Source organism: Mustelus asterias, chromosome 8, assembly GCF_964213995.1.
Source record: "Mustelus asterias chromosome 8, sMusAst1.hap1.1, whole genome shotgun sequence".
Taxonomy (NCBI): Eukaryota; Metazoa; Chordata; class Chondrichthyes; order Carcharhiniformes; family Triakidae; genus Mustelus; species Mustelus asterias.
The window spans coordinates 12,582,075-12,643,022 of record NC_135808.1 but is presented as its reverse complement, the minus strand read 5'-3'; the positions used below and the strand labels follow the sequence as shown (position 1 = coordinate 12,643,022).

The following is a 60,948-nucleotide window of genomic DNA, read 5'->3' as shown; positions in this document are numbered from 1 at the left end:
GATTCAATTTGATTTTTGAAGCGAGCAAGCAAGAGGGTGGATTTGAGTGCCCCCTGTCTGCTCAGCACATTGTTTGTACCTTTTAAGGAAGGAGGACAAGTTCGTGCCGAGCAGAGTCCCGCCTCTTGCCTTTGCTGTATTGTAGCCGCCGAGCTCTGTATGGCAATGTCTGTCGCAATCAAACTCAGGGTGGGAGAGGGTAGGGGGAGTTGGAGGAGAGCTCTCGGTCACTGCTCCACATCCCTGAATGAACCGGGAGAGGAGAGGGGGAGACTCGGAGACGGCAGCAACCGTCATATTGGAACAAGTTCAAACCCTCTCTCCGCTTTCACCTCCGCGGCCGAGCAACCGCCGGGAAGGGCGATCCTGCCGAGATGTCTTACCTCAGCCTCCTCCTGGGAATCGGTTTAACCTGCACTGAAGGTAAGGAGCTGAATTTGGAGAAAGTGTGTTATTTTTAGTGATGGAGAGCGGAGAATTCCGGGCGGTGGCCGTTGTTGTTGTTTAAAAAAAGGGTTTGAAAATGTGAACAAAATGGCGGTTGGCCGTGGAGCTCGAGCTTCCTGTCCGCCCCGCGCGCTGTTTGCAGCGTCACCTCCAAATACTGGCGCTCTCCTGGGCAAAGTGCCTTTTTTGTTTTATTTCAAAATGTACTTTATTCATGCATCTGCGAAATCATTACAAACATTTTTTGTGTGATGGCCCTTTTGCAATGATATTCGGGTCCTTTATATTCATCAAGCAACCATAAGATATAGGAGTCTGCTCTGCCGTTCGATCATAGCTGATAAGTTCCTCAACCCCCATTCTCCCCGTAACCTTTTATCCCATTACCAATCAAGAACCCTCTGTCTTAAATACACTGTAGGTGGCACAGTGGTTCGCACTGCTGTCTTACTGCGTCAGGGACCCAGTTCAACTCCAGTCTTGGTAGTGTCTGTGTGGAGTTTGCACGTTCTCCCCGTGTCTGCGTGGGTTTCCTCCGGGTGCTCCGTTTTCCCCCTACATTCCAAAGATGTGCAGGATATGTTGATTGGCCATGCTAAATTGCACCTTTGTCAGGGGTATTAGGTGGGAATAAGGGTAATTGACCCTGGGTGGGATTGCTGTCGGTGCAGGATCAATGGGCCGAATGGCCTCCTCCTGCACTGCAGGGATTTTAAAAGAATTCTCGCTGTTTACCCGAATAGGCCCCGGAGTGTGGCGACTGGGGGATTTTCACAGTAATTTCATTGCAGTGTTCATGTAAGCCGACATGTGACAATAATAAAAATAAACTTCAAATAAAATAATATAAATTTCTTTCAGTGGATTACTTGTTTAACACATGGGTGGAATATCATTGTAACTTCATGGTGAACTGCTTTGGGGAACATTCTAAACCTGCTCAGTTGTCTTCATTGTCATGTGGGCCTCTCCAGAAACTTAAGCGTGGACACAACACTGGTTGTTCTAGCACAGTCATTGGAGTTGAAATGTTATTTGTGAGAAAAACTTGTTGTTTCCAAGCTTGGCAGGGTTTCAAACTGCTGCTGCATGCTTCAGTTTGAGACCATACCAAGGTTTTGTGTGCAGCAATCTTGTGTTGCATTTTGTATTTCTGCTTGTAAGTTCTGGGATTTTCCAGCATGGTTTTAAGTGGCAGTAGCTTCTCATCTTTCAACTTGAGTCGTCTCAATTGAACATTTGAGTTCAAGAACCTCTATCTTGCTCTCTTTTTGTCTCATTTCACACTTGCATTCAGATGGTTGCTATGTGACCGTTCAAATGTCACATCTGAATAGTTTTGCTTCTCCTAACTATACCCATACCATTCTTTTTGTCAATATTCTTGGATTTAATCTTTCCTTCCCCATCCCATTGTGGATGTTACATTTTGTTCTTCCTGCCCTCTCCCAGTTTCACTGGTTTATAAACTCTCACACTTCTCTCTTCATCAAAAACTCTGACTCATCTCGACCGGAATAATTCTTTCTCTCCGGAAATAGCCTGGAATACCAGCATTTCATTTCCGTCACATCATGGTTTATGTGGTGTCGCCCTGTCCTTAAAGGAACAAGGTCTACCTGTCAGCTGCAACATCTTTTCGCCAACATTGATCGAGCATCAGACCAAGCCCAAGATCAGGGTGCAGATGTCTTACCTTGTCAGCTTGGATCTTATAAATAAACTTAATGATTCTATTCTATGATTCTTAGTGTCACAAGTAGGCTGACATTAACGCTGCAATGAAGTTACCATGAAAATCCCCTAGTCGCCACACTCCGGTGTCTGTTCTTGCACACTGAGGGAGAATTTAGCATGGCCAGCACATCTTTCAGACTGTGGGAGGAAACTCCAGCACCCGAAGGAAACCCATGCAGACAGGGGGAGAACGTGCAGACTCCACACACACACTGAACCAACCTGGGTCTCTGGCATTGTGAGGCAGCAGTACCACTGTGCCGCCCACAGAATCCCTGCAAGAGGCGACCATTCGGTCCATTGGGCTTGCGCCAACAACAATCCTACCCAGGCCATATCCCCCAGTATTTACCTCTGACACTAAAGGTCAATTTACCATGGCCAATCCACCTAACCCACACATCTTTGGATCTGCCTCACACTGCCAGGAATCTGGGTTCAAGCCCCGGTTGGGTCACTGTCTGTGCAGAGTTTGCATGCCCTCCCCACGTCTGCGTGGGTTTCCTCCCACAGTCTGAAAGATGGGAAGGTTAGGTGTATTGGCTATGCTAAATAAAGCGGGCGTCACAGTGGTTAGCACTGCTGCCTCACTGCACCAGGCACCCGGGTTCAATTCCAGTCTCGGGTGTGTGTCTGTGGAATTTGTATGTTCTCTCCCACATCTGCGTGGGTTTCCTCCAGGTGCTCTGGTTTCCTCCTACGCTCCAAAGATGTGTTGGTTAGGTGGATTGGCTATGCTGAATTGACCCTTAGTGTCAGGGGGTTTAGCAGTGTAAATACATAGGGATATGAGGAATGGATCTGGGTGGGATTGTTGTTGGTGCAGGCTCGATGGGCCAAATGGCCTCCTGCATTGTCAGGCTTTAAAAAAAACTCCCTCAGTGAACAGGCGCCGGAGTGTGGCAACTAGGGAATTTTCACAGTAACTTCACTGCAGTGTTAATGTAAGCCTACTTGTGACACTATTAAATAAACTTGAACTAAGGGATTTTCACAATAACTTCATTGCAGTGCTAATGTAAGCGTACTTGTTGATACTATTAAATAAATTTTAAGGGATTTTCACAGTAACTTCATTGTAGTATTAAAGTAAGCCTACTTGTGACACTAATAAACCTTAAAACTTTTGTGGAGGGACTGTCAATTGGATTCAATTTGATTTTTGAAGCGAGCAAGCAAGAGGGTGGATTTGAGTGCCCCCTGTCTGCTCAGCACATTGTTTGTACCTTTTAAGGAAGGAGGACAAGTTCGTGCCGAGCAGAGTCCCGCCTCTTGCCTTTGCTGTATTGTAGCCGCCGAGCTCTGTATGGCAATGTCTGTCGCAATCAAACTCAGGGTGGGAGAGGGTAGGGGGAGTTGGAGGAGAGCTCTCGGTCACTGCTCCACATCCCTGAATGAACCGGGAGAGGAGAGGGGGAGACTCGGAGACGGCAGCAACCGTCATATTGGAACAAGTTCAAACCCTCTCTCCGCTTTCACCTCCGCGGCCGAGCAACCGCCGGGAAGGGCGATCCTGCCGAGATGTCTTACCTCAGCCTCCTCCTGGGAATCGGTTTAACCTGCACTGAAGGTAAGGAGCTGAATTTGGAGAAAGTGTGTTATTTTTAGTGATGGAGAGCGGAGAATTCCGGGCGGTGGCCGTTGTTGTTGTTTAAAAAAAGGGTTTGAAAATGTGAACAAAATGGCGGTTGGCCGTGGAGCTCGAGCTTCCTGTCCGCCCCGCGCGCTGTTTGCAGCGTCACCTCCAAATACTGGCGCTCTCCTGGGCAAAGTGCCTTTTTTTGTTTTATTTCAAAAATGTACTTTATTCATACATCTGCGAAATCATTACAAACATTTTTTGTGTGATGGCCCTTTTGCAATGATATTCGGGTCCTTTATATTCATCAAGCAACCATAAGATATAGGAACAGTTTTAGGCCATTCTCCCCATCGAGTCTGCTCTGCCGTTCGATCATAGCTGATAAGTTCCTCAACCCCCATTCTCCCCGTAACCTTTTATCCCATTACCAATCAAGAACCCTCTGTCTTAAATACACTATAGGTGGCACAGTGGTTAGCACTGCTGCCTAACAGTTCCAAGGACTTGGGTTCATTTCTGGCCTTGGGTCATTGTTTGTGTGGAGTCTGCACATTCTCCCCTTGTATGCATGGGTTTCCTCCCACCGTCCAAAAGACGTGCTGGTTAGATGCATTGGCCATGCTAAATTCTCCCTCAGTGTACCCTAACAGGTGCCAGAGTGTGGTGACTAGGGGATTTTCACACTAACCTCATTGCAGTGTTAATATAAGCCTACTTGTGACGCTAATAAATATACTTTTAAATCGAGGAACCATAAGATATAGGAGCAGAATTAAGCCATTCGCTCCATTGAGTCTGCTTTGCCATTCGATCATGGCTGATAGGTTTCTCAACCCCATTCTCCCGCCTTTTCCCCATAATCTTTGATCCTCTTACCATAAGACAGACGAGCAGAATTAGGCCACTCAGCCCATCGAGTCTGCTCCGCCATTCAATCATGGCTGATATTTTTCTCATCCCCATTTTCCTGCCTTTTCCCCATAACCCCTGATTCCTCCTATTAATCAAGAACCTATCTATCTCTGTCTTAAAGACACCCAATGACCTGGCCTCCAGAGCCTTCTGTGGCAATGAATTCAATAGATTCACCACCGTCTGGCTGAAGAAACTCCTCCTCATCTGAAGCACATACTCTGAGGCTGTGCCCTTGGTACCTTATCTCTCCTACGAATGGAAACATCTCCACTCTATCCAGGGCTTTTAGTATTCTGTCAGTCTCAACCAGATTTCGCCCCCATCCTCATCCCCCTCCTAAACTCCATTGAATACAGACCCAGAGTCCTCAAAAGCTCCTCATGTGCCAAGCTTTTAATTCCCAGGAACATTCTCGTGAACCTATTCTTAACCCTCTCCATAGGCCAGCACATCCTTCCTAAGATAAGGGGCTTAATACAGTATAGTAAAAGAAACGTTTCAGACATTTTACAATGGTCTTTCAAATGTTGCAGTTACTTTAAAGGTTGTCTACATAGAACAAATTGTACTCCAAGGTGCTTCAGTACATGTAATCTTCACTGTATGCATTCAGTGAGTCATTCAGCCCGAGGAGGTTCTGCTCCTGTTGGTTCGTTGTGGTTGAAAGGTCTAAGACAGCGACCTTCCCCATTGTGCCTCTGCAGCAGCTGCCCCAAGCTTTAATGCATTGGTGTTTTATTATAATCCCAAAGGAGCAACTGAACAAATCCTGTTTAAAAATGAAACATAGTTATTGGAGGTTTCAAATCTGATCATGTGCCATGTTGTGGGAAAATTGCCACTTTGGAGTCAGACTGGAGGTTTCAACAATACAGTTTTATTTAACGAAGCTTCGTGGAGAAAAGACACTGGCACTCCGCAGTACTTTAGGCAGCTACCTTCTCTCAGTGATACAATAGGAGTGGTTCATTTTTATACTTTTCAGACAATGGATAGTCAGGACATTAGCCATTTAACACATCATTACAGTTGAGTAGGATCGATAGTTAACATATCGTTACAGCCAGACATTGGCTTTTAACATCGCATTGTTTCATAGAATGGGTACATTTTCCCTATCAATGACTTAGTTTCGGTCTATTCATACAGTAATTGGTTTTCCTGCATTTATGTGTTCCCGTTCCCATTTGTGGCTAACCTCTTTATCAGTCCTTATTGTCCTAGATCTTGTCCTTATCTTAAAAGTACCTCAAGCCCTGGCTGTTTCCTGTAGTATTTGTTCTGCGTGTTTTAATTTCAAGTAGCTGTCTGCACTAAAAGTCAGTGCCTGCTTAATGTCTCTCTAAGAAGTTTAACAACACCAGGTTAAAGTCCAACAGGTTTATTTGGTAGCAAAAGCCACACAAGCTTTCGGAGCTCTTATTCTTGTGTGGCTTTTGCTACCAAATAAACCTGTTGGACTTTAACCTGGTGTTGTAAAACTTCTTACTGTGTTTACCCCAGTCCAACGCCGGCATCTCCACATAATGTCTCTCTCCCAGGTAACTTTTTATGGGCCAGGCAGCCATTTTGTGTGTCATGTACCCATCTTTATGTTTTTCCCCACTTCGGCCATTTAAAAAATGTTGCTGTATTTCCCTTGGTAGCACAGTGGTTAGCACTGCTGCTTCACAGCTCCAGGGTCCCGGGTTCGATTCCCGGTTCGGGTCACTGTCTGTGTGGAGTTTGCACATTCTCCTCGTGTCTGCGTGGGTTTCCTCCGGGTGCTCCGGTTTCCTCCCACAGTCCAAAGATGTGCGGGTTAGGTTGATTGGCCAGGTTAAAAATTGCCCCTTAGAGTCCTGAGATGCGTACATTAGCGGGTAAAATATGTGGGGGTAGGGCCTGGGTGGGATTGTGGTCGGTGCGGACTCGATGGGCCGAATGGCCTCCTTCTGCACTGTAGGGTTTCTATGAAATGTGTAGGGATATGGGGGTAGGGCCTGGGTGGGATTGTGGTCGGTGCAGACTCGATGGGCCAAATGGCCTCTTTCTGTACTGTAGGGATTCTAAGATCCCACATTGAGCTGGATTTGAAGGACCCGATAACCTTTCTTTGCAAACATGTATTTTATTCGTAAAATTATCTGAAAGAACATTACACCATTTCAAAATGGCCCATGGTGCAATAACATTCAGGTATTCAATAATATTCAACATTCATTGAATTTAATTGAATTGATTTATTATTGTCACATGTTTTGGGATGCAGCGAAAAGTATTGTTTCTTGCAAGCTGTTACATACAACATACAGTTCGTAGAGTACATAGGGGAGAAGGAAAGGAGAGGGTGCAGAATATAATGTTGCAGTTACCGATAAAGTGAAGAGAAAGATCAGCTTGGTGTGTGATAGGATCATTCAAGTCTGATGACAGCAGGGAAGAAACTGTTCTCGAGTCGGTTGTTATGTGTCTTCGGACTTCTGTATCTTTTCCTGACGGAAGGTGGAAGAGAGTATGTCGGGGTGCATGGGGTCCTTGATTATACCGGCTGCTTTCCTGAGGCAGTGGGAAGTGTATATATCAGCAGAAGTGCCTATCAGCACATAGTCCTGGCCTTTGGAATGTGCCAGTCTGCAACACTTGGTTAAGGGCAACTCCTGATGACTGTTTGCCTTGACTTTCACGTTTAGCTGATTAGATTCTGTTTTTTTTTCTCCCGATTTTACTGTCATCCTCGTAGGTCCCTCTGCTCCTGCACCCCTTTAAGAATTGTAGCCTTTATATTGACAGTTCATGTTCTTCCTTCCAAAATTAATCACCTCGAACTTTTCTGCATTGAATTTTATTTGCCACTAATCTGCCCACTTGCCTATGCCCCTTTGAAGTTCCACACTGCCCTCTTCACAGTTTACAATGCATCCAAATTTTGTGTCATCTTTGAAATTGTTCCCTGCACACCAAGATCTAGATCATGAATAATTTGAATTTAAATCTGTGGTGATTGCGTAGGAGACAAGTGTTTAGTTTTTTTTTGAAAAACGAAGTCAAAGTGCAAAACCGCAAAATGTTTCGGGTATTGGAAGAATAAGTTACTTCGGGGGTCGGTTTAGCTCAGTTGGCTGCCCAGCTGGTTAGTGATGCAGAGCGATGCCAACAGCATGGGTTCAATTTGCTTACTGGCTGAGGTTCATGAAGGCTTGCCTTTTCAACCGTGCCCCTCATCTGAGGTATGGTGACCCTCATGTGAGATCACCACCAGTCAGCTCTCCCCCCTCAAAGGGGAGAGCAACATATCGTCATCTGGGACATTGGCGACTTTACATTTTTTTTAAATCTTGCCCCGAGTTTGCACGTGCATTTGATCTCCTGCCAACGCAAACGTGGACTTCGAGTGGGAGTGCACACATGCAGAAATCCACCCTTGTAAATGGTGATAGTTTATTCAATTGCCCAGGCAGTCACAGAATGGCAATAAATTAGGGTTGTAGGGATAGGATGCGGGAGAGGGCCTGGGTAAGATACCCTTGTCAGAGAGTTTGTGCAGACTCGATGGGCCAAATGGCCTCTTTTGCATTGTCGGGATTCTATTAAGTTAGGCGTGGCAGCCCCTCCTTCTCACCTCGGTGGCCCCTCTCCCTCCAAAAGAAATGTCCCAGCGTAGGCTTACACTAACACTGCAATGGAGTTACTGTGAAAATTCCCTAGTCGTCACACTCCGGTGCCTTATCGGATACGAGAGAATTTAGCATGGCTAACGTATGTAACTCGAACATCTTACGGACAGTGACGCAAGCCGGGAATTGAACCTGGGTCCTCGGCGCTGTGCGAACCACTGTGCCACCCACTGAAGGCACAATACTGCAGATGCTGGAATCTGAAACTAAAGGAGAAAATGCTGGAGAAATTCAGCAGGACTGACAGACCGACTGGGTTTCTCCAACTACTTCTGTTTCTGTCGTGACCCCTTCATTTGCTCTGTGTTTTGTTCTCTCTCTCTCTCTATCTCGGCAGACCCGCCCCCCTCGCTCTCTCTCTCTCGGCGCCCCCCCCCCCCCCCCTCCGCGCGCTCTCTCTCGGCGGCCCTGTCCCCCTCACGCTCTCTCTCTCACTCGGCGGCCCCCCCCCCCCCCCCCTCGCGCTCTCTCTCGGCAGCCCCGCTTGCGCTCGCTCTCTCGGCAGCCCTGCCCCCTCTCTCTCTCTCTCTTAGCAGCCCTGCTGCGAGTCAGCAGGCCCCGTTGCTCGCTCTCACTCTCTCTCTCTCTCGGCGGCCCCGCCCCCCTCTCTCGGCCCCGCCCCCCCTCTCTCTCAGTGCGCCCCCCCCCCTCGCTCTCTCTCCTTGGCAGCCAGCAGCCCCGCCTCTCGCTTTCTAAAAGATATGTCCCAACGTCGGCTCAAATTAACACTGCAATGGAGTTACTGTGAAAATCCTCTAGTCGCCACACTCCGGCGTCTGTTCGGGTACACTGAGGGAGAAATTAGCATCAAACCAACACGCCTTTTGGACTGTGGGATGAAACTGGAGCACCCGGAAGAAACTCACGCAGGCTCACACAGGGAGAATGTGCAAACTCCTTAGGCAGTGACCCAAGCTGGGAAGCCCGGGCTCCTGATGCTCTGAGGCAGTCGTGTTCATCACTGTGCCATTGCTCTCAGTATCAGTGGGGAAATCAATGAACTTGTATGAATTGGGGGGGAGAATCGCTCTGAAGCAACATTGAGGGCAAACTGTCTTGCAAAACAATAATACTCCTGGTGGTAATTCTTTTGGAGCTTGGGGCTTATCCTTTTGGCTTTTGTTGAGGTTAATTTGGGTGAGTAGACTGATCTCGTTGTCAAATCCTATGGATTGTAGGAAGTTAAGAATGATGGGTGAAATCTTCAGATCCCTGCTCATCCCATTAATTTAGTGAGTCCTTGCTGTCCTCTCTTCGATGCAGTTTGCCTGCTTGGTTTCATTGGTCAGAACATTGAATACAGGTGTTGGATGTTTTGTTGAAGTTGTACAAGATATTGGTACGGCGACACTTGGAATACTATGTACAGTTTTGGTCACCCTATTAGAGAAAGGATATTATTAAACTAGGGGAGAGTGCAGAATAGATTTACTAGGATGCTACTGGGACTTGATGGTTTGAGTGATATGGAGAGGCTGGATAGACTGGGACGTTTTTCCCTGGTGTGTAGGAGGGTGAGGGGTGATCTTATAGAGGTCTATAAAATAATGAGGAGCATAGATCAGCTCGGTAGTCAACATCCTTTCCCAAAGGTAGCAGAGTACAAAACTGGAAGGCACAGATTTAAGGGGAGAGGGGATAGATACAAAAGGATTCAGTGGGGCAATGCTTTCACACAGAAGGTGGTGAGTGTCTGGAACAAGCTGCCAGAGGCGGATACAATTTTCTCTTTTAAAAAGTATTTAGACAGTAAGAGGTATAGAGGGATATGTGCCAAATGCAGGCAATTGGGACTAGCCTAGTGGTTTAAAAAAAAGGGCCTTTTTCCATGTTATAAACCTCTATGACTCTGTGGAGACCAAAATTGCAAGTCAAATTATTGGACTAAAGTTAATCAGTCATTTCTGATTTTTAAAATGAGATTTATTGAATATGAATAGGATCTGATATGGGCTTTGATTGTGGTCAAATAACATTTTTGATTCAATTTATTATTGTCACATGTACCAAAATACAGTGAAAGAAAGAAAAAGAGAAAATTACAGCATAGGAACAGGCCCTTCGGCCCTCCAAGCCTGCACCAACCATGCTGCCCGACTTAACTACACCCCCTACCCTTCCGGGGACCATATTCCTCTATTCCCATCCTATTCATGTACTTGTCAAGACGCCCCTTAAAAGTCACTACCGTATCCGCTTCCACTACCTCCCCCGGCAACGAGTTCCAGGCACCCACTACCCTCTGTTTAAAAAAAAAAATCTGCCTCGTACATCTCCTTTAAACCTTGCCCCTCGCACCTTAAACCTGTGCCCCCTCGTAATTGACTCTTCCACCCTGGGAAAAAGCTGCCGACTGTCCAGTCCGTCCATGCCTCTCATAATCTTGTAGACTTCTATCGGGTCTCCCCTCAACCTCGGCTGCACTCCCCAGTACTTCGTCTGCACTCTCAGGAAATTACACAAGATCCCGTGACCCTATTTCAGAGAGTGGAGGGATAGTTGGTTGCCTAAATTAACTGAGGAATTGTATGTAAAAGCAGGGAGGTTATGATGGTGCTAAAAGTATTGTTTTGCATGCCAGCCATGCAAATCGTACGATACATAGCTTGCGAAGAGTTGTCACGCTCTGGTGCTATCTTGAAACATGGATATGGTTAATCCACAGTGAGGTAGACAGATATGGGGAGAAAGCAAGAGAGAGAGAAATGCTGAGATAGACAGATATGGGGATGTGTGACACCAGCCTGGAGTGTATTGGAATTGTTGAGTTTAGATGTAACATAGGCACGAATGAGGGTCTGAGCCTTCTATTTATTCATATGCAACAGAAGGGGTGAGCCATGATCTGGAACTCAGTTTCACACTCATCATTTGATTTGATTTATAATTGTCACATGTATTAGTATACAGCAGGGGCCTCCAAACTTTTCAGTACGAGGGCCACATCGTATATTTTACACATTTCCAGGGGCCAAAGAAAAAAAATTTGTTTTATAAATGAACTGTCGATGATTAAGCCCGTGAGATCGAATGAAATTCACTGTTGAAACAACAGATTTCAGAATGCAAGACATATCCACATATTTTCCGCACAATGCTTGTTGATGGATAATGCAATGCAGAAACATGGGCTTTGAGAATCCTCCAACCTCACAAGCTTTTGTGATTTGTCCAACCAAACCTTTCTTCACCCCAGACATGTTCTTTCCTCCATCAATTGTCACGCATTGCAGTTTATTCCACTCCATGTTATATTCTAACAGTTTTTTGCAATTCTTTGAAGATGTCTTCTCCAGTTACTGTGCTGTGCATGCTATGCACTGATGCTAATTCTTGTGTGACATTAAATTCACTGTCGACGCCACGGATGAATACTAGGAGTTGTGATGTGTCACACACATCAGTCGATTCATCAAGTGCGAGAGAATACAACTGAAAATTTCTTGCTTTGTCTGCAATTTGATGAAATATATTGCTTCCTATATCCTCAATTCTACGATTGTATTTGGCACAAGACTGATGATTTTGAACAGATTTGCTTTTTCTGGGCACAACTCTTCCACTGCTTCCATTATACATTCTTTGATGAGATCTCCATCGGTGAATGGCTTTCCTCCTTTAGCCAACACATAAGCTAGTTTTTAACTGGCCCTGGTTAAAGCTTCATTTTCAGTTTTCTTCTGAGTAAAAAAAGCTTGTTGGGAAAGCAACCTGCATTGCATTGATTCAAATTTTTCCGAAAGCTGTGTTCCTGTGAATTGGGAATAACTTGGTTCATGTTTGGTCTCATAGTGCCGACGTACATTGTACTCCTTCAAAACTGCAACAGTTTTGTTGCATATGACACACGAGGCTTTATCACCTGCTTGTACAAAGAAGTACTTTCATTAAACAGGCGGCACTGACTGTCCACTTTTCTTTTTTTCCTTCCATAACTGAATTGGTCTGAATTGCCGCCATCATTGTCATTATTCGCGCTCATTTCAGACAGATGGAGCTTACAGATTGGATAAAGCAGCTGTCACTCGGTCAATGCAGAGCGGCAATTTGATAACAGATGTCTCAAATGCTGATTCGTTTAATGAACTGTCAGTCACAGGACGGCAGCTCTGATTGGACAATAGGCCGGTAAAGAGGGCGGGGATTCTCATGGGTCCATCAGACATTGCGCGGAGTGGCAGCGAATGTCCGGCCTGTGGCTTCCGTTCCCGCGTCTGGATCCTGAGTCAGCGGCGGGGTTCCGGATGAGGGAGTGTTTTCAGCAGCGGGAATCCCGTCCCGCCCCACTGGCTGCGGGCCGGATGTGGCCCGCAAGCCGTAGTTTGGAGACCCCTGGTATACAGTGAAAAGTATTGTTTCTTGCGTGCCATAAAGACAAAGCATATCGTACATAGAGAAGGAAAGGAGGTGCAGAATGTAGCATGAGTCATAGCTAGCGGGTAGAGAAAGATAAACCATATTAGATGAACTATAAGATAAAATATGGAGGTCCATTCAAAAGTCTGATGGCAGCAGGGAAGAAGCTGTTCTTGAGTCAGTTGGTGTGTGACTTCAGACTTTTGTATCTTTTTCTGGATGGAAGAGAGTATGTCGGGTGTGTGGGGTCCTTGATTATGCTGGCTGCTTCTCTGAGGCAGCGGGAAGTGAGTCAGTGGACAGGCGGCTGATTTATGTGATAGACTGGGCTATGTTCATTAGGTTTCATCTTGAGGTGCTTCAGTGCAATAAATTAGTTAATTTTACTATTTGTTGTGTTTGAATCCCTCTTTTGGTGTCACCGTTCTGATTGGGGAATTTTGCGACCTCCATACTTGTGTTTGAATCCCTCCTGTGGTATTACTCTTCAATACAGTTAAAGAAACATTAGATATTTCAAATGGATATTGCAAATGGTGCAGTGCTTTTTAAAGTTTTCTGTGTAAATCGTGTTGCACTCTGGTTACAAAGAACAATACAGCACAGGAACAGGCCCTTCGGCCCTCCGAGCCTGCGCCGCTCATGTGCCCAACTAGACCATTCTTTTGTATCCCTCTATTCCCAGTCTGTTCATGTGGCTATCTAGATAAGTCTTAAACGATCCCAGCACGTCCGCCTCAACCACCTTGCTTGGCAGTGCATTCCAGGCCCCCACCACCCTCTGTGTAAAATACGTCCCCCTGACATCTGTGTTGAACCTTGCCTCCCTCACCTTGAACCCGTGACCCCTTGTGTTCGTCACCTCTGACCTGGGAAAAAGCTTCCCACTGTTCACCCTATCTATGCCCTTCATAATTTTATACACCTCTATTAGGTCGCCCCTCATCCTCCGTCTTTCCAGGGAGAACAGCCCCAGTTTACCCAATCTCTCCTCATAGCTATGACCCTCCATACCAGGCAACATCGTGGTAAACCTTTTCTGTACTCTCTCCAAAGCCTCCACGTCCTTCTGGTAGTGTGGCGACCAGAACTAGATGCAGTATTCCAAATGTGGCCTAACCAACCTTCTATACAGCTGCAACATCATATGCCAACTTTTATATTCTATGCCCCGTCCTATAAAGATAAGCATGCCATATTCCTTCTTCACCACCCTCTCCATCTGTGCTGCCACCTTTAAGGATCTGTGGACTTGCACACCCAGGTCCCTCTGTGTGTCTATACTCCTGATGGTTCTGCCATTTATTGTATAGCTCCCCCTTACGTTAGATCTACCGAAATGCATCACTTAGCATTTATCTGGATTAAATTCCATCTGCCATTTCTCCGCCCAATGTTCCAGCCTATCTATATCCTGCTGTATTCTCTGACAATGTTCATCACTATCTGCAACTCCAGCAATCTTTGTGTCATCCGCAAACTTATTGATCACACCAGCTACGTCTTCTTCCAAATCATTTATATATATCACAAACAGCAGTGGTCCCAGTACAGAGCCCTGCGGAACACCACTAGTCACAGACCTCCAACTGGAAAAAGACCCCTCCACTGCGACCCTCTGTCTTTGATGGCTAAGCCAGTTCTCCACCCATCTAGCTAGCTCACCTTTTATCCCGTGAGATTTAACCTTTTGCACCAGCCTGCCATGAGGAACCTTGTCAAAATCCATTTGGATGACATCCAGGGCCCTTCCCTCGTCAATCGTTTTTGTCACCTTCTCAAAAAAACTCAACCAAATTTGTGAGGCCTGACCTCCCTCGTACAAAACCATGCTGTCTATCGCTAATGAGATTATTCAGTTCTAAATGCGCATATATCCTATCTCTAATAATCTTCTCCAACAATTTCCCTACCACAGATGTCAAGCTCACCGGCCTATAATTACCCGGGTTATCCTTGCTACCCTTCTTAAATAGTGGGGCCATATTTGCTATCCTCCAATCCTCTGGGGCCTCACCTGTGTCCAGTGAAGAGACAAAGATTTCTGTTAGAGGCCCAGCAATTTCATCTCTTGCCTCCCTGAGGATAGATGCCATCTGACCCTGGGGATTTGTCTGTCTTAATATTTCCTAACAAACCTAACACTTCACAAAGAGGGAACCATGGTTCACAAAAGAGGTGGAATGTCTTGTCAAGAGGAAGAAGGAAGCATATGTTAGGTTGAGAAAACAAGGTTCAGTTGGCCCGATGGAGGGTTACAAGTTAGCAAGAAATGAGCTGAAAAAGGGGCTTAGGAGAGCTAGGAGGGGGTATGAGAAATACTTGGCGGGTTGGATCAAGGAAAACCCCAAGGCTTTTTACTCTTCTGTGAGGAATAAAAGAATGACCAGGGTGAGGCTGGGGCCGGTCAAGGACGGCAGTGGGAATTTGTGCATGGAGTCAGAAGAGATAGGAGAGGTGATGAATGAATACTTTTCTTCGGTGTTCACCAAGGAGAGGGGCCATGTTTTTGAGGAAGAGATGGTGTCACAGGCTGATAGGCTGGAGGAAGTAGATGTTCGGAGGGAAGATGTACTAGCAATTTTGAATAAACTGAAAGTTGATAAGTCCCCTGGGCCTGATGAAATATATTCTAGGATTCTTTGGGAGGCAAGGGATGAGATAGCAGAGCCTTTGGCTTTGATCTTTGCGTCCTCACTGTCCACGGGGATGGTGCCCGAGGACTGGAGAGTGGCGAATGTGGTTTCTCTGTTTAAGAAAGGGAATAGAAATGACCCTGGTAATTATAGGCCGGTTAGTCTTACTTCGGTGGTCGGTAAGTTGATGGAAAAGGTCCTTGGGGATAGGATTTACGCCCATTTAGAAAGATGCAGCTTAATCTGGGATAGTCAGCACGGATTTGTGAAGGGCAAGTCTTGCCTCACAAATTTGATAGAATTTTTTGAGGAGGTAACTAAGTGTGTAGATGAAGGTAGTGCAGTTGATGTCATATACATGGATTTTAGTAAGGCGTTTGATAAGGTCCCCCATGGTCGGCTTATGATGAAAGTAAGGATGTGTGGGATAGAGGGAAGTTTGGCCGATTGGATAGGTAACTGGCTATCTAACAGAAGACAGAGGGTGGTGGTGGATGGAAAATTTTCAGACTGGAAACCGGTTACCAGCGGAGTGCCACAGGGATCAGTGCTTGGTCCTCTGCTCTTTGTAATTTTTATAAATGACTTGGAGGAGGGGGCTGAAGGGTGGCTCAGTAAATTTGCTGATGACACCAAGATTGGTGGAGTAGTGGATGAGGTGGAGGGCTGTTGTAGGCTGCAAAGAGATATAGATAGGATGCAGAGCTGGGCTGAAAAATGGCAAATGGAGTTTAACCCTGATAAATGCGAGGTGATTCATTTTGGTGGGACTAATTTAAATGTGGATTACAGGGTCAAAGGTAGGGTTTTGAAGACTGTGGAGGAACAGAGAGATCTTGGGGTCCATATCCACAGATCTCTGAAGGTTGCTACTCAAGTGGATAGAGCTGTGAAGAAGGCCTATAGTGTGTTAGCTTTTATTAACAGGGGGTTGGAGTTTAAGAGCCGTGGGGTTATGCTGCAACTGTACAGGACCTTGGTGAGACCACATTTGGAATATTGTGTGCAGTTCTGGTCACCTCACTATAAGAAGGATGTGGAAGCGCTGGAAAGAGTGCAGAGCAGATTTACCAGGATGTTGCCTGGTTTGGAGGGTAGGTCTTATGAGGAAAGGTTGTGGGAGCTCGGGCTGTTCTCTCTGGAGCGGAGGAGGCTGAGGGGAGACTTCATAGAGGTTTATAAAATGATGAAGGGGATAGATAGAGTGAACGTTCAAAGACTATTTCCTCGGGTGGATGGAGCTATTACAAGGGGGCATAACTATCGGGTTCATGGTGGGAGATATAGGAAGGATATCAGAGATAGGTTCTTTACGCAGAGAGTGGTTGGGGTGTGGAATGGACTGCCTGCAGTGATAGTGGAGTCAGACACTTTAGGAACATTTAAGCGGTTATTGGATAGGCACATGGAGCACACCAGGATGATAGTGAGTGGGATAGCTTGATCTTGGTTTCAGATAAAGCTCGGCACAACATCGTGGGCCGAAGGGCCTGTTCTGTGCTGTACTGTTCTATGTTCTATGGCATGCTTGCCTTTATTGGATGGGGCATAGAGTATAAAAGTTGGCATATGATGTTGCAGTTATATAGAACGTTGGTTAGGCCACATTTAGAATACTGCGTCCAGTTCTGGTCGCCACACTACCAGAAGGATGTGGAGGCTTTGGAGAGCGAGTGCAGAAAAGGTTTACCAGGATGTTGCCTGGTATGGAGGGTATTAGCTATGAGGTGAGATTGAGTAAATAGGGTTGTTTTCCCTGGAAAGACGGAGGTTGAGGGGCGACCTAATAGAAGTTTATAAAATTATGAAGGGCATAGATAGGATGAACAGTTGGAAGCTTTTTCCCAGTTCAGAAATGACAAACACAAGGGGTCAGAAGTTCAAGGTAAGGGGGGCAAGGTTCAATACAGATATGAGGGGGCGTATTTTACACAGGGTGGTGGGGGCCTGGAATGCACTACCAAGCAAGGTGGTTGAGGCAGACATGCTAGGATCATTCAAGACTTATCTAGATAGCCACATGAACAGACTGGGAATAGAGGGATACAAACGGATGGTCTAGTTAGGAACACATGATCGGTGCAGGCTTGGAGGGCCGAAGGGCCTGTTCCTGTGCTGTATTGTTCTTTGTTCTCTTTGTTATATAGGAGGCATGGTTAGTAAGTTTGCAGATGACACCAAGATTGGTGGCATAGTGGGCAGTGAAGAAAGTTATCTCCAATTGCAACGGGATCTTGATCAATTGGGCCAGTGGGCTGACGAATGGCAGATGGAGTTTAATTTGGACAAATGCGAGGTGATGCATTTTGGTAGATTAAAGCAGGGCAGGACTCACTCAGTTAATGGTAGTGCATTGCGGAGAGTTACAGATCAAAGAAATCTTGGGGTACATGTGCGTAGCTCCTTGAAAGTGAAGTCACAGGTGGACAGAGCGGTGAAGAAGGCATTCAGCATGCTTGGTTTCATTGGTCGGAACATTGAAGACAGGAGTTGGGACATCTTGTTGAAGTTGTACAAGCCATTGGTAAGGCCACACTTGGAATACTGTGTACAGTTCGGGTCACCCTATTATAGAAAGGATATTAAACTAGAAAGAGTGCAGAAAAGATTTACTGGGATGCAACTGGGACTTGATGGTTTGAGTTATAAGGAGAGGCTGGATAGACTGGGACTTTTTTCTCTGGAGCGGAGAAAGCTGAGGGGTGATCTTATAGAGTTCTATAAAATAATGAGGGGCACAGATCAGCTCGATAGTCAATTTATTTTCCCAAAGATAGGGGAGTCTAAAACACGAGGGCATACGTTTAAGGTGAGAGGGGAGAGATTCAGAAGTGTCCAGAGGGGCAATTCTTTCTCTCTCACAGGGTGGTGAGAGTCTGCAACAAGCTGCCAGAGGTAGTAGTAGAGGAGGGTACAATTTTGTCTTTTAAAAAGCACTTAGACAGTTACATGGGTAAGATGGGTACAGAGGGATATGGGCCAAATGTGGGGAATTGGGATTAGCTTTGGGGTTTAAAAGAAAAGGGCGGCATGGACGAGTTGGGCCGAAGGGCCTGTTTCCATGCTGTAAAACTCTATGATTCTGAGGCTCATTCCGCCGGCTTGGCAGCTCTGCTTTTCTGTGCAGTGGCTGTTTAGTTCCCTCATTGGTTCTTGGCCTTTTGGCTAAGATCCAGTGTGGTTTTGCTGTGCTGCGATACGAGGTTACACTGAGGCTTCATTTGGAGCAATTTTTTCAAGCGGATTCGCGCGCTTTTGGCTTTAGCAAGTGAGATCGCGCCTTGGAGGAGGTGCAGTGCCTGCTCCAATCAGCTTGGATCAGCCCAAGACAGGAAGTGGTGAGCCTTGTCTTGTTTTGGACCTGGGACGCCTCACTTGCTGAGAGTTTGACTGAATCCTTAAAAACCGCTATTCAGTTCCTCATTGATAAATATCCAGCTCGGAGCCCGGCTCTTGTCAATCTGCCTGCGGTCTGTTGCAGCGAGTCTGAGGGTTGCTGTGATCGAATCGGGAGTGGGGTGTAGTGTCTGTAATCAGGGCTGCAGATTTATGGATACACCGCTATTCACCGTCATGTTGTTCCTCAGCTGCTTTTCCTTCAGTCTCACCTTTGAACTGATCGCTGTGGGAGGTAAGGATGTCAATTGGAGAAATTATTATTTTTTAATTCCTGGGAAACCGTCGTAGGAAATGTTTAAATGTGGCTGCAACTCATTGAGTTTGTTTTGAGTGAGTGAGTGTGTTGTCGCAGCGGAGTTGGCCCCGCTCCCGGGTTTCCTTTCACAGTAAATCACATTCCAGTGTTTTCCCAAACTGTGGGTCACACAAACAGGGGATGGGGTTGTGAGCCCCTCTCCCCGCCCTCCGCCGCCGCCTCTTCAGAGACAGACCGGGGCCGGGGCCCAGCCCTTTCCCTGCCGGAGCAGACAGGACGCTCAAACAAACAGGGGATGGGCTTGTGAGCAGCTCAGCTCAGCTCAGCTCAGCTGGGCCCCTTCCTCAGACACAAACCGGGGCCGGATCTGGATCAGGAGGTTTTGTAAACATCGTGTGTGAAGTCCCGCGTTTGTACCGAACTGGCCAAGGCTCATTCCGCCGGCTTTGCGGCTCTACTTTTCTGTGCAGTGGCTGTTTAATTCCCTCATTATTTCTTGGTCTTTTGGGTAAGATAAGTATGGTTTTGCTGTGTTGTGTTGTGCTGGTCTCGGGGCTGCGGTCGAGTGTCGCTCACTACGTCGAGTTTGTACGGGCGAGTTACAAACTGCGCAGGCGCAGCAGCCATCTTGACGCAAGTTTAGTCTGAACTGAGCAGGCTGGAGACAATACACATCCTTTAACCTGTGCTTAACCCTCTCTCCACCCGCATAGTCTGTACCTTTAAGACTTGATTAGCTGTAAAGACTCGCATTCCAATCATTATTCATTATTCTGTAAATTGAGTTTGTGTCTATATATGCCTTGTTTGCTGCTTATGAGCAGATCTCCCACTCACCTGATGAAGGAGCAGCGCTCCGAAAGCTAGTGGTGTTTGCTACCAAATAAACCTGTTGGACTTTAACCTGGTGTTGTTAGATTCCTTACTGTGTTTACCCCAGTCTAACGCCGGCATCTCCATAAGACCATAAGACATAGGAGCGGAAGTAAGGCCATTCGGCCCATCGAGTCCACTCCACCATTCAATCATGGTTGATTTCAACTCCATTTACCCGCTCTCTCCCCATAGCCCTTAATTCCTCCACATCTTAACCCTCTCTCCACTCACATTGTCTGTACCTTTTAAGACTTGATTACCTGTGAAGACACGCATTCCAACCATTATTTTGTAAATGGAATTTGTGTCTATATATGCCCTGTTTGTGAACAGAACTCCCACTCACCTGATGAAGGAGCAGCGCTCCGAAAGCTGGTGGCTTGTGCTACCAAATAAGCCTGTTGGACTTTAACCTGGTGTTGTGAGACTTCTTACTGTGTTTACCCCAGTCCAACGCCGGCATCTCCACATCAAGGTGCATTGGCCATCCTAAATTCTCCCTCAGTGTAGCCGAACAGGCGCCGGAGTGTGGCGACGAGGGGATTTTTACAGTAACTTAATTGCGGAGTCTGACATCGCAGTCTGACATTCTGAGAATATGCAAATCCTTCTATGCCGGACTGTATGACCTGAAGCCAACAGACAGCACGGCCTCCCAGTCTTTCCTGTTGTCTATCACGGAGGTCTTGGACGACGGCGAGCGGGAGAGCCTGGACAGACCGGTAGCTCTGGATGAGCTGACAAAGGCCGTCGAGTCCCTTCAAAAGGATAAAACTCCCGGAAGCAATGGCTTACCGGCTGAGTTTTACTTGGCGTTGTGGGACTTGACGGGCCCGGACCTCCTGGAAGTATACGAGAGTATGCTTCTGGAAGGCAGCATGTCAGAATCCATGAGGAAAGGCATCATTACCCTCATCTACAAGCAGAAGGGGGAAAGGGAAGAAATTAGAAATTGGAGACCCATTTCACTGTTGAACGTGGACTATAAAATTCTGGCCAAAGTCATCGCAACTGGGTCAAGTCTGCTCTGGGGTCAGTGATCTGTGCTGTACCCGGCAGGAAGATATCTGATAGCCTCGTGCTACTCAGGGATACGATCGCCTATGTGCAGGACAGGCAGGTGGACACCTGCCTCATCAGTCTAGACCAGGAGAAGGCGTTTGACAGAATATCGCACAGCTACATGATGGATGTGCTCTCCAAAATGGGCTTAAGGAAGGGAATCCGCAATTGGATCCAACTGCTCTACACAGACATCAGTAGCGCAGTTTCAATCAACGGGTGGGAATCAGATATGTTTCAGATCAGGTCTGGAGTCAGAGAGGGCTGCCCTCTCCTCCGTCATTTTTGTGTGTTGCATTGAACCCTTTGCCGAGGCCCTCAGAAGCGACCCAGGCATCAAAGGGGTTACAATCCCAGGCAGCGGAGGGACGCAAGTCAAAGCCTCCCTGTACATGGATGACGTGGCTGTTTTCTGCTCGGACCCCTCGTCTGTTCGCAGGCTCCTTCAAGTCTGTGAGCAGTTCGAGCTGGCCTCGGGCCAAAGTCACCCAGGGTAAGAGCGAGGTCATGTTCTTTGGGAACTGGCCTGACACATCCTTTGTCCTCTTCACCGTCAGGGTAGACTACCTCAAGGTGCTGGGGATATGGTTTGGAGCGGCAGGGGCATGCGCCAAAAAATGGGAGGAGCACATCGCCAAAGCCAGACAAGAATTGGGATTGTGGGAGCAACGCTCCCTCTCTATCACTGGGAAAAACCTGGTCATCTGGTGAGAGGCACTGTCCGTGTTGTACGTGGCGCAGGTCTGGCCCATCCCCAAATCCTGCGCAGCAGCAGTGACGCAGGCCTTCTTCAAATTTATCTGGAGATCAAAGATGGATCGTGTCCGGAGGGAGGCGATGCACAAATCTCCAGAGAACGGAGGGAAAACCGTTCCCAACGCCGTCCTCATCCTGATGGCCACTTTGTGTGCGGTTGCATCAAGCTGTGTGTAGATCCTCAGTACGCTAACAACAAGTGCCACTATTTTTTGAGGTTCTACCTGTCCCAAGTGTTGCGGAGGATGGGTCTGGCCACATTGCCGCGGAACGGTAGCACAGTGGTTAGCACTGCTGCTTCACAGCAAGAAGTTTAACAACACCAGGTTAAAGTCCAACAGGTTTATTTGTTGACAAAAGCCACACAAGCTTTCGGACCTCCAAGCCCCTTCTTCAGGTGAGTGGGAATTCTGTTCTCAAACAGGGCATATAAAGGCACAGACTCCATTTTTTCATGAATAATGGTTGGAATGCGAATACTTACAACTAATCAAGTCTTTAAGAAACAAAACAGCGTGATTCCTGGCTTGGGTCACTGTCTGTGTGGAGTTTGCACATTCTCCTCATGTCTGTGTGGGTTTCCTCCGGGTGCTCCGGTTTCCTCCCACAGTCCAAAGATGTGCGGGTTAGGTTGATTGGCTATGCTAAAATTGCCCCTTAGTGTCCTGGGATGCATAGATTACAGGGATTAGCGGGTAAAATATGTAGGGATATGGGGGTAGGGCCTGGGTGGGATTGTGGTCGGTGCAGACTTGATGGGCTGAATGGCCTCTTTCTGTCCTGTAGGGTTTCTATGATTCTATGAAAGCTCCAAGTAGTTGGACCGTACCGCAGCACCTGTCCTTCGTGGAGAAATTCTTCCGGAAACGCACCTTTGACCACATGGCTATCAAGCAGTGGTCAACACGTAATGTCCTTGAGGCCCTGAGAGAAAAGGAGATGGCGGATCCTGTCGGATGGTTCCCTGAGCGGACTGTCAATGTCATTTGGCAGAATGCCTCATCACCAGAACTCACAAACAAGCACCAAGACCTGGCTTGGCTGGTGGTGAGAAGGGCACTCCCCGTCAGATCCTTTATGCACGCCCGAGGGCTCAACCTCACCGCACGCTGCCCTCGAAGCAGCTGCGGGGCTGATGAGACGGTCGCACACCTCCTTGTGGAATGTGCCTTTGCAAAGAAGGTCTGGAGTGAGATGCAGTGGTATTTGTCGCGGTTCGTCCCGAGCAGCTCGGTGATGCAGGGCTCTGTGCTCTACGGGCTGTTTCCGGGGACGCACACGGAGACAAATATCAACTGCTGCTGGAGGGTCATCAACTCGGTGAAGGACGCGCTTTGGTCCGCCCGAAACTTGCTGATCTTCCAGCTGAAAGAATTGTCCTCGACCGAGTGTTGCAGACTGGCACATTCCAAGGTCCAGGACTACGTGCTCAGGGACGCGTTCAAGCTTTGGGCAGCCGCCGCAAAGGCACAATGGGGAAAGGCCACCGTGTAAAGCGTCTCCACCGAGGGCCCGGTAACTGCAGAATACCCTCGGCCTGCGTAACTGTGTGCTAATCTGAAAAATAACAGCACACAGTAAACTCTGATGTATGTACATAGTTTTAAGTAATGAGTGTAATGTTTTGTAAATAAGCACTGTATTGTACTGTAAAAATGATTCATTTTTTGCACTTTGTAACTTTTGGATCTGTCGTTTTGCAACGGTTTATTGGCCATGATAAAATTGCCCCTTAGTGTCTCGGGATGCATAGGTTAGAGTGGTTAGTGGGTAAATATGTGAGGATATGTGGATAGGACCTGGGTGGGATTGTGGTCGGTGCAGACTCGATGGGCCAAATGGCCTCTTCCTGCACTGTAGGATTCTATGATTCTAACATCGCCATCTTTGTCAGGGCCGGCGCAGCAGCCACCTTTCTACAGAGAAATGTAAAATGTCATGGGCTGCAGAGAGGGGATTTCACTGAGATTTGTGTCTTCGTCTGATGTGGAGGATTTAGCTGTAAACTGTGTAACTGTTTTTCCTTAATTACTTCAGAACACAGATTTTCATATTTATAAAACGTGAAGTTTAATTATGCTGACGATGTTGTACTGAAGTTTAAAAATTATGCTGCGGATGTACTGAAGTTAAATAATTGCATAGGCCGCCCAATAGTAACAGGGAGGTGGAGGAGTAGATAGGGAAACCGATCCTGGAGAGTTGCAATAATAGCAGAGTTGTTGTGATGGGAGACTTTAATTTCCCAAACATAGATTGGATTTTTCCCTCGGGTAAGGGGATTGGATGGGAGGAGTTGGTTAGGTGTGCTCAGGAGGGTTTCCTGACACAGCATGTGGACAAGCCTACAAGAGGAGAGGCTGTACTTGATCTGATACTGACCAATGAACCTGGACAGGTGTCAGATCTCTCAGTGGGAGAGCATCTTGGGGATAGCGGTCATAACTCTATTCCTTTATGCTTGCATTGGAAAAAGAGAGGATCAGGCAAGCTAGGAAAGCGTTTATATGGAGTAAGGGGAAATATGAAGGCATAAGGCAGCAAATTAGAGGAGTAAATTGGAAGGAGGTATTCTCGGGGAAATGTACTGAAGAGACGTGGCAGTTTTTCAAGGAATGTCTGTCGAGAGTTCTGCAGGACAACGTTCCGAGCAGACAGGGAGGAGTTGGTAGGTTAAAGGAACCGTGGTGCACGAAAGCTGTGCGGGACCTAGTCGAGAAGAAAAGGAAAGCGTACAAAAGGTTCAGAGAGCTTGGCGAAGATAGGGATCTAGATGAGTATACGGCTTGTAGGAAGGGACTAAAGAAGGAAATTAGGAGAGCCAGAAGGGGTCACGAGAAGGCCTTGGCAGGTGGGATTAAGGAAAACCCTAAGGCGTTCTATAAATACGTGAAGAGTAAAAGGATGAGACGTGAAGGAATAGGGCCAATAAAAGGTGAAGGCGGAAAAATCTGTACGGAACCAGTAGAAATGGCAGAGGTGCTTAATGAGTATTTTGTCTCGGTTTTCAGAGGAGAAGGACCTGGGTGGATGTACTGCGGGCATGCGGTGGACTGAAAAGATTGAGTATGTGGACTTTAACAAAGAGGTTGTGCTGGAATCTTTGAATGGCATCAAGATAGATAAGTCGCCGGGTCCGGATGGGATGTACCCCAGGTTACTGTGGGAGACGAGGGAAGAGATTGCAGAGCCTCTGGTGATGATCTTTGTGTCGTCGATGGAGACGGGAGAGGTTGCCGAAGGATTACGGATGTGGTTCCTATTTTCAAGAAGGGGAATAGGGATAGCTCAGGAAATTACTGACCGGTCAGTCTAACCTCAGTGGTTGGTCAGCTGATGGAGAAGATCCTGAGGGACAAGATTTATGAGCATTTAGAGAGGTTTAGTATGCTCAAGAATACTCGGCATGACTTTGTCAAAGGCAGATCGTGCCTTACGAGCCTGGTGGAGTTCTTCGAAAATGTGACTAAACACATTGACAAAGGGAAAGCGGTGGGTGTGGTTTATATGGATTTTAGCAAGGCGTTCGATAAGGTCCCCCATGCAAGGCTTCTTGAAAAAGTGAGAGGGCATGGGATCCAAGGGGCTGTTGCCCTGTGGATCCAGAACTGGCTTGCCCAAAGGAGGCAGAGAGTGGGTATAGATGGATCTTTTTCTAAATGGAGGTCGGTCCCCAGGGATCTGTTCTGGGACCCTTGCTGTTTGTCATTTTCATAAATGACCTGGATGAGGAAGTGGAGGGATGGGTTGGTAAGTTTGCTGACGACACAAAGGTTGGTGGGGTTGTGGATAGTCTGGAGGGATGTCAGAAGTTACAGAGGGACATAGATAGGATGCAAGACTGGGCGGAGAAGTGGCAGATGGACGTCAACCCAGATAAATGCGTAGTGTTCCATTTTGGCAGGTCAAATGGGATGAAGGAGTACAATATAAAGGGAAAGACTCTTGGTACTGTCGAGGAGCAGAAGGACCTTGGGGTCCGGGTGCATAGGACTCTTAAATCGGCCCCGCAGGTGGAGGAGGTGGTTAAGAAGGCGTATGGTGTGCTGGCCTTTATCAATCGAGGGATTTGAGTTTAGGAGTCCGGGGATAATGATGCAGCTATGCAAGACCCTCGTCAGACCCCACTTGGAGTACTGTGCTCAGTTCTGGTCGCCTCATTACAGGAAGGATGTGGAAAAGATTGAAAGGGTGCAGAGGAGATTTACAAGGATGTTGCCTGGATTGAGTGGCATGCCTTATGAGGATAGGCTTAGGGAGCTCGGTCTTTTCTCCTTGAGGCGACGTAGGATGAGAGGAGACCTAATAGAGGTATATAAGATGTTGAGAGGCATAGATCGGGTGGACTCTGAGGCTTTTTCCCAGGGTGGAAATGGCTGCTACGAGAGGACACAGGATTAAGGTGCTGGGGGGGTAGGTACAGGGAAATGTTAGGGGGAGGTTTTTCACACACACGGTGGTGGGCAAGTGGAATCGGCTGCCGTCAGTGGTGGTGGAGGCAAACTCAATAGGGTCTTTTAAGAGACTCCTGGATGAATACATGGGACTTAATAGGATGGAGGGTTATAGGTAGGCCTAAAAGGTAGGGGTATGTTCGGCACAACTTGTGGGGCCGAAGGGCCTGTTTTGTGCTGTAGTTTTTCTATGTTTCTAAATCAATAAACTTACAGAATGGTAAATTACTAAAGTTCAATGTGGATAAATGTGAAGTCGTTCAGGTTGGGGGGAAAAGTCACTTATTACCTGGAAGGTGTCAATTTAGGGAGAGTAGAGGAACACTGACATCTTGCAGTACAAATATAGCATTCATTAAGATTTCTGCCACGCATTAGTGAAGCTTGAAACAGAGCAAACCAAGCACTAGGCTTTATTTTCAGAGTTGCAGATTGCTGAACCTGTGTGAAATCTCTACCCTCAGAAATCCAGGTTCTGAGCTCCCAATAAGTCAGTTATTTATTGTTGTTTTTCTTGACGTTTCACTGCCAGTATTTAACTTACTTTGTTTTGTCAATCAGTTGGGCAGGAAGAAGTACTTGCTGCTGTTGGTTCATCACCTTCACTGGACCTTAAAATTGATGAAGATCTGAGGAGCATTGATGTAATATGGGAGTTCACAGACAGTGGTGGAAGCCTTTTTACTATTTTCGATTACGCACCAAATTTGCCCAAACAGGAGCCAAATGAACAGTTCAAGTCTCGTTTATATTATAATGTTTCCACTGGCGCTCTGACGGTAATGAATGTAACATCTAGAGACGAAGGAATTTATAAAATCACAACAGGAGGAGAACTGAGAGGAAGGAGAATTTTGAAACTCATTGGTAAGTAGTTTAATTGCTTTGTCACTTGGAAGTGTTGCCGCTCATGAATTATTCAGTACCAAACTTAAGAAAGGTGACACAGAATTTGTGGTTGTTGTTTTTGCTGAAGACAAAACTATAAACCCCTTATCCCTAAGGCAAAAGAATTGAAATGCAAGCTGCGTATACCAGACACTGCAAATATCCCAGAGGAGGTGCAAAAGACCCACTTGAAGCTTGTCGCTCCCTAAGCCAAACTACATCAGTGTAGTGATGAGGGGCGGCACAGTGGTTCGCACTGCTGCCTCACAGTATTCCCGGCTTGTGCCACTGTCTGTGTGGAGTTTGCATGTTCTCCCCGTGTCAGCGTGGGTTTCCTCCGGGTGCTCTGGTTTCCTCCCACAGTCCAAAGATGTGCAGGTTAGGTGAATTGGCCCTGCTAAATTCTCCCTCCGTGTACCCGAACAGGTGCCGGAGTGTGGCGTCTAGGGGATTTTCACAGTAACTCCATTGCAGTGTTAATGTAAACCTACTTGACTCATCAATAAATAAACTTTAATATGGAAAAGGAAGATGATTCCAATGTGGCATCATCCAGCCTGTGCTGGTGACCTCCTCTCATAGGAGCAGGAGTAGGCCATTTAGCCTGCTCCACCATTGTGTGATCATGGTTGTTCCTCTACCTCTTACTCTCTCCCCATACTCCTTAATTCCTTTACTGTCTAGAGATCTATTTTTAAGTTACATTCAGTGTCGTGGCCTCCACAGCCTCTGTGAAGAAAATTCAGTGCTAAATGGCCTACTCCGTGTCCTGACATTGTGAGCCAAGCCAGAGGTTACGCTATCCCTGTATCCAGTCTGTACAGCCCATTCAGCCTCTTTATTTCCTTCTCGCCACTCGTTTCCACCCAGATTTTTCCTTGGTTAAAAGTGCAGAATTGTTCCAAAAAGTTAATTAGTCACAGCACGCCAAAATAACCTCTTATAGGAATTCACCACTTTCACGAGAAATTATCCAAACATGCTGGTCCAAACAAAAAACTAGTCCTACTCGGAAATTAATTTGTCACTATTATTGCTAATGTAGTTTGCACAGTCTATATATAGATTAACGTCACTCAGTCGTCAGTTGAGCATAAATGCTGGACAAATTGAGCAATTGTGTAGAAAGAAGCGGAGAATATATTTCAGGCCAGTGACCTTTTGGATGTAAAATGTTCACTATTTCAGTTTATGTAAGTACTGCCTGATTTACTAAGTTTTGAGCATTTTGTATCCGATGTCCAGCAACTACAGGATTTCGTTTAGTAGATTGACAGTGGGAATCAAGTTTTGAGTTCATTTATTAGTATCACAGTAGGCTTACACTAACACTACAATGAAGTCACTGTGAAAATCCCTAGTCGCCACACTCCGACGCCTGTTCAGGTACACTGAGGGAGAATCCAGGGGTATCAGACTATTCGGAAGGACACACAAGAAGGTATGGGAGGTGGTGTAGCTCTGATGTTTAAGGATGACATCAGGCTGGTAGTGAGAGATGATGTAGGTTCTATGGAGAAAAGCGTTGTGTCCATTTGGGTGGAAATTAGAAATAGTAAGGAAAAAAAGTAACTGATCAGTGTAGTCTATAGGCTGTCAAATAATATCACGGTGGGGCAAACAATAAACAAGGAAATAATTGACGCATGTAAAAATGGTGCGGCAATTATCATGGGGGACTTTAGTCGATTGGCCAAGGCAGTTTTGAGGAGGAGTTCATAGAATGCATCCATGATTGTTTCCTCAAACAATTTGTAATAGAACCTAATGAGGGAGCAAGCTATCCTAGATCTGATCCTGTGTAATGAGACAGGAATAATTAACAATCTCACAGTTGGGGATCCTCTCGGAAGGAGCGATCACAGTATGGTTGAATTTAAAATACAAACGGAGCGTGAAAAGGTAAAATCAAAACCAATCTCTTGTACTTAAACAAAGGAGACTACAATTGGATGAGGGGGGATGTTGGCCCACGTAGACTGGGAGCAAAACTTTATGGTGGGACAATTGAGGAACAGTGGAGGACTTTCAAAGCAATTTTTCACAGTGCTCAGCAGTGATAAGGAAGGACAGTAGAAAAAGAGATAATCAGCCATGGATATCTAAGGAAATAAAGGAGGGTGTCAATTTGAAAGAAAGTGGCAAAGAATAGTGGGAAACTAGAGGATTGGGAAATCTTTAAAGGTCAACAGACAGCTATGAAAAAAGCTATAAAGAAAAGTAAGATAGATTATGAGAGTAAACTCAGTCAGAATATTAAAACAGGTAGAAAAGGTTTTGACAAATATATGAGAAAAAAGAGTGGCTAAGCGAAACATTGGTCCTTCAGAGGATGAGAAGGGGGAATTAATAATGGGAAATGAGAAAATGGCAGAGGTATTGAGCAGGTATTTTGTGTTGGTCTTCACAGTGGAAGACACAAATAACACGACAGAAATTGGTGACAAGAAGGCGATGGCAGATGAGGACCTAGAAACTATCATTATCACTAAAGAAGCAGTGTTGGGCAAGCTAATGGGGCTAAAGGTAGACAAGTCTCCTGGCCCTGATGGAATGCATCCCAGGGTACTAAAAGAGATGGCGGGGGAAATAGCAAGTGCACTAGTGGTAATTTTCCAAATTTCGCTGGAATCTGGGTGGCAGATTGGAACACAGCAAATGTGACGCCACTGTTTAAAAAAGGAGGTAGACAAAAGACAGGTAACTATAGGCTGGTTAGCTTAACTTCTGTGGTGGGGAAAATGCTTGAATCTATCAAGGAAGAAATAATGAGATATCTGTGGATATGAATTGTCCCATTGGGAAGACGCAGTATGGGTTCATGAAAGGCAGGTCATGTTTAATTTAGTGGAATTCTTTGAGGACATTATGAGCGCGGTGGGCAACAGGAACCAGTGGATGTGGTGTATCTGGATTTCCAGAAGGCATTTGACATGGTGCCACACAAAAGGCTGCTGCATAAGATAACGGTGCATGGTCTTATGGGTAATGTATTAGCATGGATAGAGAATTAGTTGACCAACAGAAAGCAAAGAGTGGGGGTAAATGGGTGTTTTTCTGGTTGGCGATCTGACTAGTGGTGTGCCTCAGGGATCAGTGTTGGGACTGCAATTGTTTACAATTTACATAGATGATTTGGAGTTGGGGATCAACTGTAGTGTGTCAAAGTTCACAGATAACACTAAGATGAGTAGTAGAGCAAAGTGTGCAGAGGACATTGAACGTTTGTAAAGGGATATAGATAGTTTGAGTGGGCAAGGGTCTGGCAGATGGAGTACAATGTTGGTAAATGTGAGGTCATCCATTTTGGTCGGAGTAATAGCAAAATGGACTATTATTTAAGTGGTAAAAAAATTGCAGCATGCTGCTGTGCAGTGGGACCTGGATCGCAAAAAGTTGGTTTGCAGGTGCAGTAAGTAATTAAGAAGACAAATGGAATTTTGTCCTTCATTGCAAGAGAGATGGAGTATAAAAACAGCGAGGTTATGTTGCAGCTGTATAAGGTGCTGGTGAGGCCACACCTGGAGTACTGTGTACAGTTTTGGTCTCCTTACCTGAGAAAGGATATACTGGCAATGGAGAGGGTGCGGAGGAGATTCACTAGGTTGATCCTGGAGTTGAGGTTGGCTTACGAAGAGAGACTGAGTAGCTGGGACTAAACTCAATGAAATTTAGAAGACTGAGGGGGGGAAATCTGATAGAAACATATAAAATTATGAAGAGAATAGATAAGATAGAAGCAGGGAGCTTGTTTCCACTGGCAGGTGAAACCAGAACTGGGGTGCATGGCCTCAAAACAAGGGGGAATAGATTTAGGACTGAGATGAGGAGGAATTTCTTCACACACAGAGTGGTGAATCTGTGGAATTCCCTGCCCAGTGAAGCAGTTGAGGCTACCTCATTGAATGTTTTTAAGGCAAAGAGAGATTTTTGAACAGTGAAGGAATTAAGGATTATGGTGAGCGGGTGGGTAAATGGAGCTGAGTCAATGAAAAGACCAGCCATGATCTTGTTGAATGGCAGAGCAGGCTTGAGGGGCCAAATGGCCTACCTCTGCTCTTAGTTCTTATGTTAATTTCGTATGGCCAATGCATCTAACCAGCACATCTTTCAGACTGTGGGAGGAAACCCACGCAGACACAAGGTGAACGTGTAGATTCCACACAGCCAGTGACCCAAGCCAGGAGTCGAACCCAGGTCTCTGGCACTGTGAGGCAGCAGTGCTAACTGCCATGCCACCATAGTGCCCTTGGTCAACTAATCTGCTGACTGCCTTTATGTTGGAGAATTATGGCATGAGAAGTTCAGTTCAGAACTGATGTAGTGAGGTACCTGTGAAGGACAGAGTTCTATGGACTACACAAACTTGAGGTGAAGGAGTGAAGTCCTCATGGTCAGTCCAGTTTTATCTTTTTCTTATTCTCTCTTGCAGATCCACTTTCTGAACCTTCAATCAATGGCACCTGTGTGAATGGCACCATTGAACTGACCTGTCAAGTGCCAGCGGGGAAAGCAAGTTCCATTCTGTGGTGGAAGGATAGCAGAATGATAACAAACAGTCAACGCCATCACTTGATGCGAAGTAACAGCACGTTGATTATTTTTAAAGCCGACAAATTAGACTTTGTGATCTACACTTGCACCATGGAGAACCCTGTTAGTAGGAAGAACTGTTCTTTCTCTCCCTCTGTTTATTGGAACACTCTTTCTGTTTACGGTGAGTCAAGCCCATTCCATTTCGTAGTTAAGTTCAATATTGTATTCTTGTGCATTAAAATCATTCTTGCTAAAGGTATAAAATCATAGAATCATACGGTCCATTGAGTCTGTACGGACACGCGAAAAACACCTGACGTCCCACCTATTCCCATCTACCAGCGCTTTGAATGTTATGACATGCCAAGTGCTTATCCAGGTACTTTTTAAAGGATATGAGGCAACCCGTCTCTTATCACCCTCCCAGGTAGCGCATTCCAGATTGTCATCACCCTCTGAGTAAAATTTTTCCTCATATCTCTTTCTCTCCACCCCCCCCCCCCCCCCGTGACTGACCCTTCAACTAAGGGGAACAGCTGCTCGTTATCCACTCTGCGCACGCCCCTCATAGTGTGTTAATGTAAGAATATCTTTGCCTGACAAGAGAAGAGCAGGATGGAAAATCACAGGTTGGTGATGCACACTTGCAGCACCCAAATAAAAATCTGTCTGTTTACTTCAGAGTGTGGAAAGCTTCCCAATGTGGGCAATGGAATATTGATGAGGAGTCATCCAACCCTCTGCTTGTGGGAATCCTGATGGATTATTTGGGAGAATGGAGATTAGTTTATTTCTACGGACAGAAAGAAAGGGTTCAGGGGTGAGAGGTTAAGTCCACAAAAGCTGTCAGTATTCTAGTGCTCTTGAATTGCTTGGGGATCCTATAGCCATCCATGTGGGGAAGCACAGTCGACCTAACTAATTGAAAGTAATCCAACAGCTAAATTTTCGACAGGGTGGTCTGCATGCTGTTGAGATCAGCATAATGAAGGACTTTTTGCTGTTAAATTGTGTATGTTTGGTGGAAGCCCCAAGCACATTTGATAAAACAACAGGCATAACCATTGATGACACCAGTCTTAAAATTTTGCAATAATTCTCGTACCTTAGTGAGCTTCTTGAGGGATGTGTCTCTTGAAAATACCAGTGTATGTATCCAGAAATAAAATTCTCCCTATGGCTGGTTCCACAGTCATGTTTGCAAGCAGAACGGCCTTAAACTGAAGGCCAAAATCAAAAGTCTTACTGGGTCATAATCCTCACCACCCTTTTGTATGGTACAGAATCCTGCCCCCTTATATGGGCACCACAGCCAAGTTCTGAAAGGCTAGGATGCAGTCAGTCTGTTGTGCCTTCCGCACAGTCTGTTTTAACCCTTATACGGTAGACACAAAATTGCTAGTAGACTTCTTGTTAGTACAACAATATTTATTTAAACACAATTAATAGTCACCCAGAAATACTAAAGTTCAAGTCCAGTACTAGACCTTGACTTAACTTTTGTATGACTGACAAGTACCTAGGCAGACATTGGCCTTCATCCACGTGTTGGTCTCTGTCGTGCTCTGCGTAGTCTGGTCCTTTGGTCTGGTGTGACACTCTGGCTCTGGTCTTTCTTCCTCCTTGGGTGTGGTGGCTCTCCTCGTGCTGGTCGTTGCTGGTGATGGTCACCGTTGTTGTTGCTCATTCATGGGGTCAGAGAGAGAGCTTCTTCTGTTGTGCAGCACCTTTAATCCCTCCTTGGTTTTGTGTCCTTTTGGGCGGTCTCCTGATTCTTGTCAATCAATCGATCAGGGCTTGATCACCCTGATCGATAAGAATCCAATTAGGTGCTGCCACACCGATCTCTGGGTGTGTACCCAACGGTCATGCCTGTAGGTGCCGGAGGCACGTAGGTCATACACCTCCCTCGCAAATAAGGACAGTAAGAAGTCTCTCAATACCTGGTTAAAGTCCAACAGGTTTATTTGGTAGCACAAACTTTCAGGGCGTTGCCAAGTGAGTGAAGAGTTCAGTTCACAAACAGGGCATATATAGACACAGACTCAATTACAAGATAATGGTTGGAATGCGAGTCTTTACAGGTAATCAAATCTTTACAGATGCTGACCATGTGAGTGGAGAGAGGGTTAAGCACCAGTTAAAGAGATGTGAGTTGTCTCCAACCAGGACAGTTCGTGAGATTTTGCAAGCCTCAACCAGGATCTTGGGTTCATGTCACACTATCTGTAACCCCCACGACTTGCCTGGGTTTGCAAAATCTCACTAACTGTCCTGGTTGGAGACAATTCACATCTCTTTAACCTGTGCTTAACCCTCTCTCCACTCACATTGTCTGTACCTGTAAAGACTCGCATTCCAACCATTATCTTGTAATAGAGTTTGTGTCTATATATGCTGTGTTTGTGAACTGAACTCTTCATTCAACTGATGAAGGGGCAGTGCTCTGAAAGCTCGTGCTACCAAATAAACCTGTTGGACTTTAACCTGGTGTTGTGAGACTTCTTACTGTGCCTAACCCATTCCAATGCCGGCATCTCCACATCATCCGAAATAAGGGGGTTAAGGCTCCACTTTGTCTGGTAAACAAGTATGTTTGACCAGAAAGTGTCCGTTGTCTTTGGGATGGCCTATTTCCTGTGTATTCAGTCGTCTGAGCTGTAGCCTGTTTATCTCTGTCTGTTAAGCTGCAGCCTGCTGTTTCGGTGCTTGTCCAATTATCCCAGCATACTCTGTAAATCACCATTTTAGGTGGCCTCTTTGGTCACAAGTCCCATCAGTATTAACCTTTTAGCACCAGATTAAAGTGCATATTTTGGTGCTCAGAGCTTTGGATAATTTCTGTTCATTTGAAGAATGACAATTATCAACCTTTGTATTCTAGTTCAATTAATTAAGTACAGATAATATCTGTACTTATAATGTAAGTTGCGCACTTAAAGCAATACTGTTTGTATTGTAAGTGATCCAGGATCAGTTGTGTGGTGCTTATTGCATTATTTACTTCACGATCTCCTGTGAAAAAGCAGTGCTTCTTTCCAATCTTTCCCGCCCCTTCCATCAGTGGTAGGGAAATTATTGGAGAGGATTCTTCGAGACAGACAGGATTTATTCTCACTTGGAAATAAATGAGCGTATTAGTGAGAAGCGCCATGATAGGGCGGCACGGTAGCACAGTAGGGCGGCACGGTAGCACAGTGGTTAGCACTGCTGCTTCACAGCTCCAGGGTCCTGGGTTCGATTTCCGGCTCGGGTCACTGTCTGTGTGGAGTTTGCACATTCTCCTCGTGTCTGCGTGGGTTTCCTCCGGGTGCTCCGGTTTCCTCCCACGGTCCAAAGATGTGCTGGTTAGGTTGATTGGCCAGGTTAAAGATTGCCCCTTGGAGTCCTGGGATGTGTAGGTTGGAGGGATTAGCGGATATATATGTGGGGGTAGGGCCTGGGTGGGATTGTGGTCGGTGCAGACTCGATGGGCCGAATGGCCTCCTTCTGCACTGTAGGGTTTCTATGATTCTATGCTTTTGTGAAGGGGAGGTCGTGTCTCATGAACTTGATCAAGTTTTTTGAGGAAGTGACAAAGATGATTGATGAGGATAGGGCAGTGGATGTTGTCTACATGGACTTCAGTAAGGCCTTTGACAAGGTCCCTCATGGCAGACTGGTGCAGAAGGTGAAGTCGCATGGGATCAGAGGTGAGCTGGCAAGGTGGATACAAAACTGGCTCGGTCAAAGAAGACAGAGGGTAGCAGTGGAAGGGTGCGTTTCTGAATGGAGGGCTGTGACAAGTGGCATTCCTCAGGGATCAGTGCTGGGACCTTTGCTGCTTGTAATACGTATCAATGATTTGGAGGAAAATGTAACTGGTTTGGTTAGTAAGTTTGCGGACGACACAAAAGTTTGTGGATTTGCGGATAGCAATGAGGCAGTAAATGGCAGAACCCTTGAAAGTATTGATAGGCAAAGGGATCTGGGTGTACAGGTACACAGGTCACTGAAAGTGGCAATGGTAGTCAAGAAGGCATACGGCATGCTTGCCTTCATCAGCCGGGGCATTGAGTTTAAAAATAGGCAAGTCATGTTGCAGCTTGATAGAACCTTAGTTAGGCTGCACTTGGAATATAGTGTTCAATTCTGGTCGCCACACTACCAGAAGGATGAGGAGGCTTTGGAGAGGGTACAGAAAAGATTTACCAGGATGTTGCCTGATATGGACGGCATTAGCTTTGAGGAGAGGTTGGAGAAACTTGGTTTGTTCTCACTGGAACGACGGAGGTTGAGGGGTGACCTGATAGAAGTCTACAAGATTGAGAGGTATGGACAGAATCGATAGTCAGAAGCTTTTTCCTAGGGTGGAAGAGTCAATTATTAGGGGGCACAGGTTTAAGGTGCGAGGAGTAAGGTTTAAAGGAGATGTACGAGGCAGATTTTTTACAGAGGGTGCTGGGTGCCTGAAACTCGTTGCTGGGAGAGGCAGTGGAAGCAGATACGGTAGTGACTTTTAAGGGGCGTCTTGACAAATACATGAATAGGATGGGAATAGAGGGATATGGTCCCCGGAAGGGTATAGGGTTTTAGTTCATTCAGGCAGCATGGTCGGTACAGGCTTGGAGGGCTGAAGGGCTTGTTCCTGTGCTGTAATTTTCTTTGTCCTTTGTTCCATTGAGCAGACAATGGAATGCCCTGAAACTACGACACCGATTCTTTCAGCATCAGATCATCAGAGCTTGGTTCACAAAGTGACACATACAAATGACTTGCTCATTAATGCTTACAAATTAATGGACAGAGAATGCTAACAGCATTTGAATCCCTCCAGTGCAGAAGGAGGCCATTTGGACTTTTGAGTCTGACTCCGACTCGAGCCCAACCCTCATCCTATCCCAGTTACACCATGCACTTACCCCGCTAATCCACATAACCTACCCATTTTTGGACTGTGGGAGGAACCAGAGCACTTGGAGGAAACACACGCAGACACACGGAGAATGTACACACTCCACACAGGCAGTCACCCAAGGCTGGAATTGATTCCATGTCCCTGGAGCTGACGTAGCAGTGCGAATCACTGTGCTACTGTACTTACAGTGCATATATGTCCAGATGTGTAAACAGATGTTTCCAACGAATGCAACTTTGGTGTGCCAATTCTGGTTTATAGCAGCAGCCATAGTTTCAGAAATTAGATCACTGGTCTCCAGGCGTCCATGTGTATTGATTAAAGCAGTTCTCTCATGGCATTGTCTGATGTAACCTGCTGTCTTACGAAGACCGATCTGCTGCTGAGATTTGTTTTCAGACAGCAAAGTCTTGATGCCAAATGTACCGGAGATGGTGCAGGCAGTGCAAGTTGGGAACCAAAGATTTCTTGTAGTTGTGATGTAATCAAGATGCCACGGCTGAATGTCTAGTTACTTTCCATAACGTGGTTGTGTGTTGTAGTGAGTCTTTCAGTTAATGTGCTAATTAAAACTGTGTTTATGTAAAATCTATTTCAGGTAAAGAATGTGAGCCATCAGAACCAGCAAACAATGTACAAATAATTGTAATTTCTACTGTGGTGGTGGCATTCATCGCTGCACTTGTAATCATGTGTAAGTATTGACGATGCAGTGAGTTTCATTTTAAAACTGTTGCAATGGCTACAAAGTGGAAATAAATTGTGACTGCCTGAAACTTTTGACTTCACTCACTCCATGAGCACATATTGAGAGTTTTGTACCTTTAGCAGTTAGCCCTTGACTATCCACTAGGTTTTACTGATTGTTAAAAACAGGAGTGGGGGTTAATTTAAGCAACACTAATGTATCCTCTCACTACCTGTCTTCAACAGAAAGGGGTTTTGGTTTTCTTGCACCTTTTTTAAGTGGTGGTTGTAAGTTTTTCGGGTTTCCAAGTTGTAAGTTTTTAAATTACAAACTCATAAGCTCAGAATTTCTGAACACTGGAGTCCTCAGTTGTGGTTGACTTAACCAGGTACAAATAACTAGTATTTCTGAAGCAAAATTTTACGTATGCAGTGAAGACGATATGGAAGTTCCTCTTGTAGCCCAGCCTGGCCCAAACGAATCCATTTGTTTGCTAGGTCGAAGACATTTTGTTTAATATGTGACCAGTTGTTCACCTTGCATCTTCCTTACTGCGTTTCCTCCTTTTGGCTGTCTTATTCCTGTGGCTGCAGGACCCATGCCATAACGTTTTGAAGGGGCTTAACGTTCCTGGGACATTCCTCTCTCCAGCAGGGGCAGCAAAATAAGCAGATCAGTAATATGGAAATGGGTGTTCATGCAAGTTGTTCAACTTTGGTACACTGTATGGTAAAATTTGGAAGAAAAATGTTTTAATGGGGGAAGGAAATTGCAGACTGATATTCTAGTGGGTAGCACAGTGGTTAGCACTGCTGCCTCACAGTGCCGGGGACCTGGATTCGATCCCGGCTTGGGTCACTGTCTGTGTGGAGTCTGCACATTCTCCCTGTGTCTGCGTAGGGTTGCTCTGGTTTCCTTCCACCGTCTGAAAGATGTGCAGGTGAGATGCATGAGCCATGCTATATCTCCCTTGGTGTACCCGAACAGGCGTCGGAGTGGCGACTAAGGAATTTTCACAGTAACTTCATTGCAGTGTTAATGTAAGCCTAGTTGTGACTAATAAACTTAATTCAAAATGATTCATTATATATTGCCATCAACAGATTTGAAATGGAAAACTGGACGTCAGCCATACTCCTATCCGGTGTCAAGGCAACATGAAATTTCTGTAAGTATTCTGATCAAATGCAAGTGACAAGTTAGATATACATGTGTTGCTCCAAACCTTCCTATAAATGAATGTTCTTGTAAGTGTGCAACAAATTGAAATTGCTCTTCAAGATTGTAAGACTGGAACTGCTCCACTAGCTACTGTACTGTCAGAATGCATCCATGTCATGGTTTGTTACCAGAGACCGATAGCTAAATGGGGAATATTTTATTGTTAAGCCCCGTTCAATATCTAAAAGTGAAATGAAATAAAACCAATTCCCTCCATGTAGGCAGACAAGAGGATTAAATATTCAACACTAGAAAGCTGTAAACTTATAACCAATTTGTCTTTATCATATTGCAGTAAATGATCTTTTATGAGCCTAAGCTTTAGCAAGTGGGGCAATTCTGAAAGTGCTGCATGTATAGAGATAAAATGCAATAAATACATGAATTATTGTGGAGTCCATAAAAAAGGCATATTGTTAGATGGGGTGATGATGACATGGTTTACAAGAATATCTTGGCCATTAGCTTTTTCTGAAGGGGGAGGGGAGCCTTAAACCTAATGTACAAAGAACAATCAAATGCAAGTCACCAACTGTTAGAACTGTGCTTTTCTTCATTTTTGTATCAAAAAAATCAGGCTTTTCTGCCATTTGCAGACATTTTAATCCCCTTTCTCTCTTTTTTTCTGTAGGAGCCAAAATCCAGGAGTGCTGACCTGGAAGTATGACTTACATGAAAAACTGTGATTGTGATTTTGACTACCTGTGAGCATGGCACAGCCAATGCAGTTTCCCTTTGTGTGCTTTCAATGTGAGCAGAACATGGGCCAAATTTTTTGAACTGCTTTTTGATTTTGGGGGAAGGCTATGGTTTTTGATGCTCCTCTTTCCATCTTTGTACGTTTTAAGTTGCAAGTCAAAAGTTGAAACAGATGCTGGCTGTGCCTTTGTACATTTTTATTGGCCGTTTTGTACATTTTTATTGGCCGTTTTGTACATTTATACATGCTTTAACTTATAATAAATTAAGCAATACAGCTTATTCATAGATTCTAACTAAATCTCCCATACTCCATTTCCAACTTGAATATTCTAGCTTTTTGGAAACTGGTATCTCACTGGAAATGTCTCCAATCTGCAGCCACTTGAAACAATTACTTGTAAACGTTTAATGTTCTCCAGCTTTCTTTAGTTTTCTGCTAATTTCAATTTTCTCAACACTCCAGTTTAAAGTGAGTGCTGACAAGCTAGGAGACTATCTTCCAAATTCCAACACTGTAGAAAGAACAACGCATTAATTCTGTAGCAGCAAGCTAGTGACCTGTTTATTTTACATGTGCTTCACTTTCTCTCTTAAGCGAGCTTCTTTTATGTTTTATCTGTGGTTTAATGAGAGTTTGGAACCCCTTGTAACAGAAACACCCCAGTTAAATTAAAGACACATGCCACTTTATTCAGATGTTTGATTCACGAATTGTGGTGTGCAATGCCATGCTTTTCTTTTGCAATGGACATTGCAAATCTATACAAATGTTGAGCCGGGGTATGCTGGCTGTTCGCTATATTTATAGCCTGACCGATCAGATGATTTGATTCCTACACTTGAATTTCTGTTCAAATCAAAGGTACTATATGGGTAAGAAATTTGTCCCAGTCCATGCAAATATAAGCTTAACCAAGTGACTGACATTCCATTTTCACTTGTTGTCAACTGTCTTCCTGTTACTTTGGAAAGAAGTTTTGAAAATTTAATATTTGAGAGGTAGATCCTCTCCTCGTGGTACTTGTTGTACACAATAAAATTCTTTTTGTGAAATGAAAATCAACATCTGTGACTGGTTCAAACTGGCCTCGGTTGCCAAGGTAAATCGTGACAAGAGCAAGTCCATGTTCTTTGAGAAGTGGGTAGACCAATCCTGAGTCCCCTTCACTGTCGCCTGAGAATGCTGGGGAAGTGGTTTGGGGGGAACCAGGGGCATGCATTAAAAATTGGAGGGAGGGAGTAGCTATAATGAAAACTGGGTCTGTGGGAGCAATGATCACTCTCCATTGCAGGTAAGAATCTGGTCATTAGGTGTGAGGCACTCTTGGTGTTGCTGTATGTGGTGCAGGTCTGGCCCATTCCTTGCTCCTGAGCTGTGAAAATCACCCGAGCAATTTTCTGCTTCAACTTTGGGGGGGGGGGGGGGGGGGGCGGTCACCAATGGAGCGTGTTCGTAGGGACGTGATGCAAAAGCCTTTAGATATGGGGTGGGGGGATGTCCCTGGTGGCCACCTTTTTGTGTGTGGCTGTATCAAGCTGTGTATAGATCCACGGTACGCAAACACCGTCATTATGTACTGGTGCTCTACCTGTCCCTGGTGTTGTGAAGAATGGGTTTAGCCATGCTCCTGCAGATCGCTCCAAATAGCTGGACCATGCCATACTACTTGTCCCTCATGGGAAGGTTTATGCGGAAAAACACTTGATCACAGTGTCTGCATGTAACATCCAAGAGGCCCTACAGGAAAAGGAGATGGTGGATTCTATCGGATGGTTCCCAAAGTCATCTGACAGAATGCCTCATCAGAACTTTCAAACAAGCGCCAAGACTAGCTAGGCTGGTGGTGAGATCCTTTCTACACATCCACAATCCCACCCCATCTGCACGTGACTGGTGGGAAAGAGGCCTTTGTCCACCTCTTTGTGCAATGTGCCTTTGCAAAGAAGGTCTGGAGAGAGATGAAGTGGTTTTTGTCGAGGTTTGTCCCGAGCAACTCCGTGACACAGGACTCTGTGCTCTCGGGACTGTTCCCTGGCAGAGACAAACATCTGATGTTGCTGAAGGATCATCAACTCGGTGAAAGACACTCTTTGGTCTGCCCAAAACCTGTTGGCCTTGGAGTATAAGAAGTTGTCCCGAGTGCGTGTTTCAAACTGGCACTTTTCCAGAACCCAGGACTATGTACTGAGGGACACACTAAAGCTTGGGGCAGCTGCTGCAGAGGTGCAATGGGGAAGGTCACTATCTAAGCCACAGTGAATTGAACGATGCAGAACCCCCTTGGGCTGAATGACTCACTAAATGCAGTGAATATTACATGTATCTCAGTTTGTACTGAAGCACCTTGGAGTGCAACTCGTTCTATGTATACAACCTTTAATAACCATCGCAACATTTGGACGACCATTAGTAAAGTCTAACATTTCCTTGATTATACCGAACCTTCTTAGACTGTTACTGAATGTAAAGAACTAAATGCTATTGCACTTTGCGTGACCAGTTTTGAATGTAATGTTCTTGCTGATACTTCATTCATAAAATATATTTTTGGAGAAAAAACCCAGCCTCTCGGCTTTTTGGCTAAGATCGAGCCCAAGATGGGGTGCAATGTCTTATTTATCAACTTGGAGCTTGTTTGTCTCTTGTGGGGACTTGTGGATTCAGTGTGTGTGAAAGGGGGAGTTGGATGGGGTTCAGTGTGTGTGAAAGGGGGAGTTGGATGGGGTTCAGTGTGTGTGAAAGGGAGTTGGATGGGGTTCAGTCTGTGTGAAAGGGGAAGTTGGATGGGGTTCAGTCTGTGAGAAAGGGGGAGTTGGGTGGGGTTCAGTGTGTGTGAAAGGGGGAGTTGGATGGGGTTCAGTGTGTGAGAAAGGGGGAGTTGGGTGGGGTTCAGTGTGTGTGAAAGGGGGAGTTGGATGGGGTTCAGTGTGTGAGAAAGGGGGAGTTGGGTGGGGTTCAGTGTGTGTGAAAGGGGGAGTTGGATGTGGTTCCATGGATGTGAAGAAAGTTATCTCGGATTGCAACGGGATCTTGATCAATTGGGTCGGTGGGCTGACGAATGGCAGATGGAGTTTAATTTAGATGTATTTTGGTAGATAGAACTAGGGCAGGACTTACTCAGTTAATGTCGGCGTTGGGGAGAGTTACAGAACAAAGAGATCTCGGGGTACATGTTCATAGCTCCTTGAAAGTGGAGTCACAGGTGGACAGAGTGGTGAAGAAGGCATTCAGCATGCTTGGTTTCATTGGTCAGAACATTGAATACAGGAGTTGGGACGTCTTGTTGAAGTTGTACAAGGCATTGGTAAGGGCACACTTGGAATACTGTGTATAGTTCTGGTCACCCTAATATAGAAAGGATGATATTCAACTAGAAAAGGTGCAGAAAAGATTTACTAGGATGTTATCGGGACTTGATGGTTTGAGTTATAAGGAGAGGTTGGATAGTTTGGGACCTTTTTCTTCTGGAGCGTAGAAGGCTGAGGGGTGATCTTATAGAAGTCTATAAAATAATGAGGGGCATAAATCAGCGAGATAGTCAATATCTTTTCCCAAAGGTAGGGGAGTCTAAAACGAGAGGGCATAGGTTTAAGGTGAGAGGAGAGAGATGCAAAAGTGTCCAGGGGGCAATTTCTTCACACACAGGATGGTGTCTGGAACAAGCTGCCAGAGGTGGTCGTAGAGGTGGGTATAATTTTGTCTTTTAAAAAGCATTTAGACAATTACATGGGTAAGAGGGATATGGGCCAAATGCAGGCAATTGGGATTAGCTGAGATTTTTTAAAAAAGGGCGGCATAGGCAGGTTGGGCCGAAGGGCCTGTTTCCATGCTGTAAAACTCTATGACTATGACCTTCCAACAACTTGCCCACTACATATGTGAGGCTCACCGTCCTGTAGTTCCCAGGCTTTTCACTGCAGCCCTTTTTAAACAAAGACACAACATTTGCCACCCTCCAATCTACCGTGAAAATCCCTGAGTCACCACACTCTAGTGCCTGTTCGGGTACACTGAGGGAGAATTTAGCATAGCCAATGCACCTAACCAGCACGTCTTTCGGACAAAACTGGAGCACCTGGAGGAAACCCATGCATGCACGGGGAGAACGTGCAGACTCCGCACAGACTGTGACCCAAGCCAGGAATCAAACTCGGGTCCCTGGCGCTGTGAGGCAACAGTGCTAATCACTGCCACCAAATAACCTGAAGTTGATTACAGTTTCAATGTTGGAAATCAGTGGCATTGGACCCAGGCGAGAGGTCGTGAAGTCGTAAAGAAGGGTAGAGCAGCAAATATGACTGCGACATGCTTGAGCTGAGAGTAGTTTTGGAAGAGACTGCTTCAATTTGACCTGCTGAGCTTTCCTGGTGTTGGTATGACACAGCATCACATGCTCCCCCCTGCACCACACACTAAACCTGTCACGTTGACTACAGAGTTAGGGGTGACATGGGAGAACATCAGGTAAAACTGATTGCACTCACTGGGAGGACACAGAGGGGCTCTGGGAGATATGAAGGGGGAATGGCAAAGAGCTTTTAAAGTTGCATTTCAAAAGATTCCTGAATACAGACTGTGGTTCCCGGCTCCTTCGAGGAGTCATGAACTCTGGGTCATGGAAGATTCCATGAAAATCAGAAGGAGGGATAATGAGATGCCTTACTGTCCAAAATGGAGCTTGCCAAGTTGGGACTGCAAGGCCTGGGCTGGCGACCGAAACTTTTATCCAATGTCCGTGGAAAAGGCCGGTGCCAGGAATGGAGGTAGGAATCCGATCCACCCACCATTTTCCAAGGCCTCCACAGTTGGCCTGACTCCACAGAAATTTGGGTCAACAAGATGGATGAAAGGGTTGATGTATGAGGAGAGAACAAAGAACAATGAAAATTACAGCACAGGAACAGGCCCTTCAAGCCTGCACCGACCATGCTGCCTGGCTTAACTAAAATCCCCTCCCCTTCCGGGGACCATATCCCTCTATTACCATCCTATTCATGTACTTGTCAAGATGCCCCTTAAAAGTCACTACCGTATCCGCTTCCACTCCTTCCCCCGGCAATGAGTTCCAGGCACCCACTACTTTCTCTAAAACATCTGCCTCGTACATCTCCTTTAAACGTTGCCCCTCACACCTTAAGCCTATGTCCCCTAGTAATTGACCCTTCCACCCTGGGAAAAAGCTTCTGACTATCCATTCTGTTCATGCCTCTCATAATCTTGTAGACTTCTATCAGGTCTCCCCTCAACCTCCGTCGCTCCAGTGAGAACAAACCCAAGTTTCTCTAACCTCTCCTCATAGCTAATGCCCTCCATACCAGGCAACATCCTGGTAAATCTTTTCTGTACCCTCTCCAAAGCCTCCACATCCTTCTGGTAGTGTGGCGACCAGAATTGAACACTATATTCCAAGTGCGGCCTAACTAAGGTTCTATAAAGCTGCAACATGACTTGCCAATTTTTAAACTCAATACCCCGGCCGATGAAGGCAAGCATGCCGTATGCCTTCTTGACTACCTTCTCCACCTGCATTGCCACTTTCAGTGACCTGTACACCCAGATCCCTTTGCCTATCAATACTCTCAAGGGTTCTGCCATTTACTGTATATTTCCTATCTGTGTTTGACCTTCCAAAATGCATTACCTCACATTTGTCCGGATTAAACTCCATCTGCCATCTCTCCGCCCAAGTCTCCAACTGAACTATATCCTGCGGTATCTTCTGATGGTCCTCACTGCTATCCGCAAATCCACCAACCTTTGTGTCGTCCGCAAACTTATCAATCCAGTTGCATTTTTCTCCAAATCATTTATATATATTACAAACAGCAAAGGTCCCAGCACTGATCCCTGAGAAACATCACTTGTCACAGCCCTCCATTCAGAAACACACCCTTCCACTGCTACCCTCTGTCTTCTTTGACCGAGCCAGTTTTGTATCCACCTTGCCAGCTCACCTCTGATCCCATGCGACTTCACCTTCTGCACCAGTCTGCCATGAGGGACCTTGTCAAAGGCCTTACTGAAGTCCATGTAGACAACATCCACCACCCTACCCTAATCAATCATCTTCGTCTCTTCCTCACGAGAGATGAAACAGTTTGGACTTTTACTCGCTGGAGTTTAGAAGGATGAGAGGGGATCTGATCGAGGTATATAAAATTTTAGAAGGGATTGATAGAATAAATGTAGACCAAATGTTTCCCCGTGTGGGGCAATCTAGAACATGAAGTCAGAGGTATAGGTTGACATAGAACATAGAACAGTACAGCACAGAACAGGCCCTTCGGCCCACGATGTTGTGCCGACCTTCATCTGAAACCAAGATCAAGCTATCCCACTCCCTACCATCCTGGTGTGCTCCATGTGCCTATCCAATAACCGCTTAAATGTTCCTAAAGTGTCTGACTCCACTATCACTGCAGGCAGTCCATTCCACACCCCAACCACTCTCTGCGTGAAGAACCTACCTCTGATATCCTTCCTATATCTCCCACCACGAACCCTATAGTTATGCCCCCTTGTAATAGCTCCATCCACCCGAGGAAATAGTCTTTGAACGTTCACTCGATCTATCCCCTTCATCATTTTATAAACCTCTATTAAGTCTCCCCTCAATCTCCTCCGCTCCAGAGAGAACAGCCCCAGCTCCCTCAACCTTTCCTCATAAGAGATGAGGAGGAACGACTTCTTGCAGAGGGTGGTGAATTTGTGGAACTCGCTGCCCCACAGCACGGTGGAGTCTGAATCATTCAATGATTTTCAAGAAAGTAATATATTTCTGATTTTTTAATAAAGGGCTAAAGGGATATGGGGAACAGATGGGGAGGTGGATTTGAGACCAGGGAGAGATCAGCCATGATCTGATTGAATGGCGGAGGAGGCTTGAAGGGCTGAATTGCCGACTTCTGCTTCTCATTCCTATGTTTCCATAGACATGGTGAATCTTTGTTACAATTGCAGCATTTGCTGTTTCTTGCATTTGCTCCTTTCCGTGTCTGAAGGGAACACGGCTACATTGAATTGCAAGTAAACAGATACAAAATGGATATGCATACAGATTTCCTTCAAACAGAGCTCAGAGCAAATTCATAGAATCCCCACAGTGCAGAGGAGACCATTCATCCCATCAAGCCTGTACTGACGACAATCCCACTGAGGCCCTATCCCTGTAACCCCATGTATTTATCCTGCTAATCCCCCTGACACTAAGGGGCAATTTGACATGCCAATCCGTCTTTGGAGTGTGGCAGGAAATCGGTGCACCTGGAGGAAGCCCAAGCAGACACGGGGAGAATGTGCAGACTTCACACAGACAGTGACCCGAGGCTGGAATTGAACCCGGGTCCCTAGCGCTGTGAGACAGCAGCGCCACCATGCCACCCTAAGAAAATCCCAGAGTGACTCTTGACAATGAGTTGGAAGGAGACAAACAGCGAAACATACTTTCTTCACTCAGCAATAACAAAAAACAGAAGATATTGGAAATACCCAGCAGGTCTGGCCATCTATGTGAAGACAGAGTTAACATTTTAGAGTTAACCTTTCATTAACATTATATTTTTCTTTCCAATTTCTAGCATCTGCGGTATTTATATGTTTTGTCATTGTTACTCAACGATCCAGACCAACAACATTGATATTAGTGTTTTCTCCACCCGTTTCCATTTATTGTTCAGGAAAGAGGGAGGAGGGTTAGATTTAAAGGGGGAGGGGAGTGGGGAGAGGGGAATAATTAGACCAAGTGTGTGCAGAACAATGGACGCCCTATTTGAAAGTTACACATTCTGACCTGTGCACAGTTGCTATTGAATGTTATCGACACATTTGAAATTAACATTCAGTAGATATGTGGGACAAGCAAGAGCTCTCTTTCATCTATTGCTCTTTTTACTGTGTGAATATGTTTTCAGGTACACTGCAGACACCCTTTCTGTGGTTTTTGAACATGCAAACTAAACATATGTTCTTCTGTATTAATCCTCCCACAATCTGAAAGATGTGCTGGTTGGGTGAATTAGCCATGCTAAATTCTCCCTCAGTGCCCCCAAACAGCTAACACAAGCTTTCGGAGCGCTGCTCCTTCATCAGGAGAGTGAGGAGCTGTGTTCACAAACAGGGCATATACAGACACAAACTCAATTTACAAGATAATGGTTGGAATGCGAGTCTTTACAGGTAATCAAGTCTTAAAGGTACAGACAATGTGAGTGGAGAGAGGGTTACGCACAGGTTAAAGAGGTGTGTATTGTCTCCAGCCAGGACAGTTAGTGAGATTTTGCAAGCCCAGGCAAGTTGTGGAGGTTACAGATAGTGTGACATGAACCCAAGAGCCCGGTTGAGGCCGTCTTCATGTGTGCGGAACTTGGCTATCAGTTTCTGCTCAGCGATTCTGTGTTGTCGTGTGTCGTGAAGGCCGCCTTGGAGAATGTTTACCTGAAGATCAGAGGCTGAATGCCCGTGACTGCTGAAGTGTTCCACGACAGGAAGACAGCACTCCTGCCTGGTGATTGCCGAGCGACATTAATTCATCCGTTGTTGTAGATCGAGGACGGTCATCTCAGCACTTCACTGTACCGCAAGCCCACTGATAACTTCACGATGCTCCACTTCTCCAGCTTCCACCCTAAACATGTTAAAGAACCCATCCCCTATGGACAAGCACTCCGTATACACAGGATCTGCTCAGATGAGGAGGATCGCAACAGACACCTACAGACGCTGAAAGACACTCTCATAAGAACAGGATGTGGCGCTCCACTCATTGATCGAAAGTTCCGACGCGCCACAGTGAAAAAATGCACTGACACCCTCAGAAGACAAACACAGGACACAGCAGGCAGAGTACCCTTCGTTGCCCAGTACTTCCCCGGAGCGGAGAAGCTGCGACATTTTCTCCGGAGTCGTCAACATCTCATCGATGAAGATGAACATCTCGCCAAGGCTATCCCCACACCCCCACTTCTTGTCTTCAAACAGTCGCACAACCTCAGGCAGACCATTGTCTGCGGCAGACTGCCCTGGCCTTCAGGAGAACAGTGACCACGGCGCCGCATGGACCTGCCACAGCAACCTCTGCCAGACGTGCCGGATCATCGACACAGATGCCATCATCTCACGTGAGAACACCATCCACCAGGTACACGGTACATACTCTTGCAACTCGGCCAACGTTGTCTACCTGATACACTGCAGGAAAGGATGTCCCGGTCCATGGTACATTGGGAAAACCATGCAGACGCTGCGACAACGGATGAATGAACAGCACTCGACAATCACCAGGCAAGAATGTTCTCTTCCTGTTGGGGAGCACTTCAGCGGTCACGGGCATTCGGCCTCTGATATTCCGGTAAGCGTTCTCCAAGGCGGCCTTCATGACACACGACGGCGCAGAGTCGCTGAGCAGAAACTGACAGCCAAGTTCCGCACACATGAGGACGGCCTCAACCGGGATATTGGGTTCATGTCACACTATCTGTAATCCCCACAGCTTGCATGGACCTGCAGAATCTCACTGGCTGTCCTGTCTGGAGACAATACACATCTCTTTAACCTGTCTTAATGCTCTCTCCATTCACATTGTATCTTAAAGACTTGATTCGTTGTAAGTATTCGCATTCCAACCATTATTCTGTAAATTGAATTTGTGTCTTTATATGCTCTGTTTGTGAACAGAATTCCCACTCGCCTGAAGAAAGGGCTTAAGGCTCCGAAAGCTTGTGGCTTTTGCTTCCAAATAAACCTGTTGGACTTTAACCTGGTGTTGTTAAACTTCTTACGGGGAACACTTCAGCAGTCAAGGGCATTCAGCCTCTGATCTTCGGGTAAGCGTTCTCCAAGGAGGCCTTCACAACACACAACGCAGAATCGCTGAGCAGAAACTGATAGCCAAGTTCCACACACATGAAGACGGCCTCAACCGGTATCTTGGGTTCATGTCACACTATCTGTTACCCCCATGACTTGCCTGGGCTTGCAAAATCTCACTAACTGTCCTGTCTGGAGACAATACACATCTCTTTAACCTGTGCTTGACCCTCTCTCCACTCACATTGTCTATACCTTTAAGACTTGATTACCTGTAAAGACTCGCATTCCAACCATTATCTTGTAAATTGAGTTTGTGTCTATATATACCCTATATGTGAACACAGCTCCTCACTCTCCTGATGAAGGAGCAGCACTCCGAAAGCTTGTGCTACCAAATAAACCTGTTGGACTTTAACCTGGTGTTGTGAGACTTCTTACTGTGCTTACCCCAGTCCAACGCCGACATCTCCACATCATGCCCAAACAGCTGCCAGGGTGTGGCGACTCGGGGATTTTCACAGGTGACTCCATTGCAGCGTTAATGTAAGCCTACTTGTGACACTAATTAATAAACTTAAACTTTAATATATTTAGTAAATGGGGGGATAGATCTAACATCCTGCATTAAAAGTAAAATCACATGCTAATTAAAATGATATCTCAATGAATTTTACACATCATCTCAAGGACTGAGATCAGCTGAACTTGCCAGCAAAGTTACTGATTAGAGGAACAGATAGTTTTCTCGGAAATAATAACACAAGATTGGAAATTAAACAATGTTCTGCGTATTGACTGTATAAACAGTCTGTATCTATGATTTGGTGAAGAGAGTTGTATTACAATGCTCTCCCTGTGAGAGGTGTACTCGAGCTGTGTCAGAATTGAGATCTACATTAGATAAGGTGCTGCTTGAGGTTAGTTAGGGGAAATTCCATTTGCAGTTGTGCTGTCCAAAGTTGGGTGTAGCTATGATTTGAGATGCTCATTCTGCTTCTCCCCCACCCATCCCAACACCACACCACACACACACACACACACACCTCTCTTCTACCAGTATAGAGCGAACCCTGCTACTGATATCCTGGAGTAGTTCCCCCATGCTTGAATCATGAATAAATTATTGTAACCTGTCCCTGGGTGTCCTGTGGTTAGTTGGATGAAGTTTACGCAACGTGAGGAAAGACATGCAAGCCAGTGAGGAAAGGTCCAGTCTTTTGCAATCATTCGAATAAAAGAATGTTTATTAAATTGGAAAACACACAAAAAAGGCCAGAATGCAAAGCTCAATTAACTACAGTAATGGCCCTATACACACACATACACACACACACACAGTATGCTTGAATTCATTCCATTCCACAGCTATCTATATTGCGAAACTCCAAGAGTGTTCCTTGTCTTAAAACAGCACCCCATAATGTTTATCTTTATAAACCAGTCCAGCAAATAGTTAGCACACTTAGAATCATAGAATCCCAACAGTGCAGAGGGAGGCCATTCTGCCCATCGAGCCTGCACCAACAACAATCCCAACAAGGCCCCATCCCTGTAACCCCACATATTTACCCTGCTAATCCCCTCTCACACTTTGGCAATTTAGCACAGCCAATCCACCTAACCTACATGTTTTGGAGTGTGGAAGGAGACAAGAGCACCTAGAGGAAACCCATGCAGACATAGGGAGAACGTGCATACTCCACACAGTCACCCAAGCCACAATTGAACCTGGGTCCTTGGTGCTGTGAAGCAGCAGTGCTAACTACTGTGCTACCATACCACCCCAATCACACATGATTTAGCTTTATTTAGGAAGCCTTCTTCTTGGATTCAGAATCTTTGAGGTGTTCAAAAAAGCAGTTTTCAGCACCAACTTGCTTTTGGGGGAACTTCCATTGTCGTTGGGTGTGTTTATGATTTAAGCTGTTCATTCTGCTTCTGCCTTCTCTCTCTCTCTCTCTTCTCCCAATACAGAGCTGACTCTGCTACTGATATACTATTTTTCTCCTTTGATGTTATCCTATCTAAATGACATCTTAGAAAACCCTGCTTTTAGCATGTAAGTGTGACATGCATTCTTGTGTCTCCATTTTGAATCCATCTCTTCCATATTTAACAGCTATAATTCTATAACCCATTGTTCCTCACTTCACTTAGGTATCTGCTTCTCTGGGGCTAAGCTAATTTGCATATCAAAAACCCCTCCAGACAGTTATACTTGTATCAATTCCCATTTTATCCAATTCTTTAAACTTTGTTTTATCCAAAATGTCTTCACCAAAATAATCCTAAATCCATGACTTCTTTTTCTGGATCCTTCCACCAGTGTGCTGCCTTCTTTAACCACTGGATTATGTAGGTACACCCATTGTGCTGTTAGCTAGGAAGTTACAGGATTTTGACCCATCAACAGTGACTTCATGTTATCCAAAACTGCTTTTATCTTTATTTTGTTCAATTCTTAAATCTTTGTTTTATTCAAAGACCTTGACGCATGCAATAGTGTTACCATTGATAGAATAGTCTCCACTTGCCTGGATGAGTGCAGCTCCAACAACACTGATGAAACTTGACACCATCCAGGACAAAGCAGCACGCTGGATTGGCACCCCATCCACAAACATTCAATCCCTCCACCACCGATGCACAGTGGCAACAGTGTGTACCATCTACAATGTGTACTGCAGGAACTCACCTTAGGCAGCACCTTCCAAACTCACATCCAACATCATCTAGAAGGACAAGGGCAGCAGACACATGGGAACACCATGTGTTCACTGTGTGCAGTTTTGGTGTATTGTGTGCAGTTTTAGTGTCCTTATCTGAGGAAGAATGTCCTTGCTATAGACGGAGTACAACAAAGGTTTACCAGGCTGATTCCTGGATGGCAGGTCTGTCATATGAGGAGACACTAAGTCACTTAGGATTATATTCATTGGAGTGTAGAAGAGTGAGAGGGGATCTCATAGAAACTTACAAAATTCTAACAGGCTTAGACTAGGTAGGTCAGAATGTTCCCTATAGGGGGGAATCCAGATCTAGGGGTCATAGTTTGAGGATAAGGGGTAAACCTTTTAGAACTGAGGGAATGGGGGAATCAGGACATTGAATTCAATGATCGACCATGATCAAAATGAATGGTGGAGCAGGCTCGAAGGGTCGAATGGCCTACTCCTGCCTCTGGTTTCTATCACCTGAAAGTTCCCTTCCAAGTCACTCCCATCCTAACTTGGAAATATATGGTCATTCCTTCACAGTCCCTGGGCCAAATTCCTCCAATTCCCTTCCTAACAGCACTGTGGGTGTACCCACACCTCAGGGACTGAGGTGGTTCAGGGAGGCAGCTCACCACCACCTTCTCAAGGGTGATTCGGGGTGGGAAATAAGTGCTGGCTTTAGGCAGTGGCACCCACTTCCTCCCCAAAAAAATGAATTAAAAAACTGTTTTCATTGTTGGAAGGACCCAGATTGAAGGAAATTGACAAAATGAGAGATAGGAGGAGAAATTTTCTCAGGCAACGACTGGGTTAAAATGTGGGATTGCCCCACCTGACAATGTGGTGGAGGCAGATTCAATCGAATCTTATCTTAAAAAGAATGTACAGGGTTGGAGAGTGGTGAAGGTACATTGCTGGATTATTCAGAGACGCGTAGCAGACAGTGCTGTAAATAATCATCTGCGTAACAAGTCACGAGTCAAGGCTTGTGATATCAGTGGCTTCCAATTCCGAGAACCTTTCCATTTCCGTATGGTTCGATGTTAGGGCGGGCTTTAGCGAAGGGGGCAGGGTATTTCGAACAGGGTTGTAGAAGTGTTCTGCTGAAGATGTCGCCGTGGTCCGGGGAGCTTTGTTTTTGACTTCAGCGGAAAAGTTGATCTGGATGGAGCATCGGTTCACCCTTTGGGATCTGCCCTCCATCTCCTCTCTCCTTTTGCACCTCTCTGCCCTCTGTCTCTGGCTGCCCGGTGAAGCAGGTGAGGAACTGACTGCTTGGGGTTCGCAAAGGGGGGTTAAAATTGGGGCAGTCGATAGAGGAATTCCTCTATAGGGGAAGGGGAGAGAGTCCCGGGAGTTGATCACATCCTCCCCCACTAACACTGCAGGGAGATATCAGAGCAGCGAATTTCTTTATTATTTCAGTTTTGAAACAGCGGCTGTAACACCCAGACTTAAAATCACCTGACATTCACATGACCATAGAATCCCTACAGTACAGAAAGACATTTAAATGTGAACAAAATATATTTTTAAATCAAAAATGTTTAAAAATAAAATATATTAAAAAATAAATATGTGAAACATTTATATAAAAATTAAAAATAACAGGTGATGCAGCTTTTACAGTGTTGCCATTTTTCTTGGCTGAAATCCCTGTTTCATTCACACAGAAATTGGATGGCACAGTGGTTAGCACTGCTGCCTCAGAGCGCCAGGGATTGGGGTTCAATCCTGGCTTCAGGTAACTAACTGTGGAGTTTGCACGTTCTCCCCGTGTCTGTGTGAGTTTCCTCTGGGTACCCCACTTTCCTCCCACACTCCAAAAATGTGCAGGTAAGGTTGCTAAACAGCCCCTTAGTATCAGGGAGATTAACAGGGTAAATGCGTGTGGTTATGGGGATAGGGCCTGGGTGGGATTGTTGTCGGTGCAGGCTCGATGGGCCGTCTGGCCTCTTTCTGCACAGTAGGAATGCTATGCCTGTATGAAAATGCTGGAAAATCTCAGCAGGTCTGACAGCATCTGAGGAAAGAGGACAGCCAACGTTTCGAGTCAGGGTGAACCGTCGTCAGAGCAGGTGCTGTCAGGACTGTGAGATTTTCCAGCATTTTCGGCTTTTGTTTCAGATTCCAGCATCTGCAGTATTTTGCTTTTATTCCCATTCTTTCAATAACGCCCTGTTAGAGTAGAGGAATTTCTGCTTTGTTATTTAAGTCTCGGAACAGCGCCTTTAACACCAGGAACTGTAAGTCACCATCACTGATCAATAATAACATTTAAAATTTAAAAAATTAAAGAAATTTCTAAAAATAAAATAAATGGCAGATGATGCAACATTTTACACTGTTAGTGTCTTTCCCAGTTGGAGATGATATGTATCTTGTATATCCCCTAATTACTGCACCATTGGTGGCCATGCATTCAGCTCTGGGCAATTGCATTGATCCTGAACTCTGGACATACTCTCACGACATACCTCTACCCCAAAAATTCACATTCCTCCATTGCTTTAAAATACACCTCTCTGCTTTCTGAAAAGGAAGAATGTGTGGGGCCAATGAGAGAGGATGGCATTAGGCGACTTGCTCTCTCGGACAGCCAGCACCGATGCGATGGAGGAATGGCCTCCCTTTGTACTGTAACCATTCTGTGATTCAACGACCCAAGGTTTTGGCCTATGTATTGCTCTTTCCTGTTCCAGCGCGAGCTTTTTACTTCATAACTCCGCTGACAAGTACCTTGGGATATACAATGAATTTAAGGGATTCCATCCATGCAAGTTGTTGTTGTCAATCATCCAAAACCAGGTGGACCATCACTGAGCAGATGAGGAGGGTGACACGGTGGCACAGTGGTTAGCACTGCTGCCTCACGGCGCCAGGGACCCAGGTTCGATTCCGGCCTCGGGTGATTGTCCGTGTGGAGTCTGCACGTTCTCCCCGTGTCTGCGTGGGTTTCCTCCCACAGTCCGAAAGACGTGCTGGTTAGGTGCGTTGGCCATGCTAAATTCTGTGGGGGTGAGTTTGACTGGAGTGTAGGGAGAGGTGAGGCAGGGAGGTTGGGTGGAGGTGTGGGGGGAAGGGGTGGAGAAGAATATTTAGTGCGTGCGTGGCGGTCCACTGGGGATGTGCCAGAGGCAGAATTGGAGGAAGGCAGTGCTTTCAAAGTTAAGGGGTTGGAGGAGGTAAGAGATGGGAAGAGTTTGAAGACAGGAAATTTGTTGAGACACGTGGCACAGTGGTTAGCACTGCTGCCTCACAGCGCCAGGGACAAGGGTTCAATTCCAGCCTTCGGTGACTGTCAGTGTGGCATTTGCTCATTTCCCCCCGTGTCTGCGCGGGTTTCCTCCGGGTGCTCCAGTTGTCTCCCACACTCCAGAGATGAATTCATAATAAGTTCATAAGATATGGGAGCAGAATTTGACCCATTGGGCCTGATTTTACCATTTTCATTCGAAGTGCTGAATCTGGGTGCAATTCAGGTCTGACTTGGGAATCTGCTTTCAGGCGCCCCCCCCATACGCACTCAGCCTGAGAAATAAATTGTGAGTCTGAATCGCATTGTGGGCGGGGCTTAGCGCATGCACAGTGAAAATAAATTGAAAAACATTGTCACATCACTCCCGGGCCATAAAAAGCGGATAAAGCGGCCCGGGAGCGATGGCCCCCACAGACATCGCCCCACCCCCACAACATAACTGTCCCCCTTATCCACCCCCCTCCCCCGCTACCCAGACTGATCAGGACCCCCTGCCCCCTTCCCCCCCCACCAATTGCCCGCAGAGTGGCAGTGGTCCCCCTAAGCCCCCCCCACCCCCAGAGATCCATCTGGCCACCCCCCCCCCCCCAAGAATGATCGGGCCTCCCTCCCTTCACCAGAGATACATCTGACCCGCCTCCCTACCCTACCTCCCCTTGTCAGAGAATGATCTGGCCCGCCTCCCTCCCCCCTCCACCACCACCGATCTAAGTTAGAAAGCCGTTGGAAGCTCTGAACTTACTTCTTCAGAAGCTGGAGCGCCTGAAACAGACCTTTGCCGAGCAGGTCTGTTTCACGCCGAATCTGGACGCGCAAACGCGATGGTAAAGGGGGAAATGCTGATAAAGTTGGGCAGGCAGTTCATTAATTCAGCGTTAATGGCCTCATGCCTGACTTTACCACGTTTTCATGCCGGAAAACGGGCACAACGCAATAGTAAAATCTGGCCCATCAAGTCCGCTTTGCCATTCGTTCATTGCTGATATGCTCCTCATCTCCACTTTCCTGCCTTTTCCCCATAACCCTTCAACCCATTACCAATTAAAAATCTGTCTAACTCCTCCTCACTGTCCCAGCATCCAGCGCACTTTAGGGTAGCGAATTCCATAGATTCGCAACCCTTTGGGAGAAGTCGTTTCTCAACTGTTTTAAAATTGCTACCCCTTATCCTAAGACTAAGACCTCTCGTCCTAGAATGCCCCACAAGAGGAAGCATTTGCTCCACGTCTACTTTATCCATACCTTCTATCATCTTGTATACCTCAATTTGATAATTTGCTAAATTTCCCCTCAGTGTCCAAAGCTGTGTAGGTTAGGTGGATTGGCCATGTACATGGTAGGTGGTGGGGAGGGTTTGAGTAAGATGCTCCTTGGGAGTGGCGCTGCAGATTTGATGGGTTGAATGGCCTCTTTCTGCACTGTAGGAATTCTAGATAAAAAAGTAGGCCACTCCCATGAATGTGCATCCACTATTCAGTTAGATTATGATCGATCTATATCTTTTCTAACGTAAAAAAAATCAATTTCAATTGACCCTGGAGCTTTAATAGATTATTTTAGGATTAGACTGTTCCAGATTTAGGCAAAGCTTTGTTGAGGAAATGTTTTCTCCAATCTCCCCCGAGCGACTGAGTTCCAATTTAAATGATTACCTCTTTGTTGTGGAATCTACTGCCAGGGGGAAATGGCTTCCCTCAGTCTATGCTATCAATTGGGTAGCACAGTGGTTAGCACTGCTGCCTCACAGTGCCAGAGACCCAGGTTTAATTCGCAGCTTGGGTCACTGTCTGAGCAGAGTCTGCACGTTCTCCCAGTGTCTGCGTGGGTTTCCTCCGGGTGCCCCAGATTCCTCCCACAGTCCGAAAGACATGCTGGTTAGTTGTATTGGCCATGCTAAATTCTCCCTCAGTGTACCCGAACAGGTGTTAGATGTGTGGCGACTGGGGGATTTTCACAGTAACTTCATTGCAGTGTTAATGCAAGCCAACTTATGACACTCATAGATACAAAGAGCAAAGAAAATTGCAGCACAGGAACAGGCCCTTCGGCCCTCCAAGCCTGCACCGACCATGCTGCCCGACTTAACTAAAACCCCCTACCCTTCCGGGGACCATATCCATCTATTCACATCCTATTCATGTATTTGTCAAGGCGCCCCTTAAAAGTCACTATCGTATCTGCTTCCACTACCTCCTCCGGCAGTGAGTTCCAGGCACCCACCACCCTCTGTAAAAAAAAAACTTGCCTCGTACATCGACTTTAAACCCTGCCCCGCGCACCTTAAACCTACACTTTAAACAATTCCGTTAATTGTAAAGACGTCCATTAGATCACCCCTTTGGCCTGCACTTACTTTCCTGAACACAAAAAACTAATTTATATAACCCACACAATCGCAGAACGGTTACAGCACAGAAGGAGGCCATTTGTCCTGTCACGTCTGAGCTGCCTCTAGTGCCAATGTTAGTGTTTTACTGCAGCAGTTTAAAGATTATATTTGCTGTTTTATTTTTGTTTTAATCAGTTGGAAGGAAGGAAGCAATTGGAGTCGTTGGTTCTTCAGTTTTACTGGATCCTGGGTATGGAGTTGACCTTGGCATCAATGATGTTATATGGATGTTCAACGGCAGCAATGGAAATCCTGTAATTATTCTGGATTATCTGCCAAATTATCCGAGAGAGGAACCAAATGAACACTTCAGATCTTGTCTATTTTTTAATACCTCCAATGGGTCCCTGATGTTGAACAATTTAAAAGCCAGTGACCAAGGGGTTTATACCATCATTGTAGGTGGAGTCTGGAAATGGAGTACTGATTTGAAACCTGTTCGTAAGTGTTTTCAACAGTTCACCTTGAAAGTGATGCACATTTCAGCGCATTTACTATTCACTGCTTAAGAACCAGCTCAGAATAGGAACATGAATATGCCATGCCTTAGAGGAGGCGATGGCGAGTGGTATTATCGCTAGATTATTAATCCTGAAACTCAGTTAATGTTCTGGGGACCTGGGTTCGAATCCCGCCACGGCAGTTGATGAAATTTGAATTCAATAAAAAAAAAATCTGGAATTAATCTAATGATGACCATGAAACCATTGTCGATTGTCGGGGAAAAGCCATCTGGTTCACTAATGTCCTTTAGGGAAGGAAATCTTCTGTCCTTGCCTGGTCTGGCCTACATGTGACTCCAGAGACCAAGCAATGTGGTTGACTCTCAACTGCGCTTGGGCAACTAGGGATGGGCAGTAAATACTGACCAGCCAGCGACGCCCACGTCCCATGAATGAATGAATAAATAAATAAATTCTCCCTCAATGTACCCGAACAGGCGATGGAGTGTGGCGACTAGGGAATTTTCACAGTAACCCCATTGCAGTGTTAGTGTAGGTCTACTTGTGGCACTAATAACTAAACTTAAAAAAACTTATCTCTCACATCCATTACCCCCCACATCCATTTACCGAACAGAAACGTCTGTGATCTGAGTCTTACACGTTTTAATTCAGTTGTCTTGTGTGTGGGGCTAAAACACTGATTTCAGTTAGCTGTGTGTTTCACAGGCTCTGATTTTAAGACAATGTTCTGGATGAATTGATGGTTGATTGCTCACTTCATCCCAGATTAAACTGAATCATTGATCCGCTCAGAAAATAATTGAAACCTTAAAGTTTTGAGTTCATTCACTTCCCATTGTTGTTGCCCTATCTGTCATCCTGGCTGGAATCCCTCAGGAAATGTGATCCATTATCCATCGATTTAATGGTGCTACTGTTCCTCAGTTTCAGTCTATTGGAAGTTTTTGATGGGGGAAAGTCTGTGAAAGGGAGAGGTGAACACTATCAGGATTGAGATTATGAATGTTTTATGTCTCATTGCCAGTGTATGACTTCGATTTAATAAATCTTAAAAATGTTACTAATGAACTAACTACAGTGGAGAATGGGGGGTATACTGCAGAAGTGAAAGATTCAAGTAAAGTTATGCTGTGGCAAGAGATTTCATTAGAATGCAGTAGGGTTGTCAGGGTACAGTGGTTAACACTGCTGCCACGCAGCGCCAGGGACCCCGGTTTGATGCCTGCCTTGAGTCACTGTCTGTGCGGAGTTTGCACACATTCTCCCCGTGTCTGCGTGGGTCTCCGGGTGCTCCGGTTTCCTCTCATGGTCCGAAAGATGTGCTGGTTAGGTGCATTGGCCATGCTAAATTCTCCCACAGTGTACCCGAACAGGCGCCAGAGTGTGGCAACTAGGGGATTTTCACAGTAACTTCGATGCACTGTTAATGTAAGCCTACTTGTGACACTAATAAATAAACTTTAAAGTCAACTGAGGCTGTTTAATTCTGCCCAGAATGAGGAGGTGCGGTGGGATGCGGGGTTTAGTAACATGTCACTGGCATCAGGCTAACTGAGGAAAAGATGAAACTGTGCTGTGCAGGGATTCTGTTTCTTACACATAACCAGGAACAGAATCATACAGGGCAGAAGCGCCCCTTCGGCCCATCGAGTCTGCTCCGACACACAAGAAACACCTGAACTTCCACCTAATCCCATCTGCCAGCACTTGGCCCATCGCCTTGAATGTTACGATGTGCCAAGTGCTGATCCAGGTACTCTTTAAAGGATGTGAGGTAACCCGCCTCTATCACCCTCCCAGGCAGCGCATTCCAGACCCTCACCACCCTTGGGATTAAAAATATTTTTCATCACATCCCCCTTAAACCTCCTGCCCCTCATCTTGATCCTATGTCCCCTCATGACTGACCCTTCAACTAAAGGGGAACAGCTGCTCCCCATCCAGGGGTTGTATACCAAACCAGGTCATTCTGAAAACACTAGTAAATGGTTGGTGAATTTATTATAAAGAGAAACATTGCTCTGTGGAATAATTGGATCTTGATTCTAGCCAGAGAGCAGTGGAAGCTGGATGATTGAGGACAGATTTTTGAACGACAATGGTGGGGTAGGAATATAGAGTTAAGATTGTGATCTGATCAACCACCTAAAGGTGGAGAAGGCTCAAGGAACTGAGTGGCCTATCCCTCCTTTTTATGTTGTGGTTGTTTAACCATGCTTACATACCACAATCTTGAATTGTGAGATTAGACTTTTTTTTTATTCGGAGAAATCATAGAAACCCAACAGTGCAGAAGGAGGCCCTTCAGCCCATCGAGTCTACACTGACAACAACCCCACCCCAGGCCCTATTCCCACAACCCCACACATTTACCCCACTAATCCCTCTAACTTACACATCCTATTTAGCATGGCTGATCAAGCTAACCCGCATATCTTTGGAGTGTGGGAGGAAACCGGAGCACACAGGAGAAACCCACCTAGACACGGGGAGAACGTGCAAACTCCACGCATACAGTGACCCAAGGCCGGAATTGAACCGGGTCCCTGGCTCTGTGAGGCAGCAGTGCTAACCACTGTGCCACTGTGCCAACCAGTGCTAGCCACTGTGCCACCCTTGTGGGACTAGGCGTCGCAGCATTTATTGCCCATCTCTCGTTGCCCTTGTTCAGAGGACAATTGAGAGTCAACCACATTGCTTTGTCTCTGGAGTCACATGTAGGCCAGACCGGGTAAGGACGGCAGATTTCCTTCCCTGAAGGACATTAGCGTTCCAGATGGCTTTTTCCGACAATCGACAATGGTTTCATGGTCATCAGTAGATTCTTAATTCCAGATATGCTTTTTTATTGAATTCACCATCTGCCGTGGCAGGATTTGAACCCGGGTCCTCAAAACGTTAGCTGAGTTTCTGGATTAATAGTCCAGCGATAATACCACTAGGCTGTGGCCTCCTCCAGCTCTTTTCTAGCCAGCCAAGAGTGAACAGTTTCCTTCCTGGCTGTGTGGACACGTGAATATGTATTTATTTTTCAATGGGAGGAAGGAGCAGCAGGGGGAGGGGAAATTTGCAAAGGAAGCTGAAAGTGCTGGAATGTGTAAAAGACCAGATTGGGTAGACAGGAGATTTTGGTGGGTGGGGGTTTGGGGGGTGCCTTTGACGCATTAGAGGGGATTAGAGAGAGTTAGGATGTGGTGGGATTTAATGAGAATTTTAAATTTAAGACATTGAGGGACAGGACCCG

At 45.8% G+C, this 60,948-nt stretch overlaps 2 protein-coding genes across 4 annotated transcripts in view; both read left to right on the top strand.

Annotated features, from left to right (window-relative positions):
• Positions 1–3,439: 3,439 nt before the first annotated feature.
• LOC144496859 (lymphocyte function-associated antigen 3-like) lies at positions 3,440–41,618 on the top strand. Its single transcript, XM_078217429.1, has 6 exons — positions 3,440–3,754; positions 26,694–26,999; positions 31,453–31,737; positions 37,052–37,147; positions 38,245–38,309; positions 38,994–41,618. Exons 1-6 carry the CDS (start codon positions 3,706–3,708, stop codon positions 39,027–39,029), a joined length of 837 nt encoding a protein of 278 aa, XP_078073555.1. The 5' UTR covers positions 3,440–3,705; the 3' UTR covers positions 39,030–41,618.
• Positions 41,619–52,630: 11,012 nt separating this feature from the next.
• LOC144497831 (uncharacterized) overlaps positions 52,631–60,948 on the top strand; it is a 34,396-nt gene continuing 26,078 nt past the window's right edge. For all 3 annotated transcript variants that reach the window (XM_078219273.1, XM_078219272.1, XM_078219271.1), the window contains exons 1-2: positions 52,631–52,848; positions 57,373–57,678. In XM_078219273.1, the coding sequence (XP_078075399.1) occupies positions 52,755–52,848; positions 57,373–57,678 (400 nt within the window). In that variant the 5' untranslated portion in view covers positions 52,631–52,754. The remainder of the gene's footprint in view (positions 52,849–57,372; positions 57,679–60,948) is intronic.

Excerpts from the sequence above, each read along its gene's own strand:
- LOC144496859 (XM_078217429.1), top strand. The coding sequence starts at position 3,706 with ATGTCTTACCTCAGCCTCCTCCTGGGAATCGGTTTAACCTGCACTGAA. Across the intron at positions 31,738-37,051 it reads GAACACTCTTTCTGTTTACG|GTAAAGAATGTGAGCCATCA; the intron begins GTGAGTCAAGCC and ends AATCTATTTCAG. Across the intron at positions 37,148-38,244 it reads CGCTGCACTTGTAATCATGT|ATTTGAAATGGAAAACTGGA; the intron begins GTAAGTATTGAC and ends TGCCATCAACAG.